This window comes from Podarcis liolepis, assembly GCF_965112155.1.
Source record: "Podarcis liolepis genome assembly, chromosome: 9".
Taxonomy (NCBI): Eukaryota; Metazoa; Chordata; class Lepidosauria; order Squamata; family Lacertidae; genus Podarcis; species Podarcis liolepis.
The window spans coordinates 11,900,402-11,972,490 of NC_139564.1; positions in this window are offsets into that span (position 1 = coordinate 11,900,402).

Consider the following 72,089-nt stretch of genomic DNA (forward strand, 5'->3'; position numbering starts at 1 on the left):
GAGAAATGTTGGAGGGTATGGACTAGGATGTCCCTATTTTCACCAGAGGGTATGTGTGGCCCCCAGACGGTTGCTCAGAAAGGAATGCGGCCCTTCGGTTTAAAACATCTCCCCACTCCCAATCTAAGGTATTGTGGCCATTGTGGTTGTAGTCCCTTTAAGCAGAAGTTTCAACCAAACTTTCTTCTCCTGCCTTCCTCTGTTTTCCGTGCTGGTAAACCTATATTCAAAGTGGGGGTGTGTGTGGGAAAGAGGGGGGGGGTGTATTAAAAGGTACGCTGTTGCCTGCTGCCATGCCAATTACCAGATATTAATGGCAGGATGGTATGCATATGTCTGAGCTGGGAAGCAGAAGGTTAATAGACGAACAGCACCAGAAGATCCCATTTATCAGTTTCTATTTATCTCTCCTTGGGAGGTGGCAGGTTTACAGTAAATACCTTCTGTCCTCCTAATTTCCTAATGATGGGAATAATGATGGAGAATGGTGAAGTCATTAACTGGGACAGCCTCTGTGTATCACTCTGTCAACTGTGTCTCTCCAGGACCTGCAATGAAAAGTGATGGGGCCCAGCTGTTCACCAGGTCCTGAGACCCTCCCCCATCTCCCTCCCCATTCCCCAAAGCCCCAAACTGTACGTGCAGAGAACAGCCCATCCCAAATAAAGGACAGGGGTGTTAGTAGCTGGACAGAGTAATTACCCAGAGACCCTTTGTTCTCTTAGACTCCCCCCATGTATGCTATGAGCAAAGAGAGTTTTTGCAAACTTGGAGGTTGGTGGCGAGGGAGAGACAAGAGTGATTATGTTGGAAAGTTATCCTCCAAGGACTGAGGAGACTCTGCTACATGCTGTCTATGGAGCTGGGTAATTGATCACTAATTAAAATGAATGGGACCCACAAGGGGTGCATTAATAACGCGAGAGACGTCAGACACAAGGCTGCTGCGCCTCCTTTGCTCTCGGAAGTTGGTTGCAATTCTGCAACTTTTGCTAAAGCCGGCGCAGCAAAAATGCCAAGCCGCCGGGTATCAAAACTGCCGGATTGCTAGGTGTTGAGGGTTGGCGGGTGAAGCCCAATAGTCCTCACGAACGCACAGGATGATGGTAGCATCAAAAAAACAAGGTCATGCAGAAGGTCATTGATGGCAGACCACAAAGAAGGGAACGAGGTGTGCTGCTAGCACGGTTAAATAGAAAAATCCAGGAATGAGGATAGGGTAAAAGACCGTGGATGGCCCAAGGTCACTAAGGAGCATCATGGGACTCTGAACGCTCTCAGGGCCTAGTCCATGGGTAGGCAAACTAAGGCCTAGGGGCCGGATCCGGCCCAATCGCCTTCTAAATCCGGCCCTTGGACGGTCCGGGAATCAGTGTGTTTTTACATGAGTAGAATGTGTCCTTTTATTTAAAATGCATCTCTGGGTTATTTGTGGGGCATAGGAATTCGTTCATTTCCCCCCCAAAATATAGTCTGGCCCCCCACAAGGTCTGAGGGACAGTAGAGGAGCCCCCTGCTGAAAAAATTTGCTGACCCCTGGCCTAGTCCAACATTTTAATCAATACACCGCACCAATACTTCAATACACCATAGGGTATATTAAAATGAAATCATTAATGATAAGATTGATCATGTTGTTCATTCTCATTTTACTAAGCACCTATCTGAGCAGGGATACTAGAGCTTGTGTTTTGTGAGCTCTCTGGAGGAAGTGATTTTATTAAGTTGGGAAGCACTTAGAATGGCTCCTTGCAGCCCTGAAAAGCCCTGTGCTGGGACACAGAAGAAGAAATCACATGGCAGACATTCCTTCTTCCTCCTAGGTTCTGCAGGAGTTTTTGTGTTTGTGAAATCTCTTTGACCAGAGCTGCTAATTTGACAAAGAAATATGGCTGTACACTATTTTACTTAAAATCACACAAAGGGCACCTTTCACTGTGAAATTCACAAGACAGTTTACAAAATAAAACCAATACAATAAAATATAAAATACAGTCATACCTCGGGTTGAAGTAGCTTCGGGATAAGTATTTTCGGGTTGCGCACTGTGGCGACCCAGAAGTAATGGCGCGCATTACTTCCAGGTTTCGATGCTTGCGCATGCGCAGATGGTCAAAATGATGTCACGTGCATGTGTGGAAGCAGCGAATCGTGGCCTGCGCACGCGCAGATGCATGGGTTGCGTTCGCTTCTGGATGCGAACGAGGCTCCGGAACGGATCCCGTTGGCATCCAGAGGTACCACTATATACAAGCTGGGATATACAATTCAGTTGACCCAGTACTAATTATCAGTGCCCAGGAATGCCTGCATGGAAAGGTAAGTTTTTACCAGCCAGTGGGGGCACCTGCATTGGAGGTGCCTGTCATACCTGTGAGGGGAGGTAGTAACACAGTGTGTGGACTGATGTGGAGAAGACTCTCTTTTGGATTGCCATAAGAGGAACTTGCACTGAGTGGTCCCTGTCTAGCTGGGGTCCTCCAATCACTTGGGTGCGTAGCCTGTTCTATATGGCACACACTACACAGAAGGTGCATCTATCATGCTGTTTTCAATTCCTTTGAAAACTATCACCTCTCTTGAGCCACAGGAAAGCAAAATTCAAACTCTTGAATTGTGGTGGGGAGTTTAGGGGGGAGACACAATGAAAATGCTGTCAGATGGGATACTTCTGCTGTAAAGTAAAACTTTGGAACTCTTCTGCCGATGTTCTGGGTGGAATTTCCTCCCGACAGAGGTGCACCTGGAACCTTCTTTACACAGTTTTCAATATGTGTGTGTGTGTGTGTGTGTGTGTTTTTTACCTTTACCTGTTCACAGGTGAGATAGATATTTTTAGGACCAACTCTAGTGGTGTTTGCAATTTGTTTCGAACTGTTTTTAATGCTGCATTTTCCATTGTTGTGACCTGCTCTGGAACCTAGTGGGTGAAGGGCAAGTAGTAAATATAACAACAGCAACAACAGCAACAACAACAACTTGTTCCATTGCTTTCTTTGCAAAGTTAACACCAGGTTATATGACAGCAAAGAGAGAGGGCTACTTTGCACTATCAAGGAACAAGTTTATAGCAATATTCTACCCAAAGATGAGGCCATTATATATTCCATAGATAAATAAATTGAATATAGATAGACAGAAGGAACTGTAGGTGGTTTTACTTTCAAGATTGCAAGACAAAGCAGACTCTAGCTAGTATCAGCGACAGGAACCACTTAATGAGTTTCCTGCTTCTCTTCTGCCCTCTTGTTTGGAAGCTGAAGCAATGGCATTTAAATTTTTTCTTTATTGCTTCTGATTTGGTCCTTTTCCTTGTTCATTCGCCCACTCGTATACCCCCCCAAAACTGACACCCTCTAAATCACACTGTCGGCCACACTCCTATTTGACTAATTTATTAACCCTAGCTTTCACATCTGCTATTTACTTCGGTCGTATTTTTTCCTATTACCTGTGTAAATCTTTATTCAGATTTGTCAGTGGAAATAATAATAATGATGAGAGGCAAAGGATGGAGGCCTAACCAGAGAGTGGAAGGATTTTGGCCCCTGCAAATGGTTCTGCTCTGAGAGACTTTAGTAATGATGAAGGTGATAATAATTTTATTATTTGTACTCTTCCCATCTGACTGGGTTGCCCCAGCCACTCTGGCCAACTTGCCTCCCTTACAATGTCCTGAACACAGCAAAGGTGGACAGAACACAGACCGGCATCTACTGGGAGTTGGAGAATGATGCAATTGATTGTCAAGGATTTAGCAAAAAGCTGCAAGAACAGGAACCCTGTTGGATCAGACCAGTGAGTGACCCACCTAGTCCAGCACCCTGTTCATACAGTGGCCAACCACATGCCTATGGGAACCTTTCAAGTAGACCAAAACATCTGCAGAGCTCCAGAGAAAGGAAGAAAGCCTCATTTTTTTGCAGCCCAGCCTTATACTCAGAAGCAAAACACACAATGCTCAATGGGACTTGCTTCTGCTGGGAGCCGCCTTCATTAGATTTACTAAACCCCTTTCCGAGTGTATGATTCTGAATTGAGAAAATTAAGTTGAGTGGGGGAGAGAAATCAAAGGAGCCCATGAGTGAATTGTCACGGAAGCATTTCCAGGTCCATTGAAGAGCATTTCTTCAATTACGCGTTGCAAAACGCAGCGTGTTACTCCAGCTTTTATCCTAACTGACAACATCTTGATCTGCTTCGAAGGGGCAGGATCTGTGTAGTAACTGGGGGCTGGTTCGAAATTCCATTTAAAAGCATTTTCTTTCCACAGTTCCTCCCCACTTTGCTCCAGGAAGCAGCTGCTGCAAAGATTGGGTGCCTGATTCATGCCTCAAGGCAGGTGGATCTCTGTGAGAACAGCCAATATCCATGTTAATGTTGAATATCTAGAAACAACAACAACAATTTCCCCCCTAGCTGTGTTCTGTCGTAACACTAAACCATGGCTTAAACCATGGCTTAAACACTAAACCATGGTTTGGCGTAGGAATGAAGAACCTTTGGCCCTTCAGGTGTTGTTGGACTGCAACTCCCATCACCATTCCTGAGCATTGGCTTTGCTGGTTTGCTGGTTCCCCACTTGTCGCTTAGCACCATGAAGGTGATCTTAGCCTTCTTCCAAGGCTCATAATGCTTGCACACTCTCACTGCTCCTTTCCTCCTGCCTGGCTGGGAGGAAGATTTCAGAAGCTGGCTAGTTGAAACTACTCGTAGTTAGTGTTAGTTCATGTTAAGCATACTACATAGCTAAAACTAGAGGTGAAAGCTTCCAAATGCCTCTTCTCAGATGTCAGGGCTGGCTCAGCTGCAGGTCAGCATGGAGACTCAAAGATGAGCAGTAAAGTTGATTCTTTATTTAAGGAAACAGAATACAAACGGAGAAATTATAGGCAAGACTGGCCCCCAGTAAAGCAGTTGCCAGAACTCACAATCTGTGCCTCCCACTTTCCCTTAAGTCTCCTCCCTGTCTGACTGTTTTCCCAGCCATCTCAAACTCCATTTGGAGGATGGGAGCTTAATACAGTAGGACTAGCAGGCTCCTGTGAAACTGCTGCAGCCTCTGCCCCCTCCTCCTCAGCTGCTTGTCCTAAGTCTGCAGTGTTTTCTGCCTCTGGTTCCTCTCTCTCACTCAAGCTTGTTGCTTGTTCAGCATCCAACCATTCATCCTCTGTCCTGTCTTCAGTATCCTACCACCACCACTCCCCTGACTCTGATCCTTTCTCCCTGAGGCTTCCCTAGGGGTTTCTCCAGATGGAGCCTCCCATCACTCCTCATTGTCCAATAAGTCCCTGAGTGGGAAGAGGAGAGGAAGAAGGAGAATTGTAAATGTTACGGGCCTTGGAGGAGGTCAGGGTCATTTACAGAGCCCCAAGCCATTATTTAATGTTGCATCTGAACGTTGCTATTGAAAATTACCATGTAATGGTGCTAACTAGTCTAGAGCATTTATCCCTGATACACTGGTGTAATGGGAATTAGGGGTTGCTTGTGCAACCTTTCCCTGGCTGGACAGTCCTGATTCTGTGTCTATCTCAGTCACTGGCAGAATCCGTCATTGGGCGTTTCCTGAACTTCTTCCAACATAAAAGTTCTTTGACGGATTGTCTCCACCTAGCCTCTCTGCACGGAAATCTTCTGCGCAGGGTGGGTGTGGGCAGTGGAGGACCAATGCTCTCCCCGCTGGTCTCTGGCGAAGAGTCCTGGAGCCATCCCTCTGAAGCCCACCTCCGCCTGCCTTTCTCCCTGGTGTAACGCTGATTTCCTTCACTGAGTCCCCTCCTTTCCTGCTGGGACCTTCTCCGGCATCGCTCGGGAGCCCTTCCTCCACTCCTGACTGCGATGGCAGTTCCCTGACAACTGGTTTTCTGTGGGCAGGGTCTTTCTGACAAGGGATAATGGAATGTGTGGATTGGTTGTGAGAGCCAGTTTGCCCATTATGCACAATGCAATGGTATTTATGTATTTATTCATTGAATTTATATACTGCCCTACACCCGCAGGTCTCAGAGTCTACCACTTCTTCTCTGATGGCAGGTGGGAAGATGTTCCCTCTGTAAAACCTCCCTAGTTGCAGTAATCTAGGCACATCAGTGAGAAGGCTATGCCTTCTCATACTAGCTCACATCTTGCATGGAAGAAAGGGCCCTACATCTGTCTTAACTGAAGACGTCTGCATGCACACGAAAGCTCATACCAATAACTAACTTAGTTGGTCTCTAAGGTGCTACTGGAAGGAATTTTTAAATTTTCTTTTTTCATAGTTACTCCAGAATCTTCTAGAGTTACACCTTGAGCCTTCAAGTTGTGGCACAATGCTCAGCAAATCCTTTCATTCAAGGGGCCCAAGTCATCTTGTGCCAGCCAGGAACTCATATAAAGACTGATCACTGAATGAGTTCTTCTGAAACTTCATGATCTTCTCTTAGTGTGCTGAAAACTCTAATTCTCAAGCAATGACTTTTCTACTCCATAGGTGTTCCTCTTTTATTTGGATGTGTGCCTGCATTTGTGTGGTTGCGCTACAAAGTGATGTTTTCATTTTTTCACATTGTATCCTTCTCTTCAGCTCTGTTAATGGCGAGGAGTGGGGGGTAGCGGTGGGGACCCATGCAGTTATCTGCTATTATCGCTTTTCGCTGGATAAACCATCCATGACATAGTAAGAGATTTTTTTCCTTGACACTGGAAGCGTTGGCTGCAATGCTCAACAGAGTGTGCATGTAGCTTTTTCAGAGGTAACCACTGTAAAATATCAGCAACACCACGACCGTGTTATACACCCCTGTTTGGAATACAGCAGCCTTCTCTTTCCCTCAGACCCGTATAATGCGATGCACAGCCACATATTCAATCAGCCAAGCTTGTTTTGCTCCAACACGCAGGCTGTGCTTGAGACCCGCAATGCCTCTTCCACCCCACCCCCCACTCCTCTTTGCGGCATTTAAGCAAAGAGCTGGAAAGGGAGAAAAACAAAAAGCTCCTATTAGAGCAATTTCTGCCTTTCCCCTCTCCATTGTCTGCATGCTAATGGATATTTTAAAAAAGAAAGAAAAATACAATAAACGTACTTCTTTTCTGGTTTGGGTAGGCTTGGTTGACCTGATCTTAGCCTAGGGCAAAAAGCAGGCAAGCGGAGAAGGCAGAAAACAAACAAGGGATGTCTCAGGAAACATGCTTTGTGGAGATGAGCATCAAAAATGTCGATTCCTCTCTGCATCCAGCTCCCTCTTTGGGAACCAAAGGGGTGGGTTTGGTTGGATATGAGCAGGAAAGTGAGGAGGCTAGCCATCCTTTGGGTGAAGGGTGGGTACCAATGCAAGAGACGCTTCTAAAAAGGAGAAATATTCACATACAGTGGTACCTCGGGTTAAGTACTTAATTCATTCTGGAGGTCTGTACTTAACCTGAAACTGTTCTTAACCTGAGGTACCACTTTAGCTAATGGGGCCTCCCCCTGCTGCCGCGCTGCCAGAGCACAATTTCTGTTCTCATCCTGAAGCAAAGTTCTTAACCCGAGGTATTATTTCTGGGTTAGCGGAGTCTGTAACCTGAAGTGTCTGTAACCTGAAGCGTCTGTAACCCGAGTACCACTGTACAGACTTGTGAAAGGAGGTGTGTATGTGTGTGTTTGTTTGCATATGCGAGAGGGGGGGGGAGAAAAGGGAGAGCGTATTGTTACAAAAGTTGGTTGCAAGATTCCAGGGGGTTCCAGGTGTTCACCCAGGGTCTGTGCTCCTTTGAAGAAGTGGTTTGTGTGATTTATCCACATATTTACTCTGGAGTGAGTCCAGATCTTACAGCATGGCCATTTCAAGAGGGGCTTGCTCCTCACAGCAGTGCAACTCTGGAACCCAAGGCATCTCTCCGAGCCAAAAGATGGATTTCTGTTTCTGGGTGCAGAGAGGGCGCTGGCTGCTTCCCCCGAGGGGACAGGGATGGGTGCAGGGAGGGTGGGCGTGCGCCGCCAGCTTCCCCTGGTGCTGGCTGCTTCCCCTGACATGGTGGGAGTGGATGCAGAGAGGGTGTGTGTGCATCAATGGGGCAGGAGTGGGCACACAGCTGTGGGATGTGAAACACAACAGCAGTCAAGTACAACATTCCTAGAGTGAACATGTTTACACATGGGGAGGAATGTTTGTCCAGCCAGCAGGTAAACTTCCTGTTTCCTTCTGGGCTGGGACAGACTTCCTCTGCGTGTGACTAGAGGTGGGCGTGGCCTCACCTGTGCAGGTAACGACAAAAGCACAGGGCAGGGCAGCCATCTCTCTCACTTTGACTACATGCATCGAAGAAGCAACATCTGCTTAGCCAACATCTGCTTCCAGCCAAGAGAGGACAAAGGGACTGTTTCCTTATGAGATAGTTTCCAGGTGTATGTTACTTTTCTAAGCTAAGTCTGCCTTCTGGGAATCGATTATGAACAGAATGATTCGTGAGTAAACTCTTTTTATACTTTTATGGAAAACTGTGTTGTGTCTTATCTTTTATGAGGGAATAAGGGGAAAAGTACCAGAACAGTTATTATAGAGGCTTTAGCGAGCCTAAGCAAACGCATCCGCTGCAAGTTTAAAAAGGGGAATGTTACTCTGCTAAATTGTGAACTTGTTAACACAAGTTTGAAAGGCTATAATCAGACAATATATCCTCTCCTGCACCCCCAAACATTCCCCCACCACAGCATCAAAACAGCCCTTCCCAATGTCTCCAGTGCAAGGTGGGTGGCGATTGACTAGAATTCATCGCAGGATCTACCCATGGATCACGAATGACGCATTGGACATGTTTGCCTTAGGGCAAGGAGGAAGGAACAGTTCTCTTGCATTGCCAATGGCCCTCAATGGCCCTGCATTGTTTCTTAATGGCCCAAGCTCAGCCAGGTTCCTTTGCATAGGCATGCCCAGGAATTCCTCTGCAGCTGGTATTTCTCCCTTTGTCTCAGTTAATAAAAATCGTACTATTTATCGATTTCTAATGTTTAGGGGGAGGTCTTCCTATTGTTATATGAAGGGCCTGTTGGATCAGAACAATGGCACAACTGGTCCATCATCCTGTTCTCACAGTGGCCAATCAGATGCCTACAAGAAGCCCATAAGCTGAAGGGCAAAAAAATGCTCTCACATCCTGGGGTTTCTTGCAACTGGTGTTCAGAAGCATTGGTGCCTCCAGAGGTCCTAACTTGAATCAAATATTGGGGGGAGGACAGATATCAGTTTGAGTATCAGTTACTCTGTCTGGGTGGGGGGTGCTTCCGCAAAATGTGGGGTTTGCACTCTAAAATGCTGCAGAGCAATCGAAAAATGTTGGTACCAGTTTGGAGTGAATGTTAGACTCCAGTGCTAAGTGTGAACCCCAACTTCATGTATCAATTACAGTCATACCTCAGGTTAAATATGCTTCAGGTTGAGCGTTTTCAGGTTATGCTCCGCGGCGACCCGGAAGTAACAAGAAAGCGGGTTTCACCGCTCGCACATACGCAGACGCTCAATATGACATCATGCACATGCGCGGAAGCAGCGAAATGAGACTCGTGCTCGTGCAGATGCGCAGTCGCATGTTACGTTCTACTCAGGATGTGAACGGACCTCCAGAACGGATCCCGTTCACATCCAGAAGTACCACTGTACTCAGTTGTGGGGTGCTGCAAAATGCTGCAAAGCAATTGCAAAACTTTGGCACCGATTGGGAGGGGATCCCAAATTTCGGGGTTCATGGTTAATGAAGCTCAAGTAAAACCTACTTTTTAACCAAAATTCATAAGCCAGGCACTGCTTATTTTGCATACTAAATCACTCCAATAGGTCATTAGTTGGGCTCAGTAATTGAGAGCTGGACCATAAAGAAGGCTGATCGTCGAAGAATTGATGCTTTTGAATTCTGGTGCTGGAGGAGACTCTTGAGAGTCCCATAGACTACAAGAAGATCAAAACTCTCAATTCTGAAGGAAATCAGCCCTGAGTGCTCCCTGGAAGGACAGATCCTGAAGCTGAGGCTCCAATACTTTGGCTCATGAAGAGAAGACTCCCTGGAAAAGACCCTGATGTTGGGAAAGATGGAGGGCACAAGGAGAAGGGACGACAGAGGACGAGATGGTTGGACAGTGTTCTCAAAGCTACCAACATGAATTTGACCAAGCTGCGAGAGACAGTGGATGACAGGAGTGCCTGGCGTGCTCTGGTCCATGAGGTCATGAAGAGTTGGACACGACTAAACAACTCAACAACAACAACAACAACAACAAAAATTGAACCCTATTTCAACAGGTTATTGGGCCCAGCTATTTCAACAAGAGAAATTAGTTTGTATAAATATACTCAGCCCCAATATGCAATTCAACCTCATTTCCCCCTCACCTTTATGGTAATGGATTTGCAACTTGGGCCAGTCCCATCCTGGACCCCTGTGCTCTGATAAAAGGTACTTATTTTCTCCTTTATGCACAGGCTCTGCTGAAATGCATTTGTGGTTCAAAGCTTGCAGATCAACAGGTTCGAACTGCAGTAAGTTGTGGCATATAGACAGTTCCTCTGTCAGCAAAAAGCAGTGCTAAGTGGCTCTAAAGTACGAACACTAAAATGTCATTCTAGTCCCCCGAGAGATGCGGGTGCCCTTGGGACTGTCTGTGGCTGCCAGTTTGATGGTGCCATGCGAACTGGCCTTGTCAGGAGTCACAGAGAGGGAGCAAATATGCAGAGGATAAGAGATGAAGAGAACATAAGGCAATGCACATTAGGGCAGAATCTCTCCCAGGGGACTAGTTAATTTTAAGTTTCTTTGTTAACAGTTTCATAGTGTATTAGTCTTTGACCTTGCTGGGCTCACCGGAGACTATCGTAGACATACCTTCTCGTCTTCCTTGCTCTCTGCTTTTAATTTTCTCCAAGATTAATAAAAGACACCGAAGAGCTCCTGTAGGAATTAGGGTCTTGGGCAGGGGGAGGGGAGAGATGAGTTTTGTCCCTTTTTATAGTCACTGATAAAGAATTATGGATATACAAGGTAGGGAAAAAGTTAGTGAGGATCAATAGCAGATAGGACTCTGCTAGATCCATGCGATTTCCAGTTGTTTGGCAAGAAGTTCTTGATTCTGAATTGTGTTTAACAACTGTGACAGAACTTTTTTAATCTAAAAGCATTTATCAACCTCTCAAGATTTCAAAAATCTCCACGTGGTGTATAGTCTAAAAAGCAAACGATGTATCATTAAAGCATTCTATACATTACACACAAAAATACCAAAGGAATACGAGTGAAATCCAATAAGCAATGCTAGAGCTGTGTGAATGAGACGGAACGGGTGGCAGTGGGAGCGGGTAGCTCCAGCTTCCAAGCTTTCAACCCGGCTCTATAAAACTGATTTTAATTTTTTTAACCCTATAAGTAGGGTTTCTTTTTCTAGCTAGAGCTCACCAGCACCTCTCAGGTGGGTGCCATTGTCATTACTGTGGTACCTCGGATTACAGATGCTTCAGGTTACAGACGCTTCAGGTTACAGACTCCGCTAACCCAGAAATAGTACCTCGGGTTAAGAACTTTACTTCAGGATGAGAACCGAAATCGCGCGGCGGCAGCGGGAGGCCCCATTAGCTAAAGTGGTACCTCAGGTTAAGAACAGTTTCAAGTTAAGAATGGACCTCCAGAACAAATTAAGTTCTTAACCTGAGGTACCACTTTAGCTAATGGGGCCTCACTGCAAGAAGTGAGGTTACAGGGAACCAGGCAGAGGGCCTTCTCGGGAGTGGCGCCCACCCTGGGGAACGCCCTCCCTTCAGATGTGAAGGAAATAAGCAGCTATCCTATCTTTAAAAGACATCTGAAGGCAGCCCTGTTTAGGGAAGTTTTTAATATTTAATGCTGTACTGTTTTTAACACAAGATTGGGAGCCGCCCAGATGGGCGGGGTATAAATAAATTATTATTATTATTATTATTATTATTATTATTATTATTATTATTGAACAAGGGAGGCATTCATGGTGAGTTCCGGCCCCGCTTTTTCTAGCAAAATGGCGTTATCTATAAGCTTCCTGTATAAGGTGATCAGCAACTGGAAGTTTGTGCAATAAATCCCACTCTTGCTTGGTTAGCAAATGGCCCGGCAACCAGAACTGCCTCACCCTTTGGCTTCCTCTCCCCTTCCTCTTTGGTTTCCTCTTCTGTACTGTTGCCTCCATCAGGACAGGGTGGAGTAGGAACCTATAGGGAATTTTTTCTGTCTGCTGCACGCTGACGATTAAGAAGAAATATGGAAAGGTGGGGTGGATCACTAGGCTGGGGCCAGTGGTGAATTTTGTGCTCTATTCAAGCTCTCCATGGTGGCGGTGGATCCTTGCATATCTCCCCTCCCAGACACAGAGCTTTGATTTGCATCCCTAGATTATCGCCGATGTGCTGGAGTGGCATTGCACAGCAAGTCTCCAAGGCCCTCCTCTTTCCATTTGTGCTGAGTTCCTCTCTGTTTTCCTCCGTGTGCCCTTGAAGCAAAGGCAGTTGGTTTCTCCACTTCTCTTTGCATCTGGGACATGGCTGCTCCCACCCCATATGGGCATGTGAGGCGTTGCCAGTTGCCTGGGTAAATCACATTAACAACTCAAAGGCCAGCGAGGCATTTGAATCAGGACTGAATAGGGCCAGACTCCCTCTGGAGCCCCTTTCCCCAGCTCCAATGTCACCACGTCAACAGGAATGGGCAATAATAATAAGTCATTGCTGAATCGTGGGGTTTGGGCTCTCTTTCATTTCACTTGCATGGGTACAGAACAGCCTATTGGAGGATAGGAGTCAACTTTCAAAGATTTTCAAAGGAGAAGGGCCGTAGCCCAGTGGCAGAGCTCCTGCTCTGCATGCAGAAGGTCCCAGGTTCAATTCCTGACATCTCCAAGTAAGAGTGAGAAAGACCTCCTGTCTGAAACCCCAGAGAGTCGCTGCTAGTCTGTGCAGACAAGCCAGAGCCAGATGATCCATTGGTGTAAGGCAGCTGGCTATGTTCCTTCAAATGCTCCACTATGGCAAGGCCTCTGTTGCTGAGTTTATTTACAAATCGCAGAAGCATACAGGGGTGCCTTGGCCTGTAGAACAGAGATGGGGAACCTGTGTCCCTACAGCTGTTGGTGGGCTACAGCTGCTAACAGCCCTGACCATTGGCTGTGCTGGCCCATTGTCAGGGTCCGTGATAAGACGGGCTGCACCGAAGAGGAATGGTGTGAGCCTCCTCCTCCCCCTGTTCCTGATCTGGATCCTGAATTTTCTCAGGAGCAGGAGGACAGTATAGATTTGGAACAGTGGTTTGCAGAGGACATAGTTTGGAAGGCAGAAGCTGGGAAATACTGGATGAGGAACAGCTAGGAGAAGAAGCACTGGGGGAGAGAAAGTTAACATATTCACTGTCTCCGGGAAGCATTCATCCGCTCTCCCTAAGGTCAAGAAGAGCTGAGAAAGTGGCAGAACAGAAAGCACAGAGGGTACAAACTCGGGTTACAAGACACAGGAGTGACGTGGATGACTAGGGATGTAAGCAGTGGGATTCTTAATTGGGAGCACTGCCATTCCTAGGAGATGGGTTCTTTGTTCTCTCGCTGTGATCATTAAAGTTTCTAACCGGTAAGAAGACTCCTTTTCCTTTGTTCTGCTTATCTACTGCCACTGGGGAGGAAGCCTGACACCCAGCAAGGTCTGAGCATGCTCAGTGGCCAGTGAATGCTGACTGTTGGGGAAGCGGAAAACAAGCGAAGCCAGGTGAGTGGGGAATAAAATGGAATATCATAGAGGAGGCAAATGGCTTACTGACTTGGACAGTGCTTCTTCACCCAGTACACAGTTCAACTATGGAAGATGTAGAGATGGCCACCAACCTGGATGGCTTCAAAAGAGGTTCAGACAATACTAGCTACGGTGGCTGTTTTACCTCCACTATCAGAGGCAGGAATGTTTCTGAATCTCAGTTGCTTGGAGCCACAAGTGTTGAGAGGGCTGTTGCGCTGAGGTTCTCATTGAGGGCTTCCCATCAGAGCATCTGGTCGGCCGCTGTGAGAACAGGACGCTGGACAAGATGGGCTTTTGGCTTGATCCAACAGGGCTCTCCTTAAATTATTCTACTCTTAATAGTGATGAGGAATAGCCCACAATGCAACTTTTCATTGCATGTCCCATTTGTGCATGGCATAGGAACATCCTACAGATATGGTGAGCCTGCCTATGAGAAAGAGAGAGCACTCTGTCGGTAGAGCATGAGATTCTCAATCACAGGGTCATGGGTTCGAGCCCCACACTAGGCAAAAGATTGGCACTGCAGGGCGTTGGAATAAGTGACTATGCTGGTCCCGAGGGTTAACCATGCAGCGAGGCCTGAGTCCAGTCTGAGGTCGAGGGTGCGGTATGGAGGCTGTCCGTCAACGCTGAAGCTGGGTTCAAGGCAGGGAGTTCGGTGGGGTCAGGAACTCTGGCAGAAGAGCAGGACAGGGTGCAGGCAGGAACAGGCTAACAACAACGTTGCTCCCGCAACCTGGGACTGGGGCTGACTGGCTTTTATCTGCCCCGGAGCATAGGGCGGCCCCAGTCCACAGGTGACTCGCCTCTCCTGGCCTGGAGGCGAGCACTCCTCCTGCGGGAACTTAATTCCCACCGCCTCTCTGCCCTGAGCCTCTGCAGCTCAGGAGAGGCTGGAGGGTTACCAGACCCAGAGGCAACCTCAGCTTCCCCTGACGGGGCTGAGAGTGGAGCACCTGCAGGCAATGGGTCCTCCATCACCTCAGGAGCCAGAGCAGACTCAGCTGGTGCCTGCACCTGAGGATCCAGCACAGGTGAGGACCCTTCAGGCTCATGCCCCATCCCCCGCTAAGCTGGTTCTGGAGGTGGGGACTCCTGTGGAGGCTGGGATTCCTCAGGTTCAGCCTCCGAGTCCGAATCCCAGGCCATCACAGTGACCCTTGCGGTCCCTTCCAACTCTACAGTTCTATGCTAAGGTATCCCACAGTGACTGGGGAGAACTTGGGTTTAAACACCCACCCAATAATAAACTCGCTGTGTGACCTTGTGTTAGACATTGAAAGGGTCCAGGAGTGTAGAAGTCTAGAAGTCTGTTTCCTCTTCTCCAAGAGGGCTCCGAAACAGGAGGGGATAGGAACTCAGGGCCAGCCCCAGAAGTGCTGCTAGCATCCCATTTCACTCTAGCCTGAGAATGGGGCATTACCATCCTTGAAATTGTGAGAACTTGGGTCTCCCTCGGGAGGTTGTGGACTCTCCTTCCTTGGAGGTTTTGAAGCAGAGGTTGGATGGCCATCTGTCATGGATGCTTTAGCTGAGAATTCCCGCATTGCAGGGGGTTGTGCTAGAGCACTGTATCCAGCCTAGGTCTTGTTGTGGAGCAGGACTGTAATAATCTCTCAGCTGAATTTACCTCATAGTATAGTTGTTGGAGATAAACTGGGGATAGCATAATTCTTGTAGCTCTTTGGAGGGCTATAAATGGAACACATTCTCTTTCCAGGATTCTAAAGTGGTTTAGCTCTGAGATACCCGTGCTGCTCTCCCTTTTTTAAATTATTATTGCATACTTGTCATACAATATCTAGCCCAGACCCTCCAAATGTCCCAATTTTCCTGGCGCAGGCCCGGATTTACGGAAGCTGTCCCAGTTTCTGATTTGATCCTGGAAGGCCCCGCTTTTCCTTAGGATGTCCCTATTTTCATCAGAGGAATGTTGGAAGGCATAGTAGGATGTTGTTATTTTCATCAGAGGGTGTGGAGTTGTGTGACCTCCGAGCCAAGGAGATAAGTAACTATACAATCTTTAGAAGACATATGAAGGCAGCCCTCTGTAAGGAAGTTTTTTTAAATGTTTAATGTTTTGTTATGTTTCTATATATGTTGTAAGTTGCCTAGAGTGGCTGGGGCAGCCCAGCCAGATGGGCAGGGCATTATTATTATATTACTGAATAGGACGTGCCTATTTCCATCAGAGAAATGTTGGAGGGTATGCTAGCCTGCTGGCTGCTAAGTAGGAGCAGGAGTGAGAGAGGAGTATTAGCTGCTCTGAGTGACCTGAGATTTACTTCGGGCCCATCCTTAAATTTCCCCATTTGGTCTCATCAGCTTGGTCAAATGACTAGCCAAGGCCCAATAAAGCCAAGCGGAGCGTGGCACGTAAATTACAAGCCATTGTCTTTGTGCTTTACATGCCTAATTTGTTTACCACCTCCATTGCGCAGCCCGGCAAACAATTAAGCTTCTGCTGGGGTCAAAGGTGAAAGCGCTGACGTCCAAACGACTCGCCTCGTAGTTCAGCATCCACCATGATTGAACTTTAGAGATCAACGCTAACAAGGGGAGCGCGGCTACGGCGGTTCTCTTTGTGGCACACCCGCGGAAAATTAAGCTCATCCCTGGAATTAATGCCACTCACAATTGATGGTGAATTTATGGTTTTGCAACTGACAAATTGCAATATAAAAAAAAATGGGTGTGGGGAATAAAATCAACGGATTGGGCTGGGAAGCCAGGGAGACTGTCTTCCAATTAAGTGGGATTTCAAACACCATAATTCTTGGGGGGACTTCACCTTTTCCCTTTTTCTTTCCAGAGGTATTGGAAAGGTCAGGCTTCTCTGCAAACTAATGCCAGCCGTCAATACAACTCATGATGTTTAATGAGCATTTCACGCAGCTTCATTACAGCTTCTTCATGCAAACAAACAAGAAAATCCTCTGGTTCTACTTTGTCTGGAATTTCATTATGGTGCAGGGTTTGGGTAGAGACTTCTTTTAGCCTGCATATGCAACCAGCACATTATTTCTCCCTCTCAAATCCTGGGAACTGCAGTTTGTGGAGGGTGCTGGGGGATTGTGGCAGGGTGTGGGGTAAAATACAGTCCTCAGGCAGTCTAGGGGTTTTTGAAGTTTCCCCCCATGCAAACCCCATCAGCCTTAATTCAAGCAGAGCTGCACTCCCACACTTCTGACATACCCTACACACTTCTTCTTTGGGCTGTGGCTAGCACCCAAAGATCCTTTTGCATGCTCCCAAACCTGATGAGGCTTCTACAGCTGTCTCGTCCATCTGTGGCTCTTAGTCTTGGGCTAATTTCTGGGGTGGAGATCATAACTTAATGGAAGAGCATATGCTTTACGTTCAGATGGACAGGTGATCACCTGGAAATCTCAGCGATGAGGTCTTGGGTTCCAGAAATAAGATGAGTTTGCTGGATCAGATCAGTGGTCTATTTTGTCTAGTATCCTGTTTTCACAGTGGTCATCCAGAAGATGAACATGAGCACAACAGGTATTCAGAGGCACAATGCTATCATAAAGCCAATACGATTGCTTTATCCTCCATGAATTTTTCTAACCCTCATTTAAAGTCATCCAAGTTGGTGGCCATTATTGCCTCCTATACTTTAATTCTGTGATTGGCAAAAAACAATGTGCTGTTTGTGTGTATTCGTGTGTGTATCTTCCTTTTTGTGTTATTCCAATTGTAGTAGTATAAGCTCTCTGTGGACAAATACTGGCTCCCTCGGCCTGAGGTGAGCACCACACCCCATAGTCAAGTTGGGCTGGACTTAACCACCCATGGGTCCTTTACATCATTATTATTATTATTATTATTATTATTATTATTATTATTGGAATATAGTGGTACCTTGGTTCTCAAATGCCTTGGTTCCCAAATGCTGGAAACCCAGAACTATATGTTCCAGTTTTCGAACAGCCTTGGAGACCTCTGATTCAAGGAGACAGGCGAAAAGACACGTTGCAACCAAGCGACGTCATCCGCGAGCGAGGGAAATGTCTCCGCTAGCAAGGTCCATTTTAAACCTCCCCTCTTCTCATTCCAAAGGAATTGACGTTACCCAGTGAACAACTCAGTGAGCATTATTATGGCATTTCTGATTAGCTTTGTTAAGCACATGTCTAGCACTGCAATGTATGAAGCACTTCAGGGCCACCGGTTTTAATAGCAGCTCGGCAATAATGATCCATAAAAGACAAGCGGGGAGACAGTTCTTCCTTTTGCTTCTTGAACTGTGGGTTGTTGGGTGGGTTTTTTTTTTGCACGGAATTTCTCTGCTTACGGAAGGCCACAAAAATATCATTCTGTGATTGTCAAATGGTTTAGGTCTCCTGCTAGGCTGGGTCCGTGCCTCAGTACCTAGCGCATAAGGGCTGTAGCCCAGTGGTAGAGCATTTCTTTTGCATGCAGAAGGTCCCAGGTTTGATTCCTGGCATTTCCATGCCTGGAACCCTGGAGAGAAGCTGCCAGCCAGAGTAGACAATACTGAGCTAGGTGGACTTGGCACTAGGCAGATCCCTATGTTCTGTTAGAGCCCTTAGCTAGGAATTGCTCTGGAACCCTTCCTTGGTGTCAGCAGCAGCTGAAGAGCATGGGCTGGGCAGCGGGCAGAGCGCCATTCAAGCAACGCAACTCCGAAGGCCTCTCACTTTTGGGCATGCAGCACTAGTTGCTCAGCTCTTTGTTGCCTTACTAGACTTTACCAATTGGTGGGGTCTGCGTTGCTCCCGGACAGGAGGAAGGAAGTCAAATGACACCGAGGTTTGGTTCAGAGGAAGAGTTCTTTATTTCTGCTCTCCAGAGCAGCAGAAAGGCGCTTGCATGGTCAGTCCACAGCAAGTCCAAACAAATGAGAAATTTCATGCAGTATATATATCCTGCAGGCACCCTCTCCCCCCTTCCCCGGGAATTCAAGCACGTCAGCTTATACACGTACGTTGACATCCATGACCATAAAAGGTTGTTCCTGTTCCTATGCTCTTATCTTGGGGCAGGAGGTCACCAACTCCTGGCGCCGTTCCTGGGTCTCTTGTCAGACTTGACAAGGTCTGTGCATTTTTGTGGTCTTTGTGGTCAGGACATAAGATAAGGCACAGACGTGTCATCCCTGTTCCACTTTGGAATGGACAAGGCCATCCGTCATTACCAGCCTTCATGGACTGATAAAAGAGAGAGCTTTGAGCACTTGTTTGTACAGCTGGGTTTGGGCTCAAGAGCTCAAGTTCAAGCATTTTAGAAATGCTCCCTTGGAAAAGGAAAAAAGGGGATTTCGGGTCCCGTTTCAAACTGACTGCACAGAAACCCATTCCTTCACTTTGGATCCTGGCTGGTATTTCTGTTCACTGAAGAGCACAAGGAACCAACCTGCCTGAAGAATTCAGCAGAACGTTTTGAATGCCTCCACCTGCGGCGTTCGATTTGTCACTTTAAAATAAAAAAGAATCTCGCTACATATTTCCTCTTGTCTGGATGCTGGCTATCGAAGGATGGTATTTCAGAAGACAGGCAAGTGTCCCCCCCCCCCGCCACCAATCTTCGTTTAAGGGAACTAGCAAAGTATGCCCAGTTCTTTTACCATCTGTTTATATTCACAGCCACCTCTTCGTATTGTGCCAAAGTTCTTTGGGCTTTCAAAAAGCAGTCTGCTTGGATGCAGAAACCAGGGTGTGTGCATTGATAGGCATGGGGCTTTCAGGGGCTAGTTCACACATACATGCAATCGGTAGCAGGTCGGTCACCTGACTGCTGCTCAGGGGGAGGTGGGCGGGGAAGTGGGGAGGCAGCAGTGCGCGAGCACTGGCGGAACCAATTTGTTGCTCCTGGCACTGCTTTTGCACTGCGCAGTGGCATAGCGTGGAGGAGGGATACCGGGGCAATTGCCCTGGGCACAAAAAATAAAATAGGGGCATGCCTCTGCAGGAGAAAAGCAATGAAAAACCTAGACAGCATCTTAAGAAGTAGAGACATCACCTTGCCAATAAAGGTCTGTATAGTAAAAGCTATGGTTTTCCCAGTAGTGATGTATGGAAGTGAAAGCTGGACCATAAAGAAGGCTGATTGCTGAAGAATTGATGCTTTTGAATTATGGTGTTGGAGGAGACTCTTGAGAGTCCCATGGACTGCAAGAAGATCAAACCTATCCATTCTGAAGGAAATCAGCCCTGAGTGCTCACTGGAAGGACAGATCCTGAAGCTGAGGCTCCAATACTTTGGCCACCTCATGAGAAGAGAAGACTCCCTGGAAAAGACCCTGATGTTGGGAAAGATGGAGGGCACAAGGAGAAGGGGACGACAGAGGACGAGATGGTTGGACAGTGTTCTCAAAGCTACCAGCATGAGTTTGACCAAACTGCAGGAGGCAGTGGAAGACAGAAGTGCCTGGCGTGCTCTTGTCCATGGGGTCACGAAGAGTCGGACACGACTAAACGACTAAACAACAACATGCCTCTGCCACCCTGACTGGAGGTGCTCCTTTCTCACCCGTACGCCTCACCTGGGCAGCACACCATGCAGGAGATGGGAGAGGACAGGCCCTTGCATCCCTCAGCTATGTGGTGTTCCTCACTGGTGGGGAGGCAGGCAGACAGTGAGATTCGTGTTGGCAGCGGCAGCACTCACATACATGTCCCGCCACTGCTCTGTGGCAGCAGCAGTGCTGCATGGAGGCGCCAGTTAGGGCGTGCAATACTTTCCTTGCCACGGGCACAGGCAACACACGCTATGCCACTGGCACTGTGCTAAGCTTGGTACCACCTTGCCCCTCCACCTCCCAGTAAACAGCTGTGATGCAACCAATCAGAGGTCAAGCAAGTGCTGCCCTGCCCCCAGTCATCCGCTACTCCATGTAACATCACCTGAAGTTTTCCACCTGGATTGCTGCGCACTTAATGATTCGTAGCTGAATGTTGTGAATTAGGAGTCACCTGTGCGGTTGACCACTGTGAGAATAGGATGCTGGACTAGAGGAGCATTTGGCCTGATCCTGCATGGCGCTTTTTCTATGCTCTTCTTCTGTTGTGCATGGACAAAGCCGAACGTCTGATGCAGCTGTCGGCTATTGTTTCCAGGGCGCTTGCACCAATCAGAAGCTGCGCCTTGGTTTTCAAATATTTCGGAAGTCATACGGACTTCCGGAACAGATTAAGCTTGGTGCTATTGTTTTTGCTATTTGTTTTGCATTTTTATTTTTGAGGCTTTTTCGGTTAATTTGTTATTGTGACTGTGTGGAACCCAGTCCAGCTACTGACTGATTGATTGATTGTGTGACTGTGGAAATGGATAAAAGCCCTCCATCCAAACAATGACTATCATCAGTGCAGGGAAGAAGAAAAATAAATTTTAATTTTTATCATCTACAATACTGTCTTATTTATTTTATAGTACAGTACACTGATTATTGCTTTCATTTTATGGATCAATGGTCTTGTTAGATGGTAAAATCCATGTTAAATTGCTGTTTTAGGGGTTGTTTTTAAAAGTCTGGAACAGATTAATCCATTTTGTATTACTTTCTATGTGAAAGCGCGCCTTGGTTTTGGAACGCTTTGGTTTTGGAACGGACATCCGGAACAGAGTAAGTTTGAGAACCAAGGTACCACTGTAAAGGTATTGTGCAACCATGTATTTTGGAACTTTTCTTATGGTTTACTTTGTTTTACATGCATGCAGGTTCCTGTTTCCCCAACCCTGCTCTGCCCTGATGTTGGGCTAATAGCAGCATTGGGTGGGGGGGAATTTAGAGCAAGAAAATGGTGCACAGAAATGGCTTACATTTTCCCTCTGCCAGCACTTCTGCTCTGATCAAATCCGGACCTCCCACGCTTTAAAGCAAAAAAACAGCAACAACCAAAAATGTCAGGAGATCTGATCACAGACCTGCTGCCTCATGTTGTAGTTTGGCATGGAGAAGAGACTTTCTTGGTGAATGGTGTCCATAGTCTGATTTGAATAGCAGATGTCAGGCCTTATACTCATGCAGTTACAGTAGCTTGCCCGTACCTAGTAGCCAGAAAGAAACAGATGGCAATAAAGGGATGTGGCCAAAAAATGAAGATGGAAACAGGGAATCACAGAGAGAACATTTTTTGTTACCCCCCCCCCTCCCTCCAAGCCTGACTCATTTTTGACTCTAGAAAAATCCAGCTTTCTCATACTGGAAATATTTGGTTCGTGCTGCAGGCTGGTTGCTACACACCCAGCCTTTCTGTCCTCTATTTGGGTGAGCAAAATGCATGACTAGAGTTCAAAGACACATTTCGCCATGCAAACATGCACAAAAATGGTTTGAAGCAGGGCTCGTGAGGTGTGTGGCCAGGGCTGCATTTACCGCATTTTTTGCTCTATAAGACTCACTTTTTCCCTCCTAAAAAGTAAGGGGAAATGTGTGTGTGTCTTATGGAGCGAATGCAGGCTGCGCAGCTATCCCAGAAGCCAGAACAGCAAGAGGGATTGCTGCTTTCACTTCGCAGTGATCCCTCTTGCTGTTCTGGCTTCTGAGATTCAGAATATTTTTTTTCCTTGTTTTTCTCCTCCAAAAACTAGGTGCGTCTTGTGGTCTGGTGCGTCTTATAGAGAGAAAAATATGTAGGTTTGATGAGGCCTTAAGCTACTGAAGGCAATGGGGCCCTTTATATGTCCAGCTGTCCTTTGTCAACAACAAATTGTCACTGTTTTTTTGAGTTGAATATATGCTATATGGTCATTTATGGACCTCATAGGTATCTAAAGCCATTTGCACATGTTGCAATTCAACCAGTCCATGCAGAAGGTAGGCACCCTATACAGTGTTACCTTGGGTTAAGTACCTAATTCGTTCTGGAGGTCTGTACTTAACCTGAAACTGTTCTTAACCTGAAGCACCACTTTAGCTAATGGGTCCTCCTGCTGCTGCTGCGCCGCCAGAGCACATTTTCTGTTCTCATCCTGAAGCAAAGTTCTTAATCTGAAGCACTATTTCTGGGTTAGCGGAGTCTGTAACCTGAAGTGTCTGTAACCTGAAGCATATGTAACCCGAGGTAGCACTGTATATAGAAATGAGCAAACCAGTGATATTTTAGGGAGCAAGCTAGCAGGCGGGGCCCATTACTTACGACATAGGAGCCTACACAACACAAAACACTGTTGCTGTACGTAGGTTTTATTTTTATTTTTTTATCTTATGTTTTGGAAATGTACATCCAGTTGTTTTCCCTTTAAATTTTTTGGGAGCCCCCAAGAGAGTGGGGCCCTAAGCTATAGCTTGTTTAGCTTATTCGTAAATCTGGCACTGTGTGTGGCCTGAGGGTGGGGTGTCTTGCTGAGATGGGTGGGGTGGGGAGACTCCCAGGGGTCTGACAAAGAGGATGCGATGGCGAATTTGGCCCCTCGACCCTGAGGTTACGCTATAATGCTCTGTACAGCACTGTTTCATGACATTGTGGGAAATTAAAATGGCTACTCGCCTCTGTAACTGCCAGGGAACCTGTGGCAGGGGGTGGGCAGGGCAAGCATCTATGCCGTATAATAATAATAATTTATTATTTATACCCTACCCATCTGGCTGGGTTTCCCCAGCCACTCTGGGCGGCCTCCAACAAAACACTAAAATACAATAACCTATTAAATATTAAAAGCTTCCTTAAACAGGGCTGCCTTCAGATGTCTTCTAAAAGTTTGGTAGTTATTTTTCTCTTTGACATCTGGTGGGAGGGCGTTCCACAGGGTGGGTGCCACTACCGAGCAGGCCCTCTGCCTGGTTCCCTGTAACTTGGCTTCTCGCAGCAAGGGAACCACCAGAAGGCCCTCGGCGCTGGACCTCAGTGCCCGGGCAGAACGATGGAGGTGGAGACGCCCCTTCAGGTATACTGGACCGAGACCGTATACTTGTGGGGGTGCTGGAGCAGCAGTAGCTGCCTCAGGGTGCTGGGAGCGATACCAGACCACTTGTAGGGCTGCACCATTTCATCTCATCTGACTTGCACTTGCAGTCTGCCCAAGGTGGATACTTTCATCCCACCAGAAATGAAGAAATGCATTACTGAAAAAAGAGGGTGCATAAAAGGAGGGTGCATAAGAGATGCAAGTTTAGAAATATTTGCTATCTCTCTATACTATATTTTGTAAGCGTCAGGTTGTAGTTCACATGCCTGCCAACAGGTGGCCGTGCCAAGTACAGCCTCATGAGAGACCAGCAAACAGCTGAGCGAACAAGGAATGTTTGTTTTGGGGAATCCAGTAGAGCTCCTGATGAAGGATAAGCTTTTAAAGGGGGAAGAGAACCAAACCACTGGCTGCAGTGTCCCCTCACCTTTAAACATTCCTGGAGCAGTGTAGAAAGGAGGATGGGGAGAGCTTCAAGGAGTGCATTGACAAATCGTTCTCTGAAGCGCTCCTCACTCTGTTAAGGTAAAAAGGTAAAGGTAAAGGACGCCTGAATGGTTAAGTCCAGTCAAAAGCAATTAGGGGGTTGCGGCACTCATCTCACTTTCAGGCTGAGGGAGCCAATGTTTGTCCACAGACAGCTTTCCAGGTCATGTGGCCAGCATGACTAAACTGCCTCTGGCACAACTGGACACTGTGACGGAAACCAGAGTGCATGGAAATGCCATTTACCTTCTTTCCGCAGCGGTGCCTATTTATCTACTTGCACTGGTGTGCTTTCGAACTGCTAGTTTGGTAGGAGCTGGGACCGAGCAATGGGAGCTCACCATCGCTGAGTGGATTTGAACCGCCGACTTTCCGATTGGCAAGCCCAAGAGGTTCAGTGATTTAGACCACAGCGCCACCCACATCCCTTTGCTCTGTTAAACGCTTAATGAGCTGACAGGAAAGAATTGCTTCGGCAAGCTGTGAGGAAAGGGGGTGGCTGGGAGCCAGCTGTGGAGAGAGGGTGGATTAGTGGGGTTGGTCAGAAGGGGATGGGGTTAGCAAGCAGAGCAAGCAGTGGTGGGAACCCCATGTAATTCAAACAGAAATTCAATACACCTCACTTTGTTGTTGTTGTTTAGTCGTTTGGTCTTGTCCGACTCTTCGTGACCCCATGGACCAGAGCACGCCAGGCACTTCTGTCTTCCACTGCCTCCCACAGTTTGGTCAAACTCATGTTGGTAGCTTCGAGAACACTGACCAACTATCTCGTCCTCTGTCGTCCTCTTCTCCTTGTGCCCTCCATCTTTCCCAACATCAGGGTCTTTCCCAAGGAGTCTTCTCTTCTCATGAGATGGCCAAAGTATTGGAGCCTCAGCTTCAGGATCTGTCCTTCCAGTGAGCACTCAGGGCTGATTTCCTTCAGAATGGAGAGGTTTGATCTTCTTGCAGTCCAGGGGACTCTCTAGGTGGAGAAAACTGTGACCAGGTGACCGTGCGCCTGCTCAGCCTGATGTTGACAGCCAACTTCAATGTGTCTACTGCTCTCCCTCGACTTGGGAAGTGGGCCCAAAGGGGAAATTTAAGCAAACTGACCTTTGTTACAGCTGCAGAGCTATCAGGGGATTAATGGTGGGGAATCCAATGCAGACTTAACATCCCCTCTAACCTGCAATATTAACACAGATGCTGCTGCAGGGTTCCTGTAAGCTACACTCCAGTTACAGCCCTCCAAATGACAGTAGGGTTATAACAGTGAACTGCACTGCAGGGCTGTTGTTGCATACTATCCTCTCAGTCCAATATGCATTTTGGGGATGAAAGCAGGGTTGTTATGCTCTCTCAGCTTCAACCCACCCTGCACTGCAATGTTGTCTAATATTCCTAGGTATTACTGCAGGGTCTCAGTGGCATTCTGATTCCCTTGCTGCTTAGCACCTGCTCACTTTTACTATTTGGACAAAAAAGGAATGATTCGTTTCAAATCGAGGAGCTAGTGACATGCAAGTTATGGGCTGGGCCCTCGGAAGCCATTTATAATTTCCCTTCTAAACTGTTCTCAGTGATAATGGATCTCATTACAATAATGGCTTCTTTATTCCTTATGACTTGCTTGCCATTATACAGCCTCTCTTTCAATGTCAATTTCCGGAATCAAACATTTATAAATAGAGAGGAATCTTGGGTGCATAAAGGCAAAGAATCAGCTGTGTCCAGGCATAATTAGCAGCCATTTAATTTTAGCCTTTTCTCCTTGAAATCTTTTAATTTCTGATTGGCTTAGTGGAATCCTGAAGTCCCAGATAGCCAATGCTGCCAATTATTCCAAAGACATCATTATCTTCCAGCTACTAATGAGAAGGACTAAATGACAACACTTTATTTGCTTAATTTTCTTCCTGTGCTATAGAAGTTTCATATGTTGCGACTGTCTTTCTGTGAAATAATAAGCTACAGCTGGAACTTGCAGACCTGTGTTTGCCTCAGAATAATAGAATCACAGAACTGTACTGTTGGAAGGGACCCCCAAACATCATCTAGTCCAACCCCCTGCAATGAAGGAATCACAACTAAAGAATCCCTGGACTAAATAACTCAACCTTTATCTTTGTGTTACTGTATTTATCTTGACTAGTCTTGCTGTCCTTCATGTACTGTATTTTTCGCTCTACAAGACGCACCAGACCACGAGATGCACCTAGTTTTTGGAGGAGGAAAACAAGAAAAAAAAAATCTGAATCTCAGAAGCCAGAAAAGCAAGAGGGATCGCTGTGCAGTGAAAGCAGCAATCCCTCTTGCTGTTCTGGCTTCTGTGATAGCTGCGCAGCCTGCATTCGCTCCATAAGACGCACACACATTTCCCCTTACTTTTTAGGAGGGGAAAAGTGAGTCTTATAGAGCAAAAAATACGGTATTTTAGACTACAGTTCCCATCTGCCACAATGAATGCCACCACTGCTACATCAATGGGACAAAGCACACACACCCTTCACTGTCTTGAGAAAATCCCGATTTTATTTTATTCTTTGGTAGATTTACAAAAAACGGCACCGGTGGGCATGGAGGCGCCATGGCAATGAGATGCTCCCTTGTCACCACTGCTCAGAACAAACGCTGACTCATCCTCTTCTCTGAGCTTGGCAGCGGCAGTATTGGCAAGGGAAATAGGGACATTCCGGGATCAAATAAGAAGCTGGGATGACTTTTGTAATTCCAGGACTATCCCTGGAAATTCAGGACACTTGGAGGGTATCATCATCTTGTCATGGTGAGTGGGCTTGCATGTTCCTATAACCCTTGTGAGTGAAGTCGTCGAGAGCCTCGTACTCCCAGCAGTGTCACCCAAGGCGGTATGGTCAAAGGGGAGGAGCTAGTCAAAGAATGATCCAATGGCAAAGTCTTCCATGGCAGACCAGGCAGAAGATAACAAGCGGTATGTTACAACAGCTGTGAAGGCAGATGAAGGCTGCAGCAGATAAGAGTCTACCGGTTGTTGTGATACTCATGCCATTGGAATAGAGCCTTACTGTGAAGACTGTGTGATGGTCAGCATGCACAAATCTACACACATAAAATAAATCCACGCACAGGCTTCTTCCAAAAACCCATCCTAATGTGCTTTGAAGATGCTCAAACTCAGGATGCAAGGGAGAAACATGCTAAGAGGAAGCCATGCTTGGCAAACCCTCACTGTGATCAACTCTCGCCTGGAAACCTGTGTCCCCACTGTGTGAATCCAGAATTGGCCTCCACAGTCAATTACAGACTCACTGTTAAGACCTTGTTTATGGAAGACAATCTTACTCGGCTACGAGTAATCACCAAAGAATGTGTACCGTACTGATTTGAGCATTAAATATTTCGGCTGAAACTGAAACCCGTGTTCAGATTCTTCATCCAGCAAGCACCAGGGCTCTTGTGGGCTTCTCAGTGCAGGCAACCAGATGTTTGACTAAATAGGCCTGATCCTGTAGGGTTGTTTCTGTGTTTCTGTGACCCATGTATAGAGAAGCATGTTGGTGTAGGTCAGGTTTTGGAGAACTGGATTCCCTTCCCTGGCATAGATGGGGGCCCTTCCCTTCCCTTTGCGACCCATGCAATTGCTACATTATCTTCCATCTCTTTGATTATTGACATGCTACTCATTTCCCTAGTAATTTCTCAGGCACGGATACTGGTTATCTTCACAGTCTGTGTTTATCCTTCTCTGCATTTTATTGGTGTTGTGGTTCTTGAGCTCTGCTACCGAACTCTGGTTTTATGCACATATTAAATGCGATTTCCCTTCACTATCCCTCATTACTCGGCAAATGCTGTAATCCAAAAACCAAAGAACAGCAGTTCCGTTTTATGTATATTTCGTTGCCTCCTTTTTATCATGCGTTAAGGCAACACCAGGTTAGCTTTCATAAAGATGATTTACGGCGCTGTATATTAAATTGACAGGTAATGGATATTTATTGGTGTTTTCAACAGCCTGAGCAATGTAAGCCATGTTTTCATATTTTTCCCTTCATATGTCCTGCCCCCATCCAAGGACACTCAGAACTTGAAAACCTGCTTTCTTGGGAAGTTTTCCCACTCATCTGCACTAGGAAAGCTGAATGACTAACCTTGATTTTCTGCTCCTGATATGAAACCGCAGATTCGCCTGTGGTGCATAAGGCAGCAAGTAGGAGAATATTGTCACTGGATTTGTGAAAAACAGGCAGGGGAGACAGGATGTACACTTGCCCAGTTGTGAACAGTAATGCACAGCTATGATACAGGACTGCATCATTCTGTTTGGAGCAATGCTCCTCTGAAAAGGGATGTTCTACTTTCCTGGGGGCATTGTGGGTTATTACAGTGGGGGCCACCCAGTGCTATTTGCTTAGCCTGGAATGTTCAGCATTGAGTACCAGGCGTAGAGATTATGGCACATTCAGATCATACACTACGCAACACCCATCACTGTGGTTATCGAGATAATGAATAATGTAGTTTTTGGTGGAAGGCACACTGCAGCTGAAAGGAAACAGCACTGCATGCAATGAATACAGAGCGGATTGGAAAATGAAGCCTTTTTATACCCCCACTGTTGATACAGTTGTTTAGAAATGTTTTTAATCTTGTGTTTTAATGGTGTAACCTGCATACCACACAACTGTCCCATTCTGAGCGGGACATCACGAATTTAAAGCAGACATCCTGGTCTCGAATTTGATCCCAGAATGTCCCGGGATCCATGCATCCTTCCTTGGGCAGCCACTACCACGGAGCTCTACTTTCCCCTCTTTTCAGTGTCTTAATAAATTAAGCGGGGAGAGAAGGTGGCTGTGGTGGCTCCTCTCCACTGATCAGAGCACTTAGCGGGGAGCGAAACAATGTTGACACAACGGCAAGGCATCACGGCAGAGTGAGGAAGTGAGGACGGCCCTCCATTTTGCTTTGCCCAGCTGGAATGTGTAGAGCACACAGCCCCAGGGAACCGTGAGCCCAACAGGAAGGTGGCGGCAAAGCATGGAAAGGAATGAACCTCAGCAGTGGGGATGTGAGCAGCTGCCATTGCAGAAGAAACAGGAGGCAAAGGAGCTCTGGATGCTCTCTGGTGGCAGTGGCAATGTCTGTCCTTTCCCTCCCTCCTGCTGGACTGGCACTGAGGAAGTTGCAGTCTCCATAGCTCCTTTGTGCACTGGTGCCCAGAGGAGGAGAGGTGAGTGGCATAGCAATGTTAGGTGGTACCTGGTGCAGTCTCCACAGCTCCTTTGTGCACTGGTGCCCAGAGGAGGAGAGGTCAGTGGCGTAGCAATGTCAGGTGGTACCCGGTGCAGTCTCCATAGCTCCTTTGTGCACTGGTGCCCAGAGGAGGAGAGGTCAGTGGCGTAGCAGTGTCAGGTGGTACCTGGTGTAGTCTCCATAGCTCCTTTGTGCACTGGTGCCCAGAGGAGGAGAGGTCAGTGGCGTAGCAATGTCAGGTGGTACCCGGTGCAGTCTCCATAGCTCCTTTGTGCACTGGTGCCCAGAGGAGAGGCCAGTGGTGTAGCAAGGTCAGGTGGTACCCCGTACAGATTTTTTTTGGTCACCCCCCACATTGAAATTCCCCCTCCCTCCCTCCACCCTCCATCAAAGAAAGCCATGCAGGCAGCTATCTGACGTAGATACCGCCTTCTTCCCCTCCCTCCCTCCCTCCCTCCCTCCACCCCCCGTCAAAGAAAGCCATGCCCTGTCCTCCTCCAGCAGTCTGGGAGTGTGGGGGGCAACGATGTGCCACCTGCCCACGACTCCCAAGCCTCCCCCGAGCTGTCAAAACGAAGGGGAATGTGGAAGGGGGGGAAGGCCACTGGCAAAGCGGTGCATCTCTCCCCCTTCCCCTGACGGCTCGGGGTAGGCTTGGGAATTGTGGGCGGGTGCCGTGCCGAATGTCACCCCCCCCTCAGTGTGTGTGTGTGTGTGGCTGCACTCAAAGCTGTGCTGCTGCTCACAAGGCAAGGTGGGGCCCCCCCAAAGGCAGGACACAGACGGGATGGGCAGGGAGAGCCTGGCCAATCGCTGGGAAGGGGACACATCGCAATGCAACCCAACCCTGCTCGGTTCCATACGCAGCGTCAAGTTGCATTTTGTCACCCCCCTCATTGATGGCACCCGGGGAGATCCGCCCCCACCGCATCCCCCTTCTTCTGCCAGTGGGAGAGGCGCACCACTGCTCCTTCTTTGCACCACTTACCAGAGGCACCCATGTCCAGGATCTCAGGTTAAAAATGTTGGAAGGTTTGAACCTGCCCTGGGACTTTAGGGTGAAGGGCAGGGAATAAATAAATGAATACATCTCCCTTCTCCTGTGCCCGCTACCCAAGTCTGTCAAAGCAGGGGGAGCCTTTCAGGTAAGGCTGCACTACAACTGCATCTTGGATGGGAACCGCTGCTTTAAAAGGTAGTTCAGCATCCCTTTCCCATCAATGTGAGCATTTGGCAGTGAAGCTATGCACCACTTTGATGCTGTTCATCTTTTGCTTCCATCTGTAGCTGCTTCGATGTTGACACAATATACCGGATGCGCTGTGTATTTTGCAAGTCGCTACACCTACACGCAGATACAGTACAAGGCCCGTGGGATTTTGTTTCCAAGCTACTGTAAGCACTTGGAGCCTCTACAAGCCATGAAACTGCCATCGTTCCAAGCCTGACTCAAACGGTTTGGCTGAGCTTTTGTCTTTCGAAATACTACGGAGACCTGGAAAGGTGGCACGGGGTAGTGGTGGGGGAGAGACTTGTGAAGCTGATTGGAATGGTTTCTAATGGCAAGCACTTTATTGATAATGCAAGGAAAAGCAAAGTTTACTCTTGAAATACAGTGCTTTTTGCATGTGGGTTATGTGCGTAGGGATGCGGGTGGCGCTGTGGATTAAACCGCAGAACTTGCTGATCAGAAGGTTGGCGGTTCGAATCCCTGGGATGGGGTGAGCTCCCGTTGCTCGGTCCCAGCTCCTGCCAACCTAGCAGTTCGAAAGCATGTCAAAGTGCAAGTAGATAAATAGGTACCGCTCCGGTGGGAAGGTAAACAGCGTTTCCATGCACTGCTCTGGTTCGCCAGAAGCGGCTTAGTCATGCTGGCCACATGACCCGGAAGCTGTACGCCAGCTCCCTCGGCCAATAAAGTGAGATGAGCACTGCAACCCCAGAGTCGGCCACGACTGAACCTAATGGTCAGGGGTCCCTTTACCTTTACCTATGTGCGTGGTAAGCTTAAGCTGAGTATTCTCCAGGGGACATTTTGGTATTAAAAAGGGGCTTCTGGATGGCCAAAAGGGTTTCCTATGGGCCTCAAAATCTCACTTTATTTTTTTTTACTGATGTTTATGTCCTCAATTGGCTGCAGCTTGTGTGCCATTTTGTTTCGAAAAATAACCTGTTCTCCAATTAAGATTTGGTTAGGTGACGGAATCATCAAGGGCATATGGTGCAGGTTCAGAGTGAAGGCACTGCTTCCTGAATACACATTGCCTTTACTCTGAACTCGTTTTCTCAGCCCTCTGTGACATTGTCACATAGCCAACTTGGATTGGCTGTGTTCTGGCTTCCCAGGTACTAGGAGGAAAGGTTTTATGTTGTTGTTGTTGTTAATGGTGCAAAGACTGCCATGGATTAAAAATTCTGCCACCGCCTGTTAGAAATGAGGATCTCTCTCAACCTCACCTCGCCACTGTGATCCATGAGCCAGTCACCCCCAGGCTTGATTATTATAACTTAATCTATGGGGGACTGCCCTTGAAACTGACCCAGAAACTCCAGCGGGTGCAGAATGCCGTGGCAAGACTCCTTGCCGCAGGATCACATTCACCCGGTGCTATACCAGCTGCACTGGCTCCCGGTGGAGTACAGGATCAGGTTTAAGGTGCTGGTTTTAACCTTTAAAGCCCTATACGGCCTAGGACCCTCATACGTACGGGACCGCCTCTCCTGGTATACCCCACGGAGGACCTTAAGGTCTGCAAATAATAACACCCTGAAGATCCCAGACCCCAGGGATATTAGACTGGCCTCAACCAGAGCCATGGCCTTTTCGGCCATGACCCTGGCCTGGTGGAACGTTCTCTCACAAGAGACCTGGGCCCTGCAAGATTTGACATCTTCCTCAGGGCCTGCAAGATGGAGCTGTTCCACCAGGCCTTTGGTTGGGGTTCAGTCTGATACTTTTCCTTCTGTATAAGAAGAAGCATTCAAGAGGCCTCCTAGCCCACACACAGGTCCTTTATAAGACCAGTGGTAACAGTCGGCCCTGGAGAATATTAACCACTCTCAATCTTACCCATGGACTGCCGTCTGTCCAGATTTTAATTTGCTCTGAACTAATTTTAAGATGTATTTTAATTCATTGATTGCCTGTTTTTATATTCTTAGGTTCTTTGTATACTGTGTTAGTTTTATGATGGTAGCCGCCCTGAGCCTGGCTCCGGCTGGGGAGGGCAGGGTACAAATAAAAATATATTTATTATTTATTATTTATTTACATCCATAGAATCCATAGAATCTTAGAGTTGGAAGGGACCCCTGAGGGTCATCTAGTCCAACCCCCTGCAATACAGGAATCTCAACTAAAGCATCAGTGACGGAAGGCCATGCAACTTCTGCTTAAAAACCTCCAAGGAAGGAGAGTCCACCATCTCCCCAGGGAGTCTGTTCCACTGCGGAACAGCTCTTACTGCCAGAAAGTTCTTCCTAATGCTAAGTTGGAATCTCCTTTCGTGTAACTTGCACCCATTGGTTTGGGTCCTACCCTCTAGAGCAGCAGGAAACGAGATTGACTGAGCCAATGACACTAAATGCTCAATTTCATGTCACTGTAAGATGAGCCTCTCCAACTTGAGAGATCACCATGGATGTTCCTCCATTTCGTCTCAGTGAACAAATTAATAATATAATAATAATGATAATTTATTATTTGTTCTCCGCCCATCTGGCTGGGCTTCCCAGCCACTCTGGGCGGCTTCCAACAAAGATCAAAAATACATTAAAATGTCACACATTAAAAACTTCAGATGTCTTCTAAATGTCAGGTAGTTGTTTATCTCTGACATCTGATGGGAGGGCGTTCCACAGGGCGGGCGCCACCACCGAGAAGGCCCTCTGCCTGGTTCTCTGTAGCTTCGCTTCTCGTAGTGAGGGAACTGCCAAAAGGCCCTCGGCACTGGACCTCAGCATCCGGGCAAGAGACGCTCCTTCAGGAATACTGGGCCAAGGCTGTTTAGGGCTTTAAAGGTCAACACCAACACTTTGAATTGGGCTCGGAAATGTACTGGGAGCCAATGTAGGTCTTTCAAGACCAGCGTTATGTGGTCTCGGCGGCTGTTGCCAGTCACCAGTCTAGCTGCCGCATTCTGGATTAGTTGTAGTTTCTGGGTCACCTTCAAAGGTAGCCCCACGTAGAGCACATTGCAGTAGTCCAAGCGGGAGATAACTAGATAATTGTGATATAAAGGTCCAGGTGTTACCTCTTCTATAGATAATTTGCATGTGTGCTAGCATTCAAAGCCAGACAGGGGAATGTGATCTGTATTTTTTATTTATTTTCACAATTCCCATTAAATGCACTCAGCATTGTTTTTGCTTTGGTGGGGCGGGGGCCACTCTGTGCTTCACACTCATTTTCGTCACCTTCTAGCAGAGCGAGAATGCACTCTGCCCATGCTCGGAGAAACCACGTCCCTCTGTCCGTTAAAACAACACAGAAACAACCCTAAGAGACTGACTGACAGACAAGCAGGCAGACTTCCTGTCTCAGTACAATCCGTGCATTCAGAAAAATACCAAAGCTCTTTCTCTCTGGTTTGAACCTGTCTGCTTAAAAGTCACATATTTACTGTTATATGAAGAAAAGGAGAAAGAAAGAGAGAAAATGCCAATGAATGAGCGTGTGAGAGAAAGGGGTGGCGGTGGTGGGAGATTGCATCTGATATAGGGATAAATAAATGGATTAAGAACGAGAAAATAAATAGAATACATCTATCATGCAGCCATATAACTAAATTCGGCTTCTTCCCTGCTGAGTGATATGTGTGTAAGACTGAGCAACTCTCCCTCCCTCCTCTTCTCTTCCTCGCCCCCCCCCAACAAGCTGGAGGGCCAGAAGGTGGGGAGGTGCCTTAGGATAATGACAGCAGAAGGCTGAGGAAGTCGACAGCTGGCAAGCTCTGCCCCAATATGCTTTCCTGAAAGCAGCAAGGAACAGTCAGAAGATGTGATGGCTGAACGGCTCACTTCGCCGCAGAAGGGAAGATTAAAAGTAAAATTAGTTAATAACGTCTTCCGTGTTTCAGAGCATTGCTGTCCAGACCTCCTTCCTTCCCACCCTCAACACGTACTCTTCCAAATGTCCTTTGACCTCTCCAAAAGTCAGAGGAGTTCACACGGGAGAACAAAATCGATGGTATCCTTCAAGCAAGCTTTGTTTGGCAAAGGAGCAAAGGTGTTATTCAACGTCGGAGGGAGAGCACATGACTACTGTAGGGGTCACATGACTTTTATGTCTCCCAAGATAAAAGAAGCAGGAGAAAACACACACACCACACCAACAACCCAACAAACAGCTCTCTCGCAACACACACACCACATCAACAACCCAACAAACAGCTCTCTCGCAGATGTGCGCTGCCTATTTTTCCAGAGCACAGTCAATGCAGGCTTAATATTGTTATAGATTTGGGGGACCCCACCTTAGAAATTAATAAATGGTAGCTTTTTGATTGTTTGGCATATTGAAGGGAAGATCACAGGCCGGTGGAAAAATATAGGCTAAGCTTCTATTCCAGGCCAAGGCCTCACCTCAGATAGAGGCATCAACACGACAAAAGGTGTGGATGGCCCATCTGAGAGGAATTCTTGGACCTAGGCAGACAGAGGTTACCATGTTGATGTTTGAGATGTCAATAGAGAGTCTTTAGAGTAAGGTATGCTGGGAAGAAGAATGCAGGTGGCGCTGTTGACTAGACCACTAGGTCTCTTGGGCTTGCTGATCAGAAGGTTGGCAGTTCGAATCCAAACAACGGGGTGAGCTCCCGTTGCTCTGTCCCAGCTTCTGCCAACCTAGCAGTTCAAAAGCATACCAGTGCAAGCAGGTAAATAGGTACTCCTGTGGCAGGAAGGTAAACAGCATTTCCGTGTGCTCTGGCTTCTGTCAAGGTGTGCTAGGAAGAAGAAGGGAGAGAGAGAAAAAGACTCCTTCCAGTAGCACCTTAGAGACCAACTAAATTTGTTATTGGTATGAGCTTTCGTGTGCATGCACACTTCTTCAGAAACAAAGAAGGCTTTGCATATGAAGCAGTATCTGAAGAAGTGTGCATGCACATGAAAGCTCAATTGTTGGGAATCTGAATACATGCAGCTACTCACACAGAGTCAATTAAGGTTTGGCAGACAGCCAAAAGGTCATGTGAAGGAGTAAGTCTTCCTGGTGATACAGAGGCATGGAAACAGCTCCATGATTGGTCAAGCTCTCTCAAGGGTGTGATAATTAATGGCCTACTAAGTGTTAGTTCAGTGGTTCAGTGTGTCAGTGTAGCTGTTGTGAGTCGTGTATGAGAGAGCTAGCTAAAGATCCGTGCTCTGTTCTGTTCCTGTAAATAGTCCACTGTATATATATGGTTCCTGCTTCGTCTATCCTGTCTGTAGCTAAGTTGCCAATTGCTTCCATGGATTCTACGTTTACTCTCCTAGGTCTGGCTAAGGTCCTGCAACTAGTCAGAAAGTTGCGAAACACCAATAGGTTTTGCCAATAATAACAAACTTAGTTGGTCTCTAAGGTGCCACTGGAAGGATTTTTTTTATTTTGTTTTGACTATGGCAGACCAACAAGGCTACCTACCTGTAACTAGAAAAAAGACTTGGATACATTTTGGGCAGGCTGGCTGAAGGCTGGCTGGGAGAGATGCCTTTAACTCCAGGGCTGCACTGCTGCAGTGAACAAGCCCTTCTTGAGATGACCATGCTGTAAGATCTGGACTCCCTCCATGCATACTGAATTTGTAAATAGGTGAATAAACAATATTTATTAAAGCTATGACAGTCTCCACCATGCCTCAATTCTCCAAAGGAACACAGACCCTGGGTGAATGCCTGGAACCCCCTGGGTTCTTGCTACCACTCAGTAGAGAGTGCGGGTGGCACCCAACTTTTGTAACACTGGGGTTACATTTGTAACAATATAGAAAATGGTCAACAGATGCTCTGATGCTCTTTTAACAGTGTGCATCCAAGAAGGTAAGATCACATTTCCTAAGGAAAACCTGTCCTGGGTGCCATAGAAACAGACTGGATATTGGCACAGCCTGCCAGAATAGGCCCTCTGTGCTTTGCTTAGCTCAGGGAGGAGTAGACTGTAGCCCTACAGATGTTGTTAGACTACAGTGCCCATCATCCCTTACCATCGGCCACAGTTGATAGGGCTGATGGGAGTTGGAGTCTGACAACATCTGGAAGGCCAGATGTTCCACATCTCTGGTTTGGCTGCTTGTTACCTCTGACAATGCACCATCACAAACCCCATGCTACAGCCATGACAGAATAAAGAATAAGAAACAACACAGAGAGAATTAAAAAAAATACTTTTAAAGATTCTTATGTGTTTAGGAGTAGATCCTTCTTGCTGACTTACCTATCCTGTCTAGGTAGGGTTTTGTCATGTTATTCTAGCTAATTCATCCTTTTTGCCATTTATTCATTTTTCTGCTTGGGTTGCCATTTCCTGATTGACTCCCTATACTTCCTTTTATCTTTTGGTAACAACCTTTCACTTTGTTCGTTGTCTTTTCCGTCCCTTTCAAGAACATTACTTAATCTCACCCTGCCTTGCAATACACATGTATCCGACACCTCACTTTGTTCCGCTATTCTGACTTTAGACATTCAAGCTAAAGCGTTTCTGCAATGTTCCGAGCTAAGCATATTTCTGCAGAAATCTGTAACTTGGGTATACTTGCCACTGAAACCCTGCATTCATCAATTACTTCTTTGAAATTTTGCCCAAGCATTTTCTATGACCCCTACGGTCTTCAAACAAAAACATCCCGAAGGTCCCAGGCCACAGAGAGGTTAGGCTGGCCTCAACTAGAGCCAGGGCTTTTTCGGCTGTGGCTCCAATCTGGTGGAATGCTCTGTCACAAGAGACTAGGGCCCTGCGGGACTTGACATCTTTCTGCAGGGCCTGCAAGACGGAGCTGTTCTGCCAGGCCTTTGGTTGGGGTTCAGTCTGACTCTCTCTCCCCTTTCATACAAACTTGCATGAAAGTGGCCTCCCAATTTTTCTCACAGGCCCATATAAGTTCAGCACAAACAGTTGGGCCTGGTGAGCATTTAAGGTCCCCAACCCTAATCTGCGGGTTGCCATCTGATTGGATTTTATTCTGATCCTGATCTGATTTGAGGATGTATTTTAATTGATTGTCTGATTTTATGTTAATGTGTTATACCTTTGATGTTAGCCACTCTGAGCCCGGCTTCAGCTGAGGAGGACGGGATATAAATAAATTATTATTATTATTATTATTATTATTATTATTATTATTATTATTATTATTATTTTGCTTCTGCCTTTGGAAGGGCCATAGCTTAGTGGGAGACCATGGCCTCCTGGTCTCAATCCCTGACATCTCTGTGTGAAATCCTGGGGAGCTGCTGTCAGCCAGTGTAGACACTACAGAGATAGATGGACCAACAGGCTGCATTCGTATAAGGCAGCTTTCCGTGTTTTCTATGTTGTTCCTGCCTGTTTTTAGCTGTGATGCGATGTGAAGTGAAGTGGCTGGATGCATAAAAACAGACTCCTAAAGTATTTTTAGGATTTCAAGTAAAGTATTTCAAAACTTTACTTGCAGAACTTTCTTCAAAACAAAACAAAAACTTCAGAGATACATCCGAATAATTCCATACAATATCTTGGGCTGCCCAACACAGGCTCAGCATCTTAGAAATAAAATATAATTCCAAACTAGCCCAGAACCAAATGTCTCTTTCCTTACAGTCTCCAAGTTGCCTGGGGCTATGTGCTCCTAGAGAGCTTCATTTGCATTCTTACTGTCACAGAGCCTGGGAACAAAGACTAAAGGCAGCACCCTCTCAAAATGGACCAAAATTGCAACCAAATGCCTTTATCACCTGATCTAAGGTTAAACACTCATGTGTTAGCTAGCAGAAAACAACAGTAGCCAATAATAATAATAATAATAATAATAATAATAATAATAAATAATAATAGAACAATAGAACTTCATGTTTCAGTTCCACATGGAATCAAGTATAGATAAGTTGGAACTCTAAAATCCAAGAATAAATTTCAGAAGAATTTCAAAAGTTTTGAAAAGTTTGAAAAGATTCAGTCTTGATTCATGTTCTACACTGCAGGTTCACAGCTCAGCTATGATTCTGTGTAAATCTGTCAAACAGATTTGTCTGAATCCAGAACTGATTCAGGTTGATTTCTACCAATCTGTGCCAAATCAGTATTGGATTAAGGCAGCTACAAATCACTACAGAGCTGGTCAGCTGGACTTAAATCAATTTATAGCAATTTGTGCTAAACCAGAAATAAATAAAAGTCTCTCAAAAGACAGACAGACTGTCTCCAATGTGTTGTAGTTATTCATTACAACACCATATAAGGAGAATGCCAGGGTGGGAAGAGGAAGAAGTGGGAAAATAGACCCTGATCAAGCAGGGGGTGGTGGTGGGTATAAGCACATGCCCCAGATGACAGATTAGGACAGAGGTTTTCAACATTTTTGAGTCCATGGCTCCCTTAACCAACTAGAAGAAGAAGAAGAAGAGTTTGGATTTGATATCCCGCCTTTTACTCCCCTTCAGGAGTCTCAAAGCGGCTAACAATCTCCTTTCCCTTCCTCCCCCACAACAAACACTCTGTGAGGTGAGTGGGGCTGAGAGACTTCAAAGAAGTGTGACTGGCCCAAGGTCACCCAGCAGCTGCATGTGGAGGAGTGGAGACACGAACCCGGTTACTCAGATTACTACATTCTTTCTGCAACACCCCGTCACCCAGACAGAGCTGGCAGCCTCTCACCCTTTTTCGAACACCCTCCCTTGTGGTGTGCTCCCTCAGCCTCCTCTCCTGTCTCATCTCCTTGGGAGTCCTCTGCATTCCCTGGTCTGTGAGCTGCCCCCGCCCTGCCCCAAAGAGAGCCGGGGCTGCTGCAACCAACAGCTGTGCAAGCCTTCGGAAGGCAAAGACACAATATGGCATCCAAGGAGGGAATGAAGGAAAGAGGGACAGAGCCCAGTGTTGCCCATGGCACCCCTGATCATCATTCAAGGCACCCCAGGGTGCCACGGCACACTGGTTGAAAACCACTGGGTTAGGAGGAGGTGGTGGCAAACAGCATTCTGCCCTGCCATCGATGATGATGTGGACACATGATGTGTGTGTTGCAGCAAATGCTCAGTGACTCCTCTCCCTCTCTCTGCGCTGCTCCCTCCCCAATCCATTCATGGTGAGGCTCACGGGAGAGAATAAAGAAAGGGAGAAGCTGTTGTGGCAGGGAAAGAGGCAATGGTTGTTGGAGCATTGTGGCAACCTGTGCCATTTCAGATGCCTCTGAAGATTTTGTTTCCCAGCTTGGCACAAGGGTTTCTGAGGGAGAGGTGGCAGTCCTCATCCACATTTCAGCACCAGGTACCATTTTGAAACAAAATGGCAAGCCAAAATGTGAGTTTGCTGGGATTTTGCCCAATATTTTTGGGTGTTGGGTTGAAACCGTGCCTGTACGAATGCACCAATGTGCATAGGAACAGCTTGCAAATAGCAGCATCCATTTAAAAACACAAATGTTGTGTTCCTCCACCCCCCAAAAAAATCCAGGCAGCATGGGGACTCCAGTGTGGTGTAGTGGTTAAGAGCGATGGACTCGTAATCCGGTGAACTGGGTTTGCTTCCCCGCTCCTCCACATGCAGCTGCTGGGTGACCTTGGGCCAGTCACACTTCTCTGAAGTCTCTCAGCCCCACTCACCTCACAGAGTGTTTGTTGTGGGGGAGGAAGGGAAAGGAGATTGTGAGCCGCTTTGAGACTCCTTATGGTAGTTATAAAGCGGGATATCAAATCCAAACTCTTCTTCTTCTTCTACTATGTGTCTGCCTGCCTGCCTGTCTTTCTACAAACACACACTTCAACCAGATGTTAGCCATGCGTGTGCATGTGTGTGAGTGTGCGCATGATGGATCTGTGGCTACCATCTGACTGAAGAGTATGGTGCCTCTGAGTACATGCATTTCATGAGCACTGTACAAATTAATTTGATGCCCATGCCCATGGAATTAAAATTAAGGACTCTTTGAGGCAGATTTGATCCTCAACATCTATCCTGTTAGAATCTAACCCTTGCTCCTTTTGCTTGCATTTTGTTGTGCTCTGGTCTGCTTCCACCTGGGCCACAGCAATCACCCAGAGAGCCCCCTTTGTACTGCTTCCTTCCCTATCTCTAACAGGGGGTGGTAGTGGTGGTGGTGGTGGGGAATTCTTTAATGACAGAAAGTTATTTAGTGCAGCATGGAGTTAATTGCTTCTAATCACTGCTTACATCCATCTGGTTTTATGGTAGACAACAAACCTCTTCATCGGATTTGCTCATTAGGCATATTGTAAATCACAGAAATACTCTGGCATCTCACATATTGTGATCCTATTAGCCAGGCTGCATTTCTTGTGTAGCCATGAAAACAAAGGAGCAGCCACAGCAGCAGTGTTGCTGCCGGGACACAGTCTGATCGGGTTCATATTTTTCTGCTTGTCAAGGGAGACCAAGGAACAACCTCTTTTTCTGGCTGCCTTGGAAGATCTTGCAAAGTTAATGATCATTTAGGTTCAAGGTCGAAGGAAAGCAGGAAAACTGCCAATGTTTATTAGCATTGCTTATTGGCATTGCCAATCTGTAGGTTAAGAGTTTGTATGGCTGACTCTCTAGCAGTTGTTGCCTTTTCTTGTTTGCAGCAGGTAAGAGTGAGTTACCCATGTAGTGTTACCAAGGCAACTTTGCAGTCTCTTTCCAGGTTTTCAAATTTTCTAAGGCCAGGCCGTTTTCAGGTGAGTGCCGTTGCCATTATACGGCAACAGGGGTGGCAGGGGTCAGCAAACTTTTTCAGCAGGGGGCCGGTCCACTGTCCCTCAGACCTTGTGGGGGGCCAAATTATATTTTTTGGGGGGAAATATGAAGGAATTCCTATGCCCCACAAATAACCAAGAGATGCATTTTAAATAAAACAACACGTTCTACTCATGTAAAACACACTGATTCCCAGACCATCCACAGGCCGGATTTAGAAGGCGATTGGGCCGGATCTGGCCCCCGGGCCTTAGTTTGTCTACCCATGGTCTAAGGGCACACCCACACAATACATTGAAAGTGCCTTTATTCCATTTTAAGCGCCAAAGCTTCTTCCCAAGAATCATAGGAACTATAATTTGTTAAGGTCTCCTAACAACTTTCCGTTCCCTTAGCAAACTATGGTTCCTAGGATTTTTGTGTGTTTGGGGAGGGGGAGCCAGGAATTGGTGCAGACCACACTAATCTGGGTGGGAGGTAACTAACAGAAGACAGAAACAGGATTCAATATGTTCTTTATGATGGAGAACAAGGCCAAGCTGAAGTTCAGCAGAGAGACATGTAAATTTGTGTACAGTCATACCTCAGGTTGAAGTAGCTGCAGGATAAGTATTTTCCGGTTGTGCGCTGCGGCGACCCAGAAATAACGGAGCACATTACTTCCGGGTTTTGCTGCCTGCGCATGTGCAGACGATCAAAATGATGTCACGTGCATGTGCAGAAGAGGCGAATTACAACCCGTGCATGCACAGACACGGGTTGCGATCACTTCTGAATGCAAACGGGGCTCCAGAATGGATCCCATTTGCATCCAGAGGTACTGCTGTGTTGAGGAAGGAAGCAGCAGCTAACTAAAGTAGAGGATAGGTGGCAGACTTTTTGAGAAAGGATCTAGGGGTTTTAGTAAACCACAAGCTAAGCAGGAGTCGGCATTGTGATGCAGCAGCTAAAAAGGCTAATGCGATTCTAGGATGCATCAACGGAAGTGTAGCATCCAAATCATGAGATTTAATGGTACTGCTCTATTCTGCTTTGGTTGCTACTTGCTTGAAGTACTGTGTCCAGTTCTGGGCACTACAGATTAAGAAGGATGTTGGCTAAGTGGAATGTGCCCGGTGGAGGATGGTAAAGCTGGCGAGAGGCCCGGAGACTATGAGAAAAGGTGGGAGGAGATGCCGAAGAGTTGGTGAGGATCATTTGACAACATTGAGAAATTGAAGCATTCATATTGTTGGCCCAGTCCTGTTGCATGCTCTGCCAATCGAGATTCAGTGGGCAACTTCTGTGCCAACTTTTAAATGTCTGCTGAAAACTTTTCAATTCCACTTGGCCTACAAAGGCATTTAAGAATACAGCCGTACCTTGGATCTCAAACGCCTTGGGTCCCGAACAAATCGGCTCCTGAACAATCAAAACTCGGAAGTGAGTGTTCTAGTTTTCAGACGTTCTTTTGGAACCTGAACGTCCGGCGCGGGTTCTGTGGCTTCCGGTTGGCTGCAGGAGCTTCCTGCAGCTAATCAGAAGCCACGCTTTGGTTTTTGAATGTTTTGGAATTTGAACAGACCTCCTAACATTTTTTATGGCTTTATGTTTTCATTGCTGTAAACTGCTTTGAAAGATATATTTTACGATACAGCGATCTGCAATTTTTTTTGCAAAAAATGTAAATGTTTCTAAAAAATAAAAAATGCATGTTTCACTAAAAGAGCACTGTACGTATTTGACCCAACTAAAATGATTGGTGCAGAAATCAGAGCTATGGAATTACCAAAGTAACGAAGGTCTAAACGACTCCAGTGGTGAAAACTCTAAATACAGAAAAGCAGTGACTGTGTTGACGCAGCAGTTAAGATAAGAAGATGTTAAGTGATACCTAAAAAGGAAAGGAAAAAAACATGTGGATAGTTTGAGAAAAGTTCTTAATAATGTACAATGATGAGCGAGTGCGCAAATTGCTCTGTTCCAGCAATTAACCCTAAATTACATCCATATTTTCTAATCAGTGCTGGGTCACATTTAGAAGTGAACTTTCTGTTATTGAAAAAGGATGCTGTAAACAGAGGAGTTTTGCTCATGTATAGCAAAAAATGGCATAATCCTTCAGGATTGAAAACATCATTTAAGCACAGTATATATGACTTATGAAGACATCGAGAAGGTGAATTCTTTATGAGGAAGGACTGTAGCTCAATGGTAGAGCATTTCCTTTGCATGCAAAAGGCCACGGGTCCAATCCTTGGCATCTCCAGGGGCAGCTGAGAAGGACTCTTGTCTGAAATCAATTCAGTGTTGATAACAACACTGAATGTTGGACGATTCAGGACAGAGAAAAGAGAGCAGTTCTTCATGCAGTGCATAGTTATACAGTGGAACCTCTGGTTATGTACTTAATTCGTTCCAGAAGTCCGTTCTTAACCTGAAACTGTTCTTAACCTGAAGCACCACTTTAGCTAATGGGGCCTCCTGCTGCTGTCGCACCGCCATCGCGCGATTTCTGTTCTCATCCTGAAGCAAAGTTCTTAACCCGAGGTACTATTTCTGGGTTAGCGGAGTCTGTAACCTGAAGCGTATGTAACCTGAAGCGTATGTAACCCGAGGTACCACTGTACTATGGAACTCATTCCCACAGAGGCAGTGATGGCCACCAACCTAGATGGTTTCATAAGAAGATTAGACAAAATTATGGAAGAGAGAGCTATTGATGGCTACTAGCTATGATGGCTTTGCTCTGCCTCCACACTTGAAGGCAGCAGTGCTTCTGAATGCCCGTTGCTAGAAACCACAGGAGGGAAAAGGGCTCTTGTGCTTGAGTCCTGCTTGCAGGTTTCCCACCACCATCTGGCAGGCCACTGTGAGATGAGGTGGAATTGCTGTTAGACCCATTATTAGTGAGGCTTGTGCCACGTATGCAAGAATGTGAGCTGACCACAAGTGTGATGACCTGGGACTCGGGCTCAGACTCGGAACCAGAGGAGTCTCAGTCTGCACCGGATCCTTTGCCTCAGGCATCATCTGAACCAAGTCTGGGGCCTGATCCTGAAGAGTCCCAGTCTGCACAGGTTCCCCTGCAACAAACACCAGCTGGGCCGAGTCAGGGGCCTGAGCCTGCCCTGGCTCCAGATGCAGGGATTACCTCGTTGCCTTCAGCTGGGCCATCACTTACAGCTGCTCCACTACTGGTTGGGTCAGGGGAGGCTGAGGTGGCCCCTGGGTCTAGTAACCCACCGACATCTCCTGAGCTGCACAGATTAAGGTCTGAGAGAAGGAGAGACCTGAGTACTCGCAGGAGGAGTGCTTGCCTTTGGGCAAAACAGGCAGGGAGGTGAGCCGATCAGGACCGGCCGCTACCCCGACAAAGATAAAAGGCTGTCGGACCCCGCCCCAGGTTGTGGGAGCAACATTGCTGTATGCTAGATGCTGCCTGAGATCCTGTACCTGTCCTTGCCTGGTTTCCTGCCTCGTGTCCTGCCTTGGCCCTGTCAGACTGACTCCTAGTGAAACCTTCAGATTCTGGTCCAGTCCTGGACTACGTTTCAAGGGTTACCCTCGGGCCTAGCACAACAAGAATGAGAAAATTAAATAATAAAGAGAAAATTAATGGCTGACAGCCAAAGTGGGGAAAAAACAGCTTGCTATAAGGTACAAGGAGGGTTCTGACATGCACAGTAAAAATGAGTTGAGTAGGTTTCATGAGAGATGGACTGTGGTTGATTGAGAGATGGTGAGGTGCTGGGGTGGCAGAAGGTGGTTGGGTAGAGGATGAATGGCTCATATGATGATGATGATGATGATGATGATGATGATTAGACTTTATATACTGCTCTATACCCAGAGGTCTCAGAGCAGATCGCAGAATAAAAGCAAATATTTGCCTACATGTTTGTGTCCTAATATAAATGCTTTTTCGGACACTTTGGACTCTATCCTGTAATGCATTACTGAATAAAGTCTGACTGATTGGGAACTTGCTGTGAGCCTTCATACTTGAACCCCTGAATTTCCCCGCACAGAGAACAGGATTCTGGACTCGATGGGGTCATTGGCTCTTCTTATGTTGTTTTGTTCTCATGCACTGGGTGGACCCACTACTTGTTAAATGGCAGCTTCCTATTTTCCCCATAACAGGAAAAAGCTTCATTAGTATTCCAGGACGCAGAAGCAAAGTTATATAGAGGTTGGCAACTCTACCTATATGCAGAGCTTCAATACACTGTGGGGGAATGGGGAGCTAACTTATCAAGAAGTAGCTGATCTCTTGACATATTACAACCTCACAATGTATATTGTGGATTTTCTTTTCTTCTAGGGAGTGTCCACACTGTTTGCTGAATACCCAAGTTCTGCTCCACACAAAATGGCCTCTGCCTAAATGATACCCAGGCCACTTGGCAGAGAAGCTCCCATGCAGATGCTGTCTCAAGCAAGCATGGTGACTATTTCATGCGCCTCTTTGCGCTGCCCTCTTAGTGTAAGAAAAGTAAAAATAGACAAAGAGGTTCCTAGAAACTGCAGCCTAGGCAACTCCTAGAGCTTCCTTTGGGATTGGCCAGCTAAGCAGATGCTTCTGAAACCAAACAACAACAGCAACAAGTGAAGGCAACCAAAATATCACGTTGTTCCTCTTCATGGTGGCATCTGAGTTCTTGTGCTTCCAGTTTCTCCAGGGCTTTATGGATCCAGTGGCTTGCAAGGAGGCAATGCTGGAGATGCAGAAGGGCTTTGATAAGACCTGATCACAAATGTATTGATGGAAGTGCTTAAAGACCTGACAAACCTTTGCATAACAGCTATTGCGGATGTCAGCATTTTTTTGGGGGGGGTGTGCTTTTTTAATATGGGGAGGAGGAAATGCCTACTGCATGGAGACTGTGCATGTTTCACTTGTACAGGTAGTGAGGGGGCAAAGTGCTTCTGTACTTTTCTGGGAAGGCAGGTCTCTCCAATGTCAGGTGGCACCTGCATTCCCAAATAAAGCTGAGTTTTTTGAGGGACAACAAAGTGTCCATTTCAGTTCCTCTTTGTTTCTCACTTCCGCAACTTTAAATCCAGTTCATCACATTTCTGCATTAGTGTGCATTTGTTAAAGGTCATCAAGTTTTCTTCCCTGCTCTCTAATTTCCCCCACAGCGAATGGTGACCATTGCCTTATAAGAAGGAAAACATAGGGTGTTGTGAGCTCTGGAGCACTGCTGGGGGTGAGACATGCAATCTTATTCCTGGTGACAGAAATGTCAAGTTTCGCCATTTCTTAAAAGTGTCCTGGATTACAGACTGTTGGCTTACCTAGGTCACATCTGCACCTTACATTTAAAGCATTATGATACCACTGTGAAAAGTCATTGCGTTCCTCAAAGAACTCTGGGAGCTGTCATTTGCTAATGGTGCTGAAAGTTGTTAGGAGACCCCATTCCCCTTCCAGAGCTACAAATCCCAGAGTGGCTTAACAACCAACACCACTTCCTTGGGAAACCTAGCAATTGTAGTACTGGGAGGGGAATAGGGAGTTTCCTAACACCCCTAGTTTCCAGGATGCTTTGGGGGAAGCCATGACTGTTAAAGTGATATAAGAGTACTTTAACTGTATGGCAAGGATGTGTCCTTACTCCCATAGAATGCCAGGAAGTGTTATTCCGTGTCTTGGGGTGTGCTTGTGTCCCACTTTGTGAGATGGAAACATAATGGGACAGAATGCATACCCCCCCCCCCATGAAACGAGATCTTATCCAGTTCCTGTCTGCATAACCTCATCCCTTTCAATTGCTGGAATATGACAGACTGTTGGAAGAAAGTGACGGAATGGTGTTTCTTTCATTATGGAAAAATGGGATTTGGATATAGGTGTTTGGTCAAGACTGTGGGGCCCTAGAATCCTGTTCTGGATCTGAGCTCCTACAAAGCTCTGACATCTGGCCCTATTCAGATGAATTTCTCTCCAGTAGTCTCATCCTGCCATCAAGTTTTTGCTGTCCACTGATTGGTTGGATGCTTTGAATAATCAATCCCCTGGCCATTCAAATGAGCATGTTTGCCTTGTACATCATCTTGTATTTCAAAGTCTGAGTTGTCAAGTTACAATCCCGGGATCCTCCCTCATATTTATCAAAGCAGACAAGCTTTGTCTTGGATAAGAAAGCGGCCTTGATGTCTTCATAAGGAATCAATGGCATGTGTGAAGGGGTTGGCCACCCTCTCCTTTTTTTTTTAAGGACAAGCATAAACAAAAGCTTCGATCGCTACCTTATGCAGATTGGGAGGCTCGTCACCCACCCCGCCGTCATGGCCGCCAAACACATTGCTCGGTGTGGCATGATGGATGGAGCAGTGGTGATGAATGGTCCATGCTATGGCATGCCATTAGAGCAGATTTCCATCAAGAAGACAGATGGTCCTGAAGCTGAATGTTTAAATTTATCTTTGGCTTAAAGGTGTTAAAAGTAGTGTTGCGTATGGCAGTAAAACCAAACCTGCCAGGTGCCAGGAAGTCTTCATGAGCAGGAGTGCATTGCAAGTTTGAGAGCTGGTTTATTTGTGTTTTAATAACAGAGAATTCTTGCGTCTGTTGGACCTTCTGCCTCCATCTACGTCTCTTTGAAGGCTTTCTGAGCTCTTGGGCTTGAAGCACTTTTACCAGTCTCATATATGTTTGGTGTGGCATGGTATAAGGCAGGCTTCCCCAACCGAGTGCACTCCAGATGTCTTGGAAAGTGACTCCCAGCACCCCCAGCTTAAGAGGGGACTTCTGTTACACAGGTTCCTTAACTTCCCTAAATTGGGGTGGGGAACCTCAGGCTGAAAGCAGCACACTAGAACTCTCTATCTGGCTCTTAGAAGTCCCCTGAGGCCACACCCTTACAGGCCCTGTTGGCATCCCATTTGTTTTTGCACAGCTGGAATGTGTCCTTGACTGGAACAAGCTGGTCTGCTCCTGCTTTGCAGGGCAGGACCCAAACCAATGGATTCAAGTTACAAGAAAGGAGATTCAAACTTAGCGCCAGGAAGAACTTCCTGAGGATACGTGCTGTTTGATGGTGGAATGGTCTCCCTCGGGAGTTGCTGGACTCTCCTTCCTTGGAGGTTTTTAAGCAAAGGTTGGGTCGTGGATGCTTTAATTGAGTTTCCTGCATTGCAGGGAGTTGGACTAGATGACCCTCGGGGTCCCTTCCAACTCTACAATTCTATGATTCTAAGTTGTCTAATTTTCAGGGGCCTCAATTTAGGAGAGAACATAGTGATGTAAGGAAGTGAGAGCTGGACCATAAAGAAGGCTGATCGCTGAAGAATTGATGCTTTTGAATTATGGTGCTGGAGGAGACTCTCGAGAGTCCCGTGGACTGCAAGAAGGTCAAACCTATCCATTCTGAAGGAAATCAGCCCTGAGTGCTCACTGGAAGGACAGATCCTGAAGCTGAGGCTCCAATACTTTGGCTGCCTCATGAGAAGAGAAGACTCCCTGGAAAAGACCCTGATGTTGGGAAAGATTGAGGGCACAAGGAGAAGGGACGACAGAGGATGAGATGGTTGGACAGTGTTCTCGAAGCTACCAGCATGAGTTTCACCAAACTGCGGGAGGCAGTGGAAGACAGGAGTGCCTGGCGGGCCATGGGGTCCATGGGGTCACGAAGAGTTGGACACGACTAAACTAAACAACAACAAAAATACATTTCTGTGGGAATGGGCAGATTCTCCACAAGTTTTAAAAGCCTGCTTTTGTGTTATGATGAAATTACAAAGGGGTTGTCTCCAACTAAATTCTACTCATCCCCATGCTCTAATGACCAGCATTGGAGACAACCCTCAAAAAGCAATATATAAAAATAAAATGATACCTGTGTACCAACAAGCCAAAGAAAACCCAGCTCCCTGTGGCCAATGCCCCTGGAGATGTACTGGATCTTCCAACACAGCTATGGGACATGTCAGAAGGATAACTGCAAACCATTTGGAGGTCTGGTTTGATGAGGGCTCCCTGTTTCCTATTCCCATTCCTTTCAGCCAACTTCCCAGGGATATTGACCTCCCTGGTTAGCTAGGCTGCTGGATTAGCAACGCTTGGGAGCTCCCGTTTCCCCAACCGCCTGTCGGCCAGTCTGGACATTTGGAGCGAATTCCTGCAGTTCTGCATGTGGGGCTTTGTGAGAAATTGCTGCTTGTTCCAATGTGATGTTCCTTTCTCTCTCTGCCTGTCTCTCCCCCCGCCAACCGCCCCCAATTCTATTACACGGCCACTCAGTTTAATAATAATTGCCATGTGGGCCTCCAAGCCCACTGCCAAAGCCTTGCTCATCCAAAGTCATTTGGTGAAGGAGTCCATTATGATCAAGGCTTGCAGTGATAAATTCCCCGCGATGGTGGCAGCTCACAGCAGCCTCCTCTCATAATGACATTCTGCTCTGCTTGGCATGGAGCCCTAGGCGAGAGAGCAGCTCCCCCAAAATAACAAAAATGATGACAACAGCAGCCGAGGCAGCAGCTTGATGAACACAAGGAAGCTTTGGAGGAGCAGAAGGGAGGGATTGTATCTCCCAATATCCTCCCGCCCAGTGACCTTTGCTCCTCCAGCTCTTCTGCAACCACCTAAAGGTTTCCTTCCACCATCACCCCTGCTGCCCATTATGCCTGCAACTTACTCCCCCCAGAACATTTATGTGATGCTACCTGTCTCTCTTCCTTCAAGATATGCTGGGAAGCCTTAGTATTTGTACTGGGCCTGGGGGTTAACCGAAGCAACACGGTCCAGGTTCGGTCCCGAATCCAAGGATTCCACGAGGAGTCAGTCCGACAGGGCCCAGGCAGGAAACCAGGCTAGGTTGGGTGCAGGGTCTCAGGCAGGTTCTAGCAAACAGCAATGTTGCTCCCACAACCTGGGGCAGGGTCCGACAGCCTTTTATCTCTGTCGGGGTAACAGCCAGTCCCGATCCCCCAGTGACTCACCTCCTTGTCACCCCCAAAAGCAAGCACTCCTCCTGCAAGTACTCAGGTCTCTCCTTCTCTCAGACCTTAGTCTCTGCAGCTTGGGAGATGTCGGTGGGTTACTAGACCCAGGGGCCGCCTCAGCCTCTCCTGACCCAACTGGTAGTGGAACAGCTGTAAGTGATGGCCCAGCTGAAGGCAATGAGGTAATCCCAACATTTGGAGCCAAGGCAGGCTCAGGCCCCTGACTTGGCCCAGCTGGTGTTTGTTGCAGGGGAACCTGTGCAGGCTGGGGCTCTTCAGAATCAGGCCCCAGACTTGGTTCAGAAACCACCTGAGGCAAAGGATCTGGTGCAGACTGAGACTCCTCTGGGTCCTAATCCGAGTCCCAGGCCATCTCTACCCCTTCGTTATCACCCCCAGCTGATAGGAACCCTAAGTGTGTAATCCGAGTCCCAGGCCATCTCTACCCCTTCGTTATCACCCCCAGCTGATAGGAACCCTAAGTGTGTGAAAATAAACACAGCGCTTACTTGTTTTTACCCCTTAACTTTGTCTCTCCCTCCATGTCTTCCACTCCTATTCCTCCATCGTGGTGTTTCTCAAACTTGGGCCCATGGCTGCTGTTGGACTACAACTCCCATCATCCTCAGCTAGCAGGACCCAGTGGTTAGGGATGACAGGAGTTGTAGCCCAACAACAGCTGGGTATCTAAGTTTTGTGGGAACGTTGACCTGGTTCCTTGCCCCTCTTCCCGTCCTGCTTGCAAATGCATCCCTGCCCTTATCCCACAGAGGCCAGGTGGTACGAAAGCACTTGTGATATGAAAGCTGCAGAACAAAGATAAGATTGCTGCTAACAGGTTGCCCGAATCTTGCCATAATATCATGGGTTGGAAGGATAAAAGGGCACCTAATTTTGCAAATCATTGTAGCATTAAGAGGAACATCGCTATTTTCCTTTATGTACTACTACATTTACAGCCAACCTTTCCTCCATGGAGTTTGAGGGGACATACATTGTTCTCCCCCTCCACATTTTATCCTCACAACAGCCCTGCGAGGTAGGTTAAAATGGCCCAAAGTCACCCAGTTAGCTTCATGGCTGAGTGGCAATTTGCATCCTATTCTCCCAGGTCCTGGTGCAACGCATTAACCACAGTGCTGCATTGACTTCAAATCATAATAGATGATGTCCTGTTCAAAGGCTTCTCTTTGTGTCTTGAACAAGAGTCCACAAGCATTACTATGGGAAGGGAATTCCAAGGACAGGGCGCCACAGATAAAAGCACCCCATCTTTGTACACCAGTTTCCCCTCTTCACGGACGTGGGTGGCACTGTGGGTAAAACCTCAGTGCCTAGGACTTGCCAATCATATGGTCGGCGGTTCAAATCCCCGCGGCGGGGTGAGCTCCCGTCTTTTGGTCTCAGCTCCTGCCCACCTAGCAGTTCGAAAGCACCCCTAAGTGCAAGTAGATAAATAGGTACCGCTTTATAGCGGGAAGGTAAACAGCGTTTCCGTGTGCTGCGCTGGTGCTGGCTCGCCAGAGCAGCTTCGTCATGCTGGCCACGTGACCCGGAAGTGTCTTCGGACAGCGCTAGCTCCCGGCCTCTTAAGTGAGATGAGCGAACAACCCTAGAGTCGGACATTACTGGCCTGTACGGGCAGGGGTACCTTTACCTTTACCTGCCCCTCTTCAAATTGTGGGAAGGCTCAGAATGGAGTCTCATGAGGCATTTTTAATGTCTGGATGAACTGCATGCAGGAGCAAGAGGTTCCTAGCTGTCTACAGCAGGCATAGGCAAACTTGGCCCTCCAGATGTTTTGGGACTACAACTCCCATCATCCCTGATCACTGTTAGCTAGGGATGATGGGAGTTGTAGTCCCAAAACATCTGGAGGGCCAAGTTTGCCTATGCCTGGTCTACAGCCTGTATTGGATGATAGGTGCCATCTCTGCCTTGGGTTCATGTAGACTTTCAACAGCATGCAACTCTTGGGAGACGTCGTATGGGGACCAGCTTCTAGTGCCTTCCTTTGGCAATGAAGAAAGGGCTGTCCACACAATCATGGCAATGACATTCCTGTGGAGCAGTGCTGCGTCCTCATTAATTTCCATGTACAGTTTCATTACCTGTTACTCAACAGGTCATGGGATTTTCATTCTTCCAAAGCTTCCAGAGGCAGCCTTGGAGGGGGGAAGTGGCGCATCCTACAACTCATCACCTGGAAGTGACAAGTGCTCACTTGCTTTGAATAATGTGAAGGTATGTGGGTGTTTCAAAGTTGTCATGGGCGATATGGCCATCCTTTGTTCCCCAGCAGCAATCACCAGCTTGTGTTCACTATATGCTTTCTACAATAGAGGAGGTTAAGGGGTGATATGATAGCCATGTTCAAATATATAAAAGGATGTCACATAGAGGAGGGAGAAAGGTTGTTTTCTGCTGCTCCAGAGAAGCGGACACGGAGCAATGGATCCAAACTACAAGAAAGAAGATTCCACCTAAACATTAGGAAGAACTTCCTGACAGTAAGAGCTGTTTGACAGTGGAATTTGCTGCCAAGGAGTGTGGTGGAGTCTCCTTTTTTGGAGGTCTTTAAGCAGAGGCTTGACAACCATATGTCAGGAGTGCTCTGATGGTGTTTCCTGCTTGGCAGGGGGTTGGACTCGATGGCCCTTGTGGTCTCTTCCAACTCTATGATTCTATGATTCTACAATAGAGCCATACATTGAGAACCTGAAGAGCTCTCTGTTCTCTGGAGCTCTCATGTGGTGCCCCAAGATGGGGGAGGGGGAGAAACACACTAATGCAGCAGGAACATACTGAGAGTAAGAAAGACTCACACAAGGAAAACAAACTCCTTTCCTTTCCTTTCGCAGGAAGGGCAATCAACTAGCATGGCGACTGAGCAAAAATAAAAATTCAAGCCATCAGAAGCATCTCCCCCCACCCCCCACCCCGCTGCAGCCTCTATGAAATATGTTGGATGTGCTCAACCAAATGCTAATAAACAGGTGTTCCCATCTCAGAAACCAACACTGCACAATTGGCAATCATGGGTTTCCGTGACTGCCAAGACAGCCGCCAAGCTGAGGATTAAACAGCTATGGAATCAACAGCTCCCATGAGAGGTGCATGTTGCCAGCCTATTCAGCCTCCCTCTTCTTCCCTCCCTCCCTCCTCCCAGCCCCACAACAAGCATCATTACTATCAGGAGTCTGACACTATTACTGCAGAATATAAACCCTGTATGGTACAACCGGTGCGTACCTAGAACTTGCATGTTACACTCACAGTAAAGATGGACTTACAGGTAGTCCATAACCTTTGCCCACCCCAGATCACTAACACAGCATATCTATACAACAGGTAGGATTAAGAGTGGCTTCAAATGTTACAGAAAGCACAGACCAGCAGGTGCACAAGTGGCTCATGCACCCCGTTTTTGTAATGTCTGAAGGGGAGTTCCCCTAGTTATGTTTAAGTTGCAGAGACAACACACACCTGGCTTCATTGTGCATGTTCCTTTTCATATGTTTACATGGAAGCACAAATCTTACAGAAGTACAGAGACTCACAGAAGACTCTTGGGCAATGGACCAGGAGGGGCAGGATGAGCCAGGTAGCAACAAGGAGAAAAAGTAACAGGGAATTAGGAAGAAAAACTGAAGACTGGAAGATTCATAGGACCTTGGAGAGCTCCAATGGAGCACAGATGTTGTTCTAATAAAAGTCAAAGCCCAATCGTGCATTTAGAGGGAAGCTGTTTTGCTGACTTTTGAAGTCATGCCCCTCACCTGGCAGGAACTTTAAAGGGAAGAGCCTGACTTGAAACTTTTCACACCAACATCATTAGGTGGCTCCTAGTAGGAGCTTAGGAACATAGCAAGTCATACAACTGGTCTATGTAGCTCAGTATTGTCCATACTGACCACCACCAGCTCTATAGGGTCTCAGTCAGGGTTTTTGCCCCCAGCCTTATCTGGAGATGCCAGGGATTGAACCTGGGACATTCTGCATGAAAAAAGATACCACTAAGTTACCACCCTTCTTTTATGGCTTTCAGGAGAATCAGGTGTTTTGAATGGTTAGGATATTGGAAGAGCAGAGGTTGGGCTCCTCATGTAAGGAGTCTAGGTCACTGCACTGAGGGCTTATGAACTCAGAACTACCTGCAGACTGTCATCCCTTTGACCTCCCTTTGCCTACTACATCAGAAATGTCCTAGGGCTGGATCATAGCATAAAGAACCCATGCATACAGTGATAGAATTTGGTAGCATTTGTGCACTGACAATTACCTACTACTCTACGGAGAGTCAACCTGTACTGAAAGTTTGGAATGATCAAGTTGCCATATAATCATTACAGTCTTCCAGTTACTTACATGTTGACTTTAAGAAGCTTTAAGAAGCCAGGAAAGTGACATTGCAGGTCAGATGATTTGTCCAGCTAGCCCACTAATCGTCCGCTCTGACTAGTCCCTCTGGGATCTCCGGAATAAATATTTCATATCACTTGCTTTAAAACAACAACAACAATGGGGGATACCAGGGATTGAATCTGAGACCCTCTGAATGCAAAGCACATTCCTTACAACTGAGCTATGATCATTCTCAGTCTTTACCACCATGCCTTAATGCCAGGTCATAACACCACAAGAAGGGGTCCTTTGACCAGAGCTGCCAGCTATGCCAACACCAGCAGTGATCTTTTGGACCAGGCATAGGCAAACTCGGCCCTCCAGATGTTTTGGGACTACAATTCCCATCATCCCTGACCACTGGTCCTGTTAGCTAGGGATCATGGGAGTTGTAGTCCCAAAACATCTGGCGGGCTGAGTTTGCCTATGCCTGTTTTGGAAATGTGCTTGTGTGCCCCACCCGAGTTGTTTCTGTTGCTGGTTCAGATAGAACATTGGGATGAGTGAAATTTCTTGGGACAGGATTCTTTCTGCCCCGGCTTCTTGCTTTCTTCCATGCCAGGAACAGCTTCTTTCTTCTGCTCTTCACCTCTTGTTCTTCACAGCTCAGTACTAATCATCGGTGCAGAATGCAGGGTAGACTTGCCAGCCCCATTCGGATGATGTACTTATTTCCAATTGGCACTTGGGAGCCATGAGGATAGGAGGCATTACTCATAGCCAAGAGTACAGATGTTTCTAATTGCTTTCCATTACCAAGAATAACAGCTGTTTACATCTATCAGCAAATAATTCACAAGAGCTCCAGACTATTAAGATAACACACCCCACCTGGTCACCATCACAAGTTGTCAAGGCCAAGGCTTTGGTTGCCAGGCCCCCCTCCCTCCCTCTGCCTCTCTGTTCGTCGAATGACAGCATGTGTCACCTTCAGATATCCTTATGCTACCCCACAAGCGCTGGCTTCTTGGTGGCCTGACACATCAAATGGGCATATGGATTGTTCATGGCTTTGCAGTAAAATGGTTTATGGGTCCGCTGCAGCCAAGGGCAGCTGATGCAGGGGAGGCAAGCGGCTCAAACGTAAGGATTTCTGCACTTTGGAGAGAGAAGGGTATGGGCATGTTCATGTTCATGGGAGGGAGAAATCCTCCCTGTAAAAAGACTCGTCAGATGTATGTTGCTGTTTCCTCTGATCTGAGCTGGCTTTACAGCCATCATAGCTCTCCAATGTTCCCTTTCGGAAGATGTGCCTTAAAACATGGGAGATGCTGAAGTCCCCTTCCATCTACTGCACTAGATAGACCATTGGTCTGATCCATGAAGCTCTTCATCTGTTCTTCTGGGATGTCTAGCTGTGGCTGCCTGTTCACGCAGCAGCCATTCTGCTAGTGGAAGCCCCACTCTTTGTTGTTGTTGTTGTTGTTTAGTCGTGTCCGACTCTTCGTGACCCCATGGACCAGAACACACCAGGCACTCCTGTCTTCCACTGCCTCCCGCAGTTTGGTCAAACTCATGCTGGTAGCTTGGAGAACACTGTCCAACCATCTCATCCTCTGTCGTCCCCTTCTCCTTGTGCCCTCCATCTTTCCCAACATCAGGGTCTTTTCCAGGGAGTCTTCTCTTCTCATGAGATGGCCAAAGTATTGGAGCCTCAGCTTCACGATCTGTCCTTCCAGTGAGCATTCAGGGCTGATTTCCTTCAGAATGGATAGGTTTGATCTTCTTGCAGTCCATGGGACTCTCAAGAATCTCCTCCAACACCATAATTCAAAAGCATCAATTCTTTGGTGATCAGCCTTCTTTATGGTCCAACTCTCACTTCCATACATCACTACTGGGAAAACCATAGCTTTAACTATACGGACCTTTGTTGGCAAGGTGCTGTCTCTTAGTGGAGCACAACTCTTAGTATAGCACAATGGCCCAATCCAATAAGTGTCTTATGCTAGCGAAAAGCATTTGTTTATTTATTTGATTTCATTTCATTGATGAGTGGCTTCTTTCAAAATATGCCCAAGGCTGCATTCACGGTGCAGTTCCTTCCATTTTCCCAGTGTTTCCCTAACTGTTAATTTCCACGTTCTATTTGAGCCACATCAAGAAATATCGTAGAATGCTGCGCAAGTATACTGCTCATTTCCTTGTTATATGCTTCCAGGAAACAAAAATGCAAGTAACACAGAAGTGAGTGCTAAACTTGCACTGTAGTCTACTGTATTTCTGGATGTGGCTTTTATTGTCATGCAAAAGCTCAAATATAATGTGGAAATTAACAGGGGAACAATGGGGAAATAGAATAAATTGTAGTGCAAATGCAGCCTAAGCGATTTCGGAGTAAAAACATCAATGATAAAAGTAATTAGAAACAGTTCCATATTTGAAAACAATTCATTGTACATACAAAAAATTCAGATCCAATACAGGCATAGACTGGGACACAGGGTTGTATCCAAAGTAGCACTGAGTAATGTGTCTGGTTACTCAGACATGTTAGAGATTTCCATGCAAGGATTTCCATTTGTGGAATGGGACTTCCCCCTCTTCCCCCTCCATGTGCTCCCCTAAATCTGCTCTCTCTTAGATATCTCGATCCCAAGCTTTGTCCATCAGGACTAACACCTTGAACTTAACCAAGTGCTTCCCAGTGCAACTGCTATTATACTTGGTGATCGTTAAGGTTTGTGCACTAACTCTTGCAGAACCCCTTGCACAACAAAGCCAGCCTTTACACTTGCAGCATTAACGTTATGTTGGATCTCACCTCTGACTTTTCAGAGTGGAATTTCATGTTCATATTGGGAGAGGTGTTCCAGAAGATATGGGGATATAATACATGCTGATGAGTTTAAAACAACAACAACAAAGTGATGTGGAAATATGGTGAGCTGAACTTATGATTGGAAAAGACAGGAGCTGAGAGAAACTGAAATTGACAAAATTCAGCCATCCGTATTAGCATAATATTATTGACAGGCTTGGCCGCACCTCAGCATTCTTCTCAGTATTCTCCTGTTTTATGTTCCATACCTTTTAGTTAAGCACTGGGAAAATCAATACAGTGGTACCTCAGGTTACGTACGCTTCAGGTTACAGACGCTTCAGGTTACAGACTCCGCTAACCCAGAAATAGTGCTTCAGGTTAAGAACTTTGCTTCAGGATAAGAACAGAAATCGGGCTCTGGCAGCGCAGCGGCAGCAGGAGGCCCCATTAGCTAAAGTGGTGCTTCAGGTTAAGAACAGTTTCAGGTTAAGTACGGACCTCCGGAATGAATTAAGTACTTAACCTGAGGTACCACTGTACAAAGGCAGTAAAAAAACAAACCCCCAAATAAGGTGACCTACACTGAAGGACTGTTGTATGAAACACCAAAGTAATTTATCTGAAAAGCTGGACCAAGGCTTTGGCAGAAATCCACAAATCCCATGAATTTTTGAAGCAGATTCCTGAAAGCAAGACTTTCAAGGTTTATATGAAGAACATTCCATATTATTATAGATTCTCTTCCCCCTCCTTCTCCAATACATCTTACAAGTAATAATTTTGCAATTGATGTTACAATGCCTTGAAATTCAATACCAGACCAACAAAAATGAAAGCCGTTACGGTTTCATTTTGAGCTGAAATATTTTTTTGAAAAACTTTAAATAGACCATTTTGTCATAATGCTGTGATTTTAAATGCACTAAAAATAGAATTAATAACCATCACATTAACTACTCTTTCATTAAAGGAAGAAATCTAGCACTAAATTATCAAATGATCAAATTTACGAGGCCCGGGTTAGTAAAGATTTTTTGCATGACCATAAATCAGATGTCACGACTCCCGCCTGGCAATAGCTGCAAATTAGGAACTATGGTAAATTTCAACAGACATTAATAATATAAACATCTCCACACTTTAACCAATTGGAAGGATGATGCTGTTTGCTCCCAAATAGATACCTAATCTCTCCCTGTCTTTCTGTCTGTCTTTGTGTCTGTCTTTATCTTGTTCAGCGATGACTTGTCACAATTTCTTTGGCGGCTAGAGGATGTTCCAGGATTAAAAAATAATAATAAATGTTGTCATCTTTTTTGAAAGATGAGAGTCTATGAGCGGTCTTATCAGAGGGGAAATGTAACTTGATTTCCAGAAGGCTAAGCAATGATGCTAAGTCACAGTCCCTGGCGTAGGAATAGGGCGGATGGAGGGGCACCTAAGGAGAGTGGTGATCTGCCTAGGGGGTGCTTTTGTCTACCCCCGGTGGATCGCCAATGCATTGATCTGCTCGGGTGGCCCACATGAGGTTCAAGGCTCACAGCGGCTGCTCCCATGCGAGGATCGCTGTGGCTGCGGCCCTGTGGGCGGGTCGCTCTGCCCTGTGGGCAGGTCACCCTGCCCCCGCCAGCTAGCTATGCCCCTGGTCACAGTTGCTTTCTTTATTCATATTTAGCTTTACGCATATCTTTAAAAGAGGGCTCAACAGCCTTTGAGGGCCTGTAGGCTGATTGGGGTGGCCAACCTGCTGTAAGAAGCTAACTCAGCGGGTGGTGCTGTGGGTTAAACCACAGAGACTAGGACTTGCCGATCAGAAGGTCGGCGGTTCGAATCCCCGCGATGGGGTGAGCTCCCATTGCTCGGTCCCTGCTCCTGCCAACCTAGCAGTTCGAAAGCACGTCAAAGTGCAAGTAGATAAATAGGTACCGCTCCGGTGGGAAGGTAAACAGCATTTCCGTGCGCTGCTCTGGTTCGCCAGAAGCGGCTTAGTCATGCTGGCCACATGACCCGGAAGCTGTATATCGGCTCCATTGGCCAATAAAGCGAGATGAGCGCCGCAACCCCAGAGTCGGTCATGACTGGACCTAATGGTCAGGGGTCCCTTTACCTTTACTTTACCTAACCTGCTGTAAGAAGCTAACTCAGCTTCAGCTAGCATGGCTGATGGTCAAGGATGAGGGAAGTCATGGCAACGTCTGGAGGGATGCAACTTAGTCACCCCTCCTTAAAACCACCCTTTATGGTATGCAGCAAGTAGTCCTATTACCTCCCCGTATTACAGATGGAGGGCTGAGGATGAGAGGCTGGTTGCTTGCCCGAGTGCTTCATGATGTCGTGGGTTTGGCAGGGGTGATAATGCCCTGATTCACTTCTCATTCTTGGGGTCCTGTACCCAATGAGGATTCGAATCCAACAGAGGAGATTGCTTAACTTAGACAAGTTTCTTTGTAAGACTGTGACCTTAACTGGGCACTTGAGGGTCCTGATCAGCATCCCAAAAGAAGGAGCTAGGTTGCAAGGGCAACAGCTAAGTGGTGGTGTCCTCCAGACAAATGTATGGGTCTTCCTCCCCTTCTAGCTGCCAGGTAGGAGAACAATAGCCAGAAAGTGTGAGAGAGCTGAGCTTGAAAGAAGGCTGGGAGTTAGAGCTGGAGCCAAGCTTGATCTGTCCTGGATCCAAAACTATGACTAAGGGAGAAGCAAGATCTGTTGGGGTGATCATGTTATCAATTTCATTGGACTGGTCATGCTGTGCAGATGCCTGATGATCGTCTTCCAAAGCAACTGCTCTATTCCGAACTTAAAAATGGAAAGGGTAATGCTGGTGGTCAACAAAAGAGGTTTAAAGACTGTCTCAAGGCAAGTCTTTAAAAATGTAGTATAAACACCAACAACTGGGAAACACTGGCCTGCGAGCGCTCCAATTGGAGAGCAGCCTTTACCAAAGGTGTAATGGACTTTGAAGACACTTGAACTCAGAACGCACGGGAGAAACGTGCTAAGAGGAAGGCATGCTTGACAAATCCACACCGTGATCAACTCACGCCCGGGAACCAATGTCCCCACTGTGGAAGGATGTGTGTATCCAGAATTGGCCTCCATAGTCACTTACGGACTCATTGTTAAAACTGTGTTTATGGAAGACAGTCTTACTCAGCTACGAGTGATCGCCAAAGAGATGAAAAGAGAAATGTTGTGAGCCCATCCACCTTATGTTCGGGTTGTAAATATGTGTAAATGGCCACCGAGACCATATAACACCGGTCCTGAAAGATCTACATTGGCTCCCAGTACGATTCTGAGCACAATTCAAAGTGTTGGTGCTGACCTTTAAAGCCCTAAACGGCCTCGATCCAGTAGACCTGAAGGAGCGTCTCCACCCCCATTGTTCAGCCCAGACACTGAGGTCCAGCACCGAGGGCCTTCTGGCGGTTCCCTCACTGCGAGAAACGAGGTTACAGGGAACCAGGCAGAGGGCCTTCTCGGTAGTGGCGCCCGCCCTGTGGAATGCCTTCCCATCAGATGTCAAGGAAATCAACAACTATCTGACTTTTAGAAGAAACCTGAAGGCAGCCCTGTTTAGGGAAGTTTTTCATGTCTGATGTTTTATCACATTTTAAATATTCTGTTGGGAGCCGCCCAGAGTGGCTGGGAGAATCCAGCAAGATGGGCAGGGTATAAATAATAAATTATTATAATTCTAATTCTAATTATAAAACCATATATCCTAAAGACACCCCAGCCTACCATACCCTCCAACATTTCTCCGATGAAAATAGGGATACCCTATTCAACAACAACAACAACAACAACAACATTTGTACTCCACCCATCTGACTGTCAGCTCCCCTGTAACACTGACAGGGCTGCCCCAGCCCCACACTGGGCAGCTTCCAACATATATAAAAACATAATAAAACATTCAACATTTTAAAAAGTTCCCTATACAGGGCTGCCTTCAGGTGTCTTCTAAAGGTTGATTAGTTACTTGTCTCCGAGGTCACTTAACTCCTTATTGTTGTTGTTGTTTAGTCGTTTAGTCGTGTCTGACTCTTCGTGACCCCATGGACCAGAGCATGCCAGGCCTTCCTGTCTTCCACTGCCTCCCGCAGTTTGGTCAAAGTCATGCTGGTAGCTTCAAGAACACTGTCCAACCATCTCGTCTTCTGTTGTCCCCTTCTCCTTGTGCCCTCAATCTTTCTCAACATCAGGGTCTTTTCCAGAAGGTCTTCTCTTCTCATGAGGTGGCCAAAGTCTTGGAGCCTCGCCTTTTAGGATCTGTCCTTCCAGTGAGCACTCAGGGCTGATTTCCTTAAGAATGGATAGGTTTGATCTTCTTCACTTAACTCCTTACCCTCCAACATTTCTACATGAAAATATGGACATCCTAAGGAAAAGGAGGACTTTCTGGTCTCAAATCAGAAACTGGGATGGGTTCTGTAAATCTGAGACGTTCCTGGAAAATAGGGAACGGAGGGTCTGGGCTATGCTGACCTTCATTCCAAGGAAACTTTAACCTAGCTAAGAGCTTGGTACCCCTAGAGCCTCTCACCAGTTGGAGATTTGTGTGGTGTACAACACAGACATTGGCTTTGCATGTAACAATACAAAGAGAATTTCACTTTGCTCTTAGAAGAGAAGAGGGGAGCCTCTGCGTGCATAAAGCTCTATGCACAAATCAGAGCCCCCTCCATTGTGTCTGTTAAACAGAAGTGCAGACTCTGATGAATTCAGCAAAATGTGCCTCAGCATAATGTCCCTGATCTCAGCTTTATATTTCATCATCAAGTACAGCCATTTAATAACTGCTACTGAATCACAAAACGCCACGCACCATTCAGGCTGCATGATTGGCATGTTAAAAATTAAATGATAATTTAGTGTAAAAGCCTTGACTCATGTCTCAAAACTAATGTGGCATTTTAACTATCAGCTGTCTAGGCAAAAGGAAGTCATCCAGCCAGCCATTATGTCTCAGGTAGGCAGAGAATGCGAAAACAGGAAATGCAAAAGGTTACAAAGGCCCCAACAGGCCGCCAAACCTGAGCTCATAAACTGCGTTTATGTCCTGGTGAATCGCGAGTTGTGTGGAGTTAAATATTCAGGTACTGTATGTTCTACCCAGCAACTGCCCCAGTTAGATCTCTCAGCAAAGCTCTAAGCACAGCACCCAAAAACATGTGAGACTGTGACAGGTCATGTGACTCACATGGGTGTGTGGCTGGGAAGATGTGTACCCCCCGTGTTTTGGCCTCAACATTTTGGAAGGTAATGGGATGTTGTGTTATTTTAGGAGCCTGCAGGAAGACTGGGTGAGCAGAATGGCACAGTTAGAGCAGATGTCCTCAGTTTTCATGCCTCAAAATCAACAACATGGAGATAAAGGTGATGGGTTTTATGTATTTATCTTTTTTATTTGTAAGATTTCTTACCCACCCTTCACCATAAGGTCACAGGACAGGTTACAATGATATAATAATACAGGGATACAGTGGTACCTCAGGTTAAGAACTTAATTCGTTCCGGAGGTCCGTTCTTAACCTGAAACTGTTCTTAACCTGAAGCACCACTTTAGCTAATGGGGCCTCCTGCTGCCGCCGCGCCACCACCGGGTGATTTCTGTTCTCATCCTGAAGCAAAGTTCTCAACCCGAAGTACTATTTCTGGGTTAGTGGAGTCTGTAACCTGAAGCATCTGTAACCCAAGGTATCACTGTACAAACAAGTAAAACAGTGACAACAGGTAGGTAGCCTTGTTGGTCTGCCGTAGTCAAAACAAAATAAAAAAAAATCCTTCCAGTAGCACCTTAGAGACCAACTAAGTTTGTTATTGGTATGAGCTTTTGTGTGCACGCAGGGTATCTGAAGAAGTGTGCATGCACATGAAAGTGTGCATGCTCATACCAATAACAAACTTGCTTGGTCTCTAAGGTGCTACTGGACGCGGGTGGCGTTGTGGGTTAAACCACAGAGCCTAGGACTTGCTGATCAGAAGGTTGGTAGTTCAAATCCCCGTGACGGGGTGAGCTCCCGTTGCTCGGTCCCTGCTCCTGCCAACCTAGCAGTTCAAAAGCACGTCAAAGTGCAAGTAGATAAATAGGTACCACTCCTGCGGGAAGGTAAACGGCATTTCCATGTGCTGCTCTGGTTCGCCAGAAGTGGCTTAGTCATGTTGGCCACATGACCCAGAAGCTGTACACTGGCTCCCTCGGCCAAAAAAGATGAGCACCGCAACCCCAGAGTCGGTCACGACTGGACCTAATGGTCAGGGGTTCCTTTACCTTTACCTTAAGGTGCTACTGGAGTGACAACAGTGACATCACTAGGGGATGCTTCTATGACATCACCAGGAGCTGCCCCCAGGTCTCAGGTACGGGCTCTGAAATCTTCTGACCTGGCAAGCTGAGCACAGAAGCCAGTCCCACTGGAGGCAGGTTAAAGGCAGGATAAAGCCCTGTCTTGATCCGATGAAACATGTTGCATCCTCAAAATATCTGACTTTCATCAGCCTGGCCTGCTGATTGCATGTAAGGCACCTGCTGTTGAATGACAGCTTAAGCCTGCTCTGGTTGTAAGTTTTTGACTTTACAGATGTTATTAAAAAAAGACATTCCCACAGACCTGTTCATTCCCAGAGAAATCCCTTTCCAGATGGGAATTAGAGAGCAAGTTTCAGCAAAATCTGCTTCTGCCTCACTTAAACGGGGGTGGGGTGGATATTACAGCAACCTTCCTCTCCTAATCTGTTCATTTCAGGTTTGATTTACCTGCGAAACTTTGATCAGAAATCTCTGTAGCTTTGCGAGATTATATGTGGGTGTGGAGAGTTCTTTCTCCCCCCCTCCATGGGTGGAAAGTATAACAAGGTTCTGTGATTATGATTATATATTTCAAAAGCCAGGATTAGCCTGTGCTTCGTGATTAAAAAGATATTGTACGGAGATTGAAAAGGGGAGGGAATCACATTTAAAAAAGACTTCTTGGCTATTTGTTGGCATTGAAGCTCCACCTGGAACCTAACAGTTGGGAATGTAAGAAAATTCTGTATATGAGCACTTGTGGATAGCTCAGTTTGGTGAGAGCATGGTGCGGATAACACCAAGGTCAAAGGTTTGATTCCCTTATTCCTGCATATTCCTGCATTGCAGGGACTTAGACTAAATAATTCTCAGGGTCCTTTTCCAACTCTACAATTCTACAAGCTCAGACCATTGTTCCATCTAGCCCAGTATTGTCAACACTGGCAGGCTCTTCCGGATTTCCGAAAGGTAACCTGCCCAGCAATTCCTCTAGATTCCAGGAGATTTCATGTTATGAAAATGATGTATAGATGGTACTTAACCCCTGTAAAATTAGCAAAGATTTACCATAATAGTGATAAGCAAATGTAAAGAAAAAGAAGGTACCTTCTACCATATGTGGTGGACCTGTCCCAAGGTGAAAGACTTCTGGGAAAAGATTTATAATGAATTGGAAAAAATGTTGAAATATACATTTATTAAGAAACCAGAGGCCTTTCTTCTTGGAATAATAGGTTTGGAATTGCCCAAGAAAGATGTTAGATTGTTTTTGTATGCCACAACTGCTGCTAGAATTTTGCTGGCCAAAAATTGGAAATCACAAGAAGTATCAACAGTGGAGGAATGGCAGATGAAGATGATGGATTTTTCGGAGCTAGCCGACCTGACCGGAAGAGTCCGCGACCAGAAGGAGGAGGAGGATCAAGAGGAATGGAAGAAATTTAAAGATTATTTAGTTAAATATGTTGTTTAGTCGTTTAGTCGTGTCCGACTCTTCGTGACCCCATGGACCAGAGCATGGACCAGAGCACGCCAGGCACTCCTGTCTTCCACTGCCTCCCGCAGTCAGACTCATGTTTGTAGCTTCCAGAACACTGTCTAACCATCTCATCCTCTGTCGTCCCCTTCTTCTTGTGCCCTCAATCTTTCCCAACATCAAGGTCTTTTCCAGGGAGTCTTCTCTTCTCATGAGGTGGCCAAAGTATTGGAGCCTCAGCTTCACGATCTGTCCTTCCAGTGAGCACTCAGGGTTGATTTCCTTAAGAATGGATACGTTTGATCTTCTTGCAGTCCATGGGACTCTCAAGAGTCTCCTCCAGCACCATAATTCAAAAGCATCAATTCTTCTGCGATCAGCCTTCTTTATGGTCCAGCTCTCACTTCCATACATCACTACTGGGAAAACCATGGCTTTTACTATACGGACCTTTGTTGGCAAGGTGATGTCTCTGCTTTTTAAGAAGTTGTCTAGGTTTGCCATCGCCTTTCTCCCAAGGAGCAGGCGTCTTTTAATTTCGTGACTGCTGTTAAGATATGTTAAGATAACTTAAATAGAATTACTTGTGAGTACCAAATTGGCCTAGGATTTAAATATGTGATGTTGTAGAATACTATAGATAAAAGTTAAAATGAAAAGAAAGAAAGATGTTAATAGGACTATGTCAATTATATATGAAATTAGTTTTGGAAAACTGCTACAATGATTTATATGGAAACTCAGCTAGGGGGATTCAAGGAAGTCACTTAACAATCTTAACAAAACTGGATTTTCTACAGTTAGGATATATGTTTGTTTGCTTGGTTATTTGATGTTTTCTTTTTATGTTTGTTGATATGTCTGTTTTAAATTTGGAAAACTAATTAAAAAAATGGAGAAAAAAAGATTCCAGGAGATTTCCTGGAAATTCCAGGGAGTGAACATGGGAACTTTTGCATACAAGGCTGATGCTGTACCAATGAGCTACTTTCTTTCCACCCTGTTTTGGCAGCTTCCACTTTGGTAGGTAAAGAGACCCCTGACCAATAGGTCCAGTCGTGACCGACTCTGGGGTTGTGGCGCTCATCTCGCTTTATTGGCCGAGGGAGCCAGCGTACAACTTCCGGGTCATGTGGCCAGCATGACTAAGTGTGCTGGTCCCGGGGGTAAGGTACCTTGGGCGTAGCAGAGTCCACACGAAGAGGGGCAAGGTCCGAGGCAGAGAGCCGGGCGGGGAACAGGTACGCTGGAACAGGAGGCTGTGCAGGGAACAGGAACACCGGATGGTCGGGAACAGGAGGCCGAGCAGGGAACAGGAGTACCGGATAGTCAGGAACAGGAGGCCGAGCAGGGATCAGGAACACAGGAAGGTCCGAAGCCAACAACGACGTTGCTCCCGCAACCTGGGGCCGGGCTGACTGGGCTTTTATCCTCTTCTAAGGCCAGGGGCGGTCCCGGCCCCCAGGAGCCCCGCCTCCTCTGGCCTTAAGGCGAGCACTCCTCCTAGGGGCAACCAGTTCCCTTCGCCTCTCTGCCCTAAGCCTCTGCAGATCAGGAGAGGCCGAAGGGTTACTGGGCCCTGGAGGAGGCTCACCTGTGGCCACTGAGTCGTCAAGCCTCTCTGGGGCCAGAAGGGTTTCACCTGGGGCCAGCTCCTGATGCACTGCCACAGGTGCAGGTTCTTCAGCATCTAGGCCTTGCCCCAGTTCAGCCGGCCCTGGAGGCGGGGACTCTTGTGCAGGCTGGGATTCCTCTGTTTCATCCTCCGAATCGGAATCCCAGGCCATCACACCATCCCCCCTCCCAGGCCCCCCCCTCAACCGATGGTCCGGACCCGGCTTGCCGGGGTACGTCGCATGAAACTCTCGGAGGCAGGCAGGTGCGTGGACGTTGGCCGCTGGTTCCCAGGAACGGTCCTCCGGTCCGTACCCCTTCCAGTCAATGAGATACTGCAGCTTTCCCCTGCGGTATCGGGAGTCCAGGATGCGTTCCACCTCGTACTCAGGCTCTCCCCGAACCAACACTGGCTGCGGTCGGGGACGGTTCGGGTGGAACTCGTCGGGTGGGGCCACCGGACTCAAAAGGGACCTGTGGAAGACCGGGTGAACCTTCAGGGTTGCGGGTAACCGGAGACGAAATGCCACAGGAGAGACTTGGTCTACGATAGGGAATGGGCCGGTGAAGCGGGCGTCCAACTTCCGCGAAGGTCGAGAGGGGTGGAGGTGGCGAGTGGAGAGCCAAACCAGGTCACCGACGCGAAGTTCCGGCCCCACCTGGCGGTGGCGGTCGGCCTGGGCTTTGTACGCTTCCTTGGCCTGGTGCAGTTGCTCCACCAAAAGCTGTTGCTGGGACTGGAGCTCTTGAAGCCACTCCGTCACCGCCGGGACCGCGGATGCCGGCAGCACCTCTGGAAACAGCCGTGGATGATAACCATAACTGGCCTGGAACGGGGTCTGCTGGGTGGACGCATTCACCGCGTTGTTATAGGCGAACTCTGCCAATGCCAGGTGGTCTACCCAGTCATCCTGCTGGTAGCTGCAGTAACACCGGAGGTACTGCTCCAGCACCGCGTTCGCCCGTTCCGTCTGGCCATCGGTCTGTGGGTGGTAGGCTGACGAGAGGCAGACCTCTGTCCCGAGGGTCTGGTGTAATGCTCGCCAGAACCGGGATGTGAACTGAACGCCCCGGTCGGACACCACACGCTCAGGTAGGCCATGCAAGCGGAAGACATGCTGAAGGTACAGCTGAGCAGTTTCCTTGGCTGTGGGTACAGATGGACAGGGAGCGCAGTGCACCATCTTGGTGAAATGGTCGGAGAAAACCAGAAGGCAGGTACAGCCACGAGACGAGGGTAAGTCCACTATAAAGTCCAATGAAACCGTGTGCCAAGGACGCGGTGGAACTGGCAATGGCTGAAGTAGGCCGGGGGGTCGCCCGGTAGGTCCCTTGGCGCGCCGGCAGACATCACAACCAGCAACGTAGCGAGCCACGTCAGCCTTCAGGCGGGGCCACCAAAACTCTCGACTGACCAGATGGGTGGTCCGATACCGTCCAAAGTGCCCCGCTGCTGGGGCATCATGGGCCATCCGGAGAACCTGCAGCCGTAGTGGCCCTGGCGGGATGTACAGACGACCGTGATGCAGCAGAAGGCCCTGATGCAGGGCCAGTCCCGGATACTGTGGGCTGGACCCTTCAGCCAGCTCCCGGAGCCGATCCTGGGCCCAAGCGTCGACCCGCTGCTGTTCCCGCACCCGAACCTGCAGTGGCTGCGCCTCCTGGGTGGCCAGGAATGCAGCCGGAGGTAGGATCGTGGTGGGTTCTGCTTGCTGTACCGTGTCTGCGTTGTCTTCAGGTTTCCGGGACAGGGCATCCGCCTTCTGATTCTGAGAGCTAGGGATGTAGCGGATCCGGAACTGGAACCGGGAAAAGAACAACGCCCACCGGATCTGTCTTTGGTTCAGCTTGCGGGTGGTCTGGAGGTACTCCAGGTTCCGGTGGTCGGTTCTCACCTCCACCGGATGTCGTGCCCCCTCAAGATGGTGGCGCCAGACCTCAAAGGCTACCTTGATGGCCAGTAGTTCCCGCTCCCACACAGTATAGTTACGCTCCGCTGGTAGGAGCTGGCGGGAATAGAAGGCACAGGGTAAGAGTGGCGCTTCAGGCCCAATCTGTTGAGACAAGACGGCACCGAGAGCCGTACTGGAGGCGTCGGTCTCCACCACAAAAGGTCGAGAGGGGTCAGGATGTTGTAAGATTGGTGCCCTCTGGAAACAGGCCTTCAACCCCTGAAACGCCTCCTCTGCCTCCTTGTCCCAGGAAAACGGCGTCTTTGGGCGCAGTAGCCGGGTCAACGGGGTGGTGCGATGAGCATAATCAGCGATGAAGGTCCGGTAGTAATTGGCGAACCCCAGGAAACGCTGTAGGTCCTTGCGGTTCCGGGGTGCCGCCCATTCTCGAACCGCTGTCACCTTCCCCGGGTCCATTTGCACCCCATCTGGAGAGAGCCGGTGACCAAGGAAGTCCACAGTCCGCTGATGGAACTCGCACTTGCTGAGCTTTGCGTACAAACGGTGCTCACGCAAGCGCTGCAGCACGGTCCGGACATGTCCCTCATGGTGAGCCGGGTCACGGGAGTAAATCAGTATGTCATCCAAATACACCACCACGTACTTGTCTAACAAGTCCTGAAACACGTGGTTGATGTAGCGTTGGAACACAGCAGGCGCGTTGCACAAACCGAAAGGCATAACCAAATATTCGAACTGCCCGTACCGGGTCCCAAACGCTGTCTTCCACTCATCCCCGGCTCGGATCCGAATCAATTTGTAGGCCCCTCGGAGGTCCAGCTTGGTGAACACCTGTGCCCCTTGCACCCGCTCCAGCAGCTCCGAGATAAGGGGTAAGGGGTACCGGTCTGGGACGGTAATTTTGTTCAGGGCTCGGTAATCATGGCAAGGGCGGAGTTCCCCACATTTCTTCTTAACGAAAAGCACTGGTGCCGCGGTAGGCGAGGTGGAAGGCCTAATGAACCCACGCTCCAGGTTCTTGCGCAAGAAGTCCTGCAAAGCCTCGCGCTCTGGCTCTGTTAGGGAATATAAGCGACTCACTGGTAAAGGCGCTCCGGGTTGGAGGTCTATGCCGCAGTCAAAAGGCCGATGCGGCGGCAGCTGGTCTGCCCCCCGTTCCTCGAACACGTCCTGGTAGTCCTGGTACACGGCTGGGAGCGTGGGTGCTGCCTCCTCTGAGGGCGCGGCCGCCAGCGTTCCGGATTGAGCATGGGAACATGGGTCTGGGAAGTGCACGGTCCGTTTGACCCAGTCAATCTGAACGTTGTGGGCTTCCAGCCAGTCCATCCCGAGCACCAGGGGGAAGCGGGGCATAGAAGCAATGTCCAAAGTTCGCAACTCCCGGTGCTGCTGGAGACACAGGACCAGGGGCTGGGTCTCCTGCGTAACAGCACCTGAACGCAGAAGTCGTCCGTCAATCGCTTCCACCTGGATCGGTACTGGCTTGTTCCGAAGTGGCACCTGATGATGGGTGGCAAAAGCAGCGTCCATATAGGAGCGGGTTGCCCCAGAATCTACCAAAGCATGGGTGAGGATCCAGGGCCCCCCTGGAGGGTATAAACGTACCGAAACCATAAGATGTTGCAAGTCCATTGGTGCGGGCCCATTCTGTACGGTTTGGGACCCCCGGTAGCTAGGGCCATCAGCTACTGGGGTAGGCGGTTTCCCTGCGGCTGGCGTTTCTCAGGGCAGGACCGAGCGAAGTGTCCACTTCCGCCACAGTAAAGACAGAGATTTCCCTCCCGACGCCGCGCCTTCTCTGCGGGGGAAAGGCGTGGCCGCACTGCCCCGAGCTGCATAGGCTCCTCCGTTAAATCAGTTGTGACCGTGGGGCTGCCGGAAAAAGCTGGTGCCGTGAACTGGGAGTGTCGGCGACCCCGGGCCTGACGACGATCCTCCAACCGGTCGTCTATTTGTAGACTCCGTTGAATGAGAGTGTCCAGCGTGGTGGGGCGTTCCATTGTGGCCAACTGGTCCAGTACCTCGTCCGAAAGCCCTTCGAGATACTGGTCCCGCAGTGCCGAGTCATTCCAGGTCAAGTCCTGTGCCAACAGCCGAAACTCCGTGGTATATGTGGCCACCGTGGACTTGCCCTGTTTCAAACGCCGAATCGCCCGGTTGGCTTGACTCTCTTTCTGGGGGTTGCCGAACGCGGCCTCCAAACGATTGCAAAACCCCGTATAGTCTGCCAGCAAGGGGGAATCTTGCCTGAGTAGCGGCAACGCCCACTTGGCCGCCTGGTCCTTTAACAAACTAATCAAAAAGTGCACCTTGGTGCGGTCGTCAGGAAAGTTCCGGGCTCGCCCCTGAATATACAGCTTGGCCTGGGCCAGGAACATGGGAAAGCTGGCCGGGGCTCCATCAAATTTCTCAGGCAAAGCCACTGGGTACTTGCCCGGAGCCGGGGCGTCGGCCCCAGGAGCCGGTAGGGCTTCCAAGCGTTGCTGAAGTGCCACAACCGCGTCGCTGAGCTGCTGCACGGTGTGAGTCAAGGCCTGGTTCTCCTGGGCCAAAGCCACCAGTGTAGCCGCCTGTTCAGCCATGGCCTCTGGCTCTTCCCGAACGCACCCCTACGAAGGGGGAGTGCGGGTGTGGCGGGAGCAAACTGTGCTGGTCCCGGGGGTAAGGTACCTTGGGCGTAGCAGAGTCCACACGAAGAGGGGCAAGGTCCGAGGCAGAGAGCCGGGCGGGGAACAGGTACGCTGGAACAGGAGGCTGTGCAGGGAACAGGAACACCGGATGGTCGGGAACAGGAGGCCGAGCAGGGAACAGGAGTACCGGATAGTCAGGAACAGGAGGCCGAGCAGGGATCAGGAACACAGGAAGGTCCGAAGCCAACAACGACGTTGCTCCCGCAACCTGGGGCCGGGCTGACTGGGCTTTTATCCTCTTCTAAGGCCAGGGGCGGTCCCGGCCCCCAGGAGCCCCGCCTCCTCTGGCCTTAAGGCGAGCACTCCTCCTAGGGGCAACCAGTTCCCTTCGCCTCTCTGCCCTAAGCCTCTGCAGATCAGGAGAGGCCGAAGGGTTACTGGGCCCTGGAGGAGGCTCACCTGTGGCCACTGAGTCGTCAAGCCTCTCTGGGGCCAGAAGGGTTTCACCTGGGGCCAGCTCCTGATGCACTGCCACAGGTGCAGGTTCTTCAGCATCTAGGCCTTGCCCCAGTTCAGCCGGCCCTGGAGGCGGGGACTCTTGTGCAGGCTGGGATTCCTCTGTTTCATCCTCCGAATCGGAATCCCAGGCCATCACACTAAGCCGCTTCTGGCAAACCAGAGCAGTGCACGAAAACACTGTTTACCTTCCCACTGGAGTGGTAGCTATTTATCTACTTGCACTTTGTGCTTTTGAACTGCTAGGTTGGCAGGAGCTGGGACCGAGCAACGGGCGCTCACCCCGTCGCGGGGATTCGAACCGCCGACCTTCTGATCAGCAAGTCCTAGG